Raw genomic sequence first — 72089 nt, 5'->3', positions numbered from 1 at the left:
AATTCTGAGAATAAATTATTACCACCTAAAGGCCATGTCAAAGTATAGGCCTAAGTGGAAAAATAATTTATTCTTAAATCTGTCAAACAAGTACATTTTTATATAATATAGAAATTAGAAATATTTATTAATTTATTAATTAGATATACAACAATATATATATTCTTATTATTATAATTTTATTAATATTTATATATATATAATTTAAATTATAGGCAATGAATTTAATAAAATTATAATAAAAAGAACGTTTATTGACCAACAAATGTTTGAAGGATCATGTGACACTGAAGACTGGAGTAATGATGCTGAAAATTCAACTTTGACATCACAGGAATAAATTACATTTTAAAATATATTCAAATAGAAATCAGTTATTTTAAATAATATTGTAATAATATGTCACAGTATTACTGTGTTTACTGTATTGAGCATAAAACTCATCTTTCAAAAACATTAAGCAATCTTACAGAGCCCAAACGGTTGAATAGTAGTGTATATAGAGGTTGTTTTATTAAAATATATATATTTAAATATATTAGTATTTACATATAAAATAACAAGCCTGTTTATATTGTATATATAATATATCTGTGTATACCTGACAAAAAAAAAAAAAAAACTTAGAAAGATGTACAATATAAGTTACATTAACTGTATATTTTTGCGGCATTGTTAATGTACAGTATGTGAGTTTGGCATTTGAATTTTAGATCTTTGCTTTATTGTGTTCACTGTTGTTAAAACAGATTTATAGTCTTATTATAATAGTATTTTATCAGCATTCCTACAACATATCAATCTTGTTTTTTATAAAGCACAGCATTGAAGGCACTTGCTTTTGCCATCACATCTGCTTATAATTTTTGCAATTTTTTAGTTGTTTATAGTGACTCTGAAATGTGCCATTGCATTTGTTTCATGTATATGAGCAAACTGCTGAATTGAGTTACTCGCAGAAAGGCAAAGTGTAGCTTCAGAGGTGCTGTAAAAAAAATGCTGTAAAATAACAGGACATTTTGTACAGTAATTTGCCGTTCTTCATAAATACAGTTGAATACTGTAAATGACAATTACCTTTCATGAACAAACTATTAACAGCAAGCTACTGTTTAGTCTTTACGGTATTATACAGTATTTTATCATTTAGTCAGGCATGCGCATGCTGTTGCTTAGCACGCTCGTAACTCATCTGAGGAAAATCACGACATCAAGTCCCAGGCTACAGTCAGATATGTTTAAAATTGCAGATCTATTTTATTAAAGAGAGAAGAAAGAATGCAAAGCATAATTAAAGGAGAAGATTTTCCATGGGTCTTAATGGTAAACTAATCGGCAAACTATGTTAGATAGCTTGTTCGTTAGCATTTATTTGCAATCTAATCAAATGTCTGAGGTATATGTTTTCATCTCGATTTGTTGTCAAATCTGCGTGAGAGACTGGGCCTTATTTGACCATTTGTTGTGATTTTTAGAAATGTGCACTATGTAGCTCACAGTTACTCAACTGGCTGTCTCTGTTTTCAAGTAATTTATTATTCTGTGAGAGAGTACCTTCAATATTGAGTTGGACTAGTAAGATTATTTTGCTGTTAAGGTCTGTAGGCTGCAGGATAAAAATGATAACTTGTAACATATGTGCTAAGACCTGTAACAACACACTTTGTATATGTCAGGCACATGCAAACTCGTAGGTTTCATAGTTTCACGCAAACTCCGTTTTTTTTTTTTTTTTTTTTTTTTTTTTTTAAACTGTTGTAAGTTTTGTTTAGTGCCTGCTATTTTTATGCCTGCTATGACTGTATGCACAATTTTATTCTTAAACAGTATACCATTGTCTATGTTCTGCAGATGTCTGCCACTGCACAGATCAGATTGAGCCCACCCTGCAGTCCACAACTGATAATGCTGGGTAAGTGTCAGATAAGCAAGGCGGAGTATAGAACATATAAAACACTATTGAACAAACCGTCTAATTAAATATATTTCTTTAGAGATCTTTCTTTTTCATTAACTGTATTTGTTGTCTTCATCAATATTGAAAGCCACATCATCTGTGAAGGCATCCAGCAAAGCTTCATCATAGGGTTTGCCATCTTGCCACCTACTTGTGTTCAACTTACAATACAAGAGGAAGCTTCAAGGACATTGAATTTTGTTCAAAGGTAAATCCTCTGCTAGTCATTAAAAATCATTATTTGGATATTTTGCCCCTCTTCCCTAGCCTGGGTTTCCCCATGCTGCCTTGCGCGCAGCGAGATTTTTTCACGCTGCTAGGCAGCCTGGACACCATGGACCAGATTTTCCCCTCAAAAAGGAAACCAATCACAGAACGGGGAAGGAGCAGCAAGACGATGACGACTTCTTTTCGACACACCGAAGCAGTTTGTTTATATCTATGGGTCCAACATGGCATCAGACGCGAAGTTACCTTTCGATGCAGCCTTAGATAGTGTTCTAAGTAGTTTAGAACGCAAGTTTATTTCGTCTTCTTCCTCATCGAATTTCTGTCGCTCTACATACGTCATCTGGTATAATTGAAACGATTGGCAGCTACGTACAGGCGCATTTGATAGACATTCGTAGCGCCCAATAAACGGCTCTGGGCATTCGTAAACCACGCCTCAAATACGAGAAAATGAACATGTGGTTCCCAGACCACGTCTCAATGAAAAGAGGTCTGACGTTAGCCAGGCTACCTCTTCCCAGCTCTGTTCAGGAATTTAGAATTGTCATTTACTATAAGCTGTGCCATTTCATTTTAGGGTTAGTTCACCCAAAAATTAAAATTCTGTCATTAATTACTCACCCTAACGTCGTTCAAAACACATCAGACTTTCGTTCATCTTCGGAACATAAATGAAGATCTTTTTGATGAAATCTGAGAGCTTTCTGTACTCTCCATTGACAGCTACGCAACTTCCAATGTGACGCTTCCAAAAGTTCATAAAGTGATCATAAAACGAATCCATATGAAAGCCTGAATTCAGTGTTCATCATATAAAGCGATCGAGTCTCTTTAGAAAATTTGGACTAAACCACTCAATTCATATGGATTAGTTTTACGATCTCCTTATTAACTTTTTGAAGCGCCAAAGTGTAGCTGTCATCTGTCAATGGAAGATCTTCATTTTTGTTTCGGAAGATGAACAAAAGTCTTACGGGTTTTGTAGAAAATACAGTCTTCATGGTTCTGTCACTGGCAGATCTGTTCTTGCTATTAAAATGAAACTATCATTGCACCAGCCATGTGTAGAGCTGTATGCTACAGCATGACCATTTTGAACAATACACTTTAACTAACATAGTTAATTGCTTTAAGGCACTTGTGTGTTTCAGAGAAATAAAGAGAGAGAGTTGAGAGAGGGAGGTAAAGACAGAGAATTTTTATTTCACATTCAAAATACTGTTCTGAATTTATTTAAGGATAGCATTGTAACAGACATTTTTATCTTCAAGTTTACAGGCCATAGTTCTAAATATCTGTCTGCTTAACACTACTGACAAAGAAATATGTGCCGTCTACATTACTCAAAAATACTAACGTCTCCTAATGCCTCAAATTGAAGTTGAAGTTAAAGATGACTCAGATAATTGCATAATGCAACAACTTGTATGGTGAATGTAATGTTTTTTTTTTCTGTCTTAAGTGCAATTAATCTTACCTCAACTAGTATCTTATATTTCTATAGCATTTTAGGCTCATCAGTGTAAACTCTTGAGATGGGGGAGAAAGGCTAGCCAGGTGAATGTTGTGTCCAAAACACAGGGAAGCTTGTGCAGAAAAGGCAGCAACTGTGAATCCCCATGTAAAAAACATGTAAAAGTCACAGTATTGTTCTACAACCAGATGCTTATGTTAAGTCACAGCATGGTGTTCTGCTCAGTCCATTCTCACTGGTGAAGTGGAAATAGCATCATTTAATGAATATATTTGATACAATATTAGCTTTAATGAAAGCATTATGTTTTAAGGTCATTTGTTTGCAAGCAATTTTTAGATGGTTTCATTTTAGAATGGCAGTGATTACAGTACTTTAAAGGGTTAGTTCAACCAAAAATGAAAATTCTGTCAATAATTACTCACCCTCATGTTGTTCCAACCCCGTAAGACCTTCGTTCATCTTCGGAACACAAATTAAGATATTTTTGATTAAATCTGAGCGCTGTCTAACTCCTCCATAGGCTTCTAAGGGACTGAAACTTGCTGGCCCAGAAAAGTTATTAAAGAGATCGTTAATATAGTCCAAGTGACTCCAGTGGCTCAATCTTAAGTTTATCAAGCAACGAGAATACTTTTTGTGCGCTAAAACAAACAAAAATAACGACTTTTCCACTTTTCATTTCCTTCTCTCTGGGCGTCGAGTCTTTTCGCGTAGTGTTTAAGCGTAGCACGTCTGTTGCACGTCACCACATAGGCTCACTATTGGCCGACGCTGGTCATGTGTGTGATACGTGGTGATGTGCAACAGACGCGCTACGCTTAAACACTACGTGAAAAGACTCGACGCACGTTCCGGGGTTGGAACAACATGAGGGTGAGTAATTACTGACAGAATTTTCATTTTTGGGTGAACTATCCCTTTAATACATTTTATAGTAATTGATAGTTTTATGGCGATTAGAGTAGGAACATTAAAATAACAGTAAAATGGCAACGACCTGACAGTATTATACCGTACAGCTTATATTTACATATCTACAGCACAGTACTGTCATATTTTTTACAGTAATAAACTGTTGTTGCAGAAACACTGTGTACAGTGTTATTATTGTTACACTTTAAAATTACAGCATTGTAACTCTAGCTGCCTTGACTGTAATTTAACAGGGAATTTTTTTACAGTGTATGGCACATCACGAGTAGGTGGTGAAGTCACTTATCAGTACTTGCACAACAAGTCACAAGTAAACAAGAAACAGCCAGTCCTCATGAATATACTCTGTCGTGCCTCTCGAATGAATATGTAGTAATGAGAAAGGCCTATTAGTTTAAGCGGTCCCTGTTTAGCGTGCATAGTGCCATAGGCCCTGCTGAAAACACTATGGTTAATGCATCATTCTGACGAATGGCTCCCAGAGCTGAGTCCCTGCCTTTTACATCTCAATCAGGTCATTCCTGTTTATTTATGTATTGTACGGGAGGAGGGGGAGGGGACAAGCCCAATGAATAGTGCATATTTTTTCCCTCTATTTAGTAAAAAGCTTTCACAATGACTGCGTGCATCCATACGGATTCAACATCTGAAATTTCCCATTCCCTCAGAGAGAGAGCAAGTACATGCGCACACACCGAAAAGAGAGGGCAGAGGGGCTAAATAGATAAAAGAAATCTTATATACAGATGTGGAAAATGTCTGCATGAATTTCCCCCATATGTATTCTTTATATCTACTTTCTCCCTCTCTCTCTGCTTCTCTTTTTTCTCTTATATCCTTCTTTTTCCCAGTTGGTCGCACGCTATTAAACAAACACTCTTAATATTTGGGCTGGCTGGCAGTTTGAATTTCATCTCATGGACGCATCTTGTTTCTTTCAAACCTTGACTGTTTTGACATTCGCTTCAATTAAGATATAAACAAGCAGGCCTCTTGATGGTGATGGCGGAGCCACTAATTTGCCTAATTGTTTGCAGTTGTCTGGGAAGCAGGGGCCTGATCGGCTGAACCAGAGAAGGGGAGACGAGGAAGGAGAGAAGGAGAGAGAGGGGAGGGAGGGAGGACGTAAGAGAGAGAGAGAGAGAGAGAGAGAGAGAGAGAGAGAGAGGGAGGGACTGAGTGATTAAGGCTCTAAAGACTTCCTTCGCCTGTTTATGTGCTAGATCAGCTTCAAACACGGCCATTAGACCACAATTACAGATTTGGACAAGGCAAGAGAGGCTCTGGGGAGGCAGTGGAGTGAGGATGTGGCCCTGGAGGGTGGGCATCCCAGACCCTAGGGACTAAAAGAGCCATCCAGATAAGCACCTCCAGTAATGTGATGATAAGAATTTATCAGCTGCTTGGACAGGCGAAAGAGTCGAATGACAGAACTGAAACATAACCTTTTTGAAAGAGACAGTGGGGACTGGCTATGAGACCATAAGTGTGCTCAGATTTTTGAGTCAAGTGGATTTTGAAAACAATTTTAAAACATTTGTATTAAAAGTATTTGCATTTTTATAAGTTGTATAGTTAAGTTGATTGGTAAAAAAGTATTAACAAAGCAGTCAAAGCTGATGTTTCAGGTTTAGTTGAAATCTATATATGTATTATACTGTAGATATGTTTGTATGTGTATACAGTATAGAGACAAAGATTGTACCTATATAATAACCTATATAATAAAAAGCCTTTCTATTAAGTTCTAGTATGTTTTTAAAGCAAGTAAGTAACCTAGGATAGAGGTTTTTAAACGTTTGAACCCAAATAACCTCTAACCACGATGAACCCTTTGTGAAAGATAGTTTCATGCACATAGTTGCATGTTTCCTAAATTAAATGATTAACTTTTATTTGTCATTGTACTAAATCCAAAATAAATGATTGAAATATTATGTGGAAAATATTTACTTTGTGTTAACACTGTATCTTTTTTCGACAATACAAGAGAAACATTTTTCAATTCAGTCTATTTGAACTTTTCACAATAAATATCATTCCAAAGCAGGTTTGGAGAAAACTGTGCCATTCAACTAGTGAACAAATGAAAGGAAAAACACTCTGAAAAGATGCGACAAATAGGCAACAAACTGTTCTTGATTGTATGTACTGTAAGTTTCATTCAGTTCCTTAAAAACATTATTGCGATTTTTTTTTTTTTCATTTTAGGCTTTCCTTCACAGTTACCAGGGGTTAAGTGTCTTCCTCAAATGCATGATGGATATGGCTCATAGCTTTATTTTTGCAGTGCTCAAACTATCAACCTTCCAGTTACCAGCCTTGAGTTTTGTCCATCACACCACCTAATAATTAAAGATGCCAGGTATAAGATATCAACTTGACCAGATGTTGCAAAACCAGAAGTCAATTGCGAGTTACAGTGGTGACCTTTGGCTGAATTTGTCACCTCTTTCCCTGGTGAAAGTGTCCTTAATGAATAAACCAATGATTCATTCACAGATAATGATGTGTGTTGGGTGAGTGATGACTGTTTGAGTGGTCATCTATTAGGGAGAAGGTCGCTGCCCTTAAAACCCATACAGTGCCACTCAAGTGTGGAGACCGATTCATTATTAACATACACACTTGAGCTGAAAGTGAAAAGAATCATTACCCTAGTGAACTGTTGACAATTCAAATTCTTTTTTTGCATTTTCACTAGGGCTGGGTATTGACACAAATTTCACAATTCGATTCGATTTCGATTCACAAGCTTGCAATTCGATTCGATTTCGATTACGATTCGATTTGATTCAATATCGATTATTTTGGATATCAGGTACAATGCATGGCAAATTTTCTCAAGGAAAACGAATCTCTTAACTATTATTGTAAACTATGGGAGTCAGTATAGCCTACTATAATATTGAAGGTAAAAATTAACTGATTTGTATACAAACACTTAAAATACACTTTTATTTATCTTTATAATAATAAAGTTATATGAAATTATATACAAATTTAAATGGTGGCTGTCATAAAAAATGCTCCTCTCTAGAGTTAATTTTTCTAGCTGACTAACGAGTTTATGGTCACTGGATATGTTTTTTTCTGAGGTAAATGTGACGTTACATGACATTGTTTACTAACGTCTTTCCACGGTTGAAACACTGATTGAGCGATTCCATGTGACATGATACGGACTTCGATAAGTTGTACTCTACCTTTTAACACACTTGCAGATGCTCATTCATGTTTATTTCGCGCTGTAACTGGTATTATTAAGGCGGAAGAGAAGATCATGGCTTCTCTTGAGCTGCGCCAGAGCGATCTCACGCCACAGCGCCAGGGTCAATATAAAAGTGCCTTTGGTGTCCTCATCAGAATCGCTCAGTCATCATGAACATAATGCAAAATAATGAAATTCTAAGGTTTTATTATAAATGGCCAAACACTTACACACATACAAGTACAATGATACGTCTCTTGAAATGTGTTTTTCTGATTTTATACCATTTTCTTTGATCGGATGTATGTGATTTTGGCATGTCCCACACGCCGCTCAGCTAACTTAAGTGAGTGTAAAAAGTGGTTAAATTACATAAAATTAAAATACTTTTTTTAATGTACTTATTGTCCTCAGCAAGTTATTTAATAAAACAAGTCGGTTTGATTATTTATATTTTATTTTCATAATAATATTAAGCAGTTTGCATGTGTCCCTGAAATTGCTGTCCACCCTGTCATTATGGGGTAAACGCCCATTTAAGAAACCAACTGATGTACTCAGTGACATCCCCTCCCCCTTTGGTCTTTCTTCAGTGGAGGTTAAAACATCTGCAACACACACAATAAGTATCTACACTTATATTTCCTAATTTTCATCATATTGTGTTTGCAGTTGCCTGTTGTCAAGCTTAACATGTCCACCCTGTCATTGAGAAATATTAATTAATATAAAAACATTTCAGAAATTCTAAATATATATTTTAAACAGTGCACAGTCAGCTTCAACAGTGAATCACTTTGCTAACTGCTGTACGCCATGTGCTCATTAAATACTAACTTTAGCCAAAAAATGTCCACCCTGTTCCATGACAGTGTGGACATGGTTCATGACAGGGTGGACATTTGCAACTCCTGAAAATCAGCCTGAGCCAGGCCCCTCCTTCTTCTATATTGGTTAAGGGTTTCTTGAAGGTCCTGTTGTTTTTAAAATGTTCCCCCATTCTATTTCACTCATTAAAGCATTTGTCCACCCTGTCATTTTGTTGTCCACCCTGTCATGTTCAACTTTTAGGATGAAAATAAACATATTATTTTAACAAGTTAACAAAACCTTGTGTGCAATTTCTTAATAAACAAATGAGGGCCAGTTAGTATTGTTTTCAATTTTGACTAAATATTTTATTTAGAATAGATGTGCAACTATCGCATATTTTATTGGGCAATACATATGTAAGCAGTAACTTCATTATTATAAAAATACTTTTACCATTTACTAAAATGTTTTGTTGGGAAAGGGACACATTATCTTTCCTCCGATTTCTACAGATCTACATCACTATGCAATGAAAATGTATTTATTCTACTATGAATTTGTCCATGACAGGGTGGACATATTTTATCGTTTGCTCTTATATTGTCAAAAAGTGCTGGAGCTTGACCAATATGCATTTCTAACAGCCTAATGTCTCCTTAATACAACACATATAAAGTTAAATGGAAAATCTCAGATTTTTTTTAGGAAAATTGTTAAGTCTTAAAGGCACCGTATGGTGATTTTGACCTGCCAAAATGGTAATTATGTTTTTGAATTTCGTAAAAAAATGGATGTAATTTGAAATCTGATACTTTGTTTCATATCAATAATAACAAAGCACAAAGATTATTGCGATTTATTGGATGGGATGCATGCTACAATTTTCCATTCATTCATCAACTGAAAACAGGATGACTAATCGATTCTTGGGATTTAAGAATCGATATCGTTTCGTAAAAATGAGAATCGATTAAAATCGAGAAATCGATATTTTTTACCCAGCCCTACTTTTTACTATCAATGGAACAGATAGGGCAGGAAATGGATTTCTGTCATGACAACTCTCTCAGTATTTGTCATGGTAATGGGTATGAAAATGTTGATATGTTTGGTATTGGTGTAATAGATCTGCTATGCTGCTGCTGCTTTTATTGCTACAGCTGCTGCAAAGTATGGGTAACTTGTAACTTGCTGTTGCCAATACACACAACACTTTCTGTGAGTAAGAAAGATATGCTGCTGCTGTACAACATAATGTAGGAATTACCCGTAGCAGATCTATACAGGTGGAGCTGAGGAAGGTGGAGGGTTTCGGAAAGTGTGCTGCACTGCTAAGGCAAATGCTACCCAAGTATTTGAAGGTTGAGCACTCAAATTGAAACAGCAGTAACCAATCAGCTGTGTCCTATAGATAACGATGTAATTGCAAGCAGGTTGAGTTAAGGACATATTAGCCTGCGCCATCTAGAGCTTCATGACAGAACTTTGTATTTAAACCAGTGTCACCCCCATGAGCACCATTGGTCAATGTATCTGATATTGACTCCTTTTATGCTTCCGGAATTCCTCCGTGGGGCTCGAGACCAGTGTGGCTCTCAGGTGACACTCATTAGCACTCATGCCACCGGACTCGCTCCATTTCCATGGCTCTCCGCCCGCCTTGTTTACCACAATAACTCGTATTGCAATCTTAAAAAATAACCAAATAGTAACATCCAAAACAATTGAAGGTAATTTAGGTAGATAAATGATACCCCTAAAAACTTTGAACAAGTCACAAACCATAAGTACTTGAAGTAAATCATGATCCTGGGATTTACAGGATTTACAGTGGATTAGAAGAGGACACTTCCCTGTTAGCTCCAGTTAGCACTGTTTTCATTGTGACCAGTGTTTGTCTTCCCTCTATTGTGATTATTTAATGCAACCCTAACTTGTATGACCTCTGTTTTGGACAGGCCAAAGCAAGGCTGTGGGTGGCCGGAAACAGTTTGTGCCCTTACTTGCTTTTGCCTGGTATCGGGCCAGGAGATGTGCAGCAGATGAAAGTGTCTCGGTGCAGCTGTGAATGCTATCATACCAGCCATCTGCAGACAGAATGCTGCATGCTGGAGCTGGAGAGGAGACAGCAGCTCAATGCTATCACCGGGGCCATCAGCCAATGGCAGCAAACAAGAGAGGCAGCCCTGCACGCGCTCAGTGGCGGCTAATTGAGTGTGACCGTGGGGACATGAGGCATTGTGCCGCACAGGTGAGCTAATACAGCCGCCCACACAGGGTAATGCAAAGACAATGCCCACACGCACGATCGCACACACTCATACATGCATGTACGCAAGACTCAAAATAGCGTATCGCACACACTCACACGGCATGTAAGCAAGACTCAAAGTAGCGTACAGTTCAAAATATCTCACATCAAATCTTAGCATGAATATAAATAAATGAATGGACTGTGAGTAAGGTCTGTATCTTGTAGCCCTCTTCTCTAGTTATCATATTTATTTTTTTCGCCTGGAAGATCTCCATGATTCCTCTGGCCGTCTTTAAGTAACCTAGACTGAAAGTAGAAAGTTAATACCAACTGCTCAGACTGTCTTAATGACTGACATATAGCCCTTCAGTACTGTGGGGTCAGAAATCAGCAGTGTTTCTCGTACATACTGGCCTGGGAACTCATTGATCACCACTAAAGTGAAGAGAAAGAGATGAGGAGTAGTGTGAGAAAATGTTACATATTGATTCACGTTTCTCAACTTTTGTTGTTGTCTTGGGTACCTCCTGTGCCCAATCAGTAAGGCTCACATACCCCTTTATCAACACCAAAGCTTTATCATTATTATTACTAAAATGTCCATTAATAGAATTAATAGACTTTTAAACTGAAAATAATGCTTATCTTTCACAAGTTTTGACAGTCATTGAAAACATTTTTAGATGTGCAAAAAAAACTCTTTCGTATATTCACTAAATTCATACAAATGGTAGGAAGGTAAAAAAATTCATACAAATCTTTGCTTTCCTCAATTAGGTGCTGAATATGTTAAGGCTGGGGGTTTCAGTCTTTTTCAGGCCAAAGTGCTCTTGGTGGATAGACAGACAGAGCAGGACACCCTTTACATATTTTATTAAACTGAGCATTACATTTACATTTCGAGCCTTGCCTATGATACATTGGGCCCTATTTTAACGATATAAGCGCATGGTCTAAAGCGCACAGGGCAAGTTCACTTAGGGCGTGTCCGAATCCACTTTTGCTAGTTTAACGAAGGGAAAAATGGTCGGCGCGCCCAGTGCATGGTCTAAAAGGGTTGTCCCTATTCTCATAATGAGTAATGGGTGTGTTTTGGGATTTACGTGTGTTAAACTAATCAGAGTCTCATCTCCCATTCCCTTTAAATGCCAGTTGCTTTCGTGCCTTGGCAGATTCGCTATTTACATGATGGAATTTTATAGTGGAAACACCGAACGCATCTCCAGAGCGCAAACGTAACTGCTCGTGCACAAGGTAAAAGTGCGCAAGCAGACCATCTACGGGACAAGTCGGATTCCACCATATCTTTATGTACACAATAATAATATTTTACATTGTAATCCTTTTATTTTTAAATTTGGCATGTCTGTGTGCTGCTGTGCGTCCCTGTGTGTTTAATTGTGGACTCGCCTATTACTAACGCCTTCATTAAATAACAAAAAAGATATTGCGCCATTGACTTTAGACCAGGTTTCAGTTGTCAATGGCGCACTCTATTTCTGTTGCCTCAAAATAGCAATGTGCCAACAATGCGCCAGAACACACCTCGTTTTCAGACCAGCACGCCCATGGGTGCACAAATGGGCGCAAATGCATTTGCTATTGCAACACTGTGACGCAGGACAAGAAAATGATAACTACGTCTGACTGAAAGTAGCAAAAAAACACCGGCGCAATGCAGCGTCGCGCTTGACGCTGCATTGCGCCGGGTGTAAGATAGGGCCCATTGTGTATAATGTCATGTACTGCATTTACATGCTTCACAATGTTTGCCTATTGTAATTTTTCTAATCAAAGAATATTGTGGTTTTCTACAGAGTATTGTACTTAAGAGTATTTGGTTTACTTACTATTCCTAAATGATAATTTCGTGAGAATACATTTCAATACATCTTTTCTGTTATAAACACTCAAACTAACAAGCAAATAATGTTAGTTGGATTTTTGCACTAAAGAATATACAGATTTTTGTTGTTGTTGTTTTTTGTGGTTCAGTCCCATTCGCCCTCTTCCCAGCATACAGTGGGACATGGGTCATTTATGTGGTTGCATTGTTTGACTATTTGCCAGTTTTATTTACAAAGTTATTTAGTAACTGAGTTTTCTTATCACTGTTGTGTTTCACATACCAAAAGTTGATGTCTGTGTGTGGCTTTTTTGTGTGTCAATGGGATATTGTCAGCATTTTAATAAAACAGACAGGTAGATTGTTCTTTGTTACACAACACTCATAGGAAACATGAGATAAAGTTCATAATGATTCCTTGAAAATGATATACATAAAGGCTGCAGTTTGCGTACATCTTTTGTAAGCTGATACAATTTAATGTTTCAGTTGGTTATTGTTATAATGATGGCAGATTATATGCCATGGCAACTTGCAATTTTAAGACAATCCCTTAAGCTAATTAAGTAAATGAATTCAACTCAGTAAAATCCATGCATTTTTCTATGAACACCATTTGAATACTTTGTATCAGGGAGGGCCGCTGTTCTCTCAGCTTACTGGACTCGGGCTATTCTGAGCCCTGTTTACGAGCTCTGTGTCTTTTGCTCGGCATTCAATGCTGACCTTTAATACCATGAAGAGGCACAATGAGCACCAAGCCCATCATTATTTCCTATTTTTTACACAGACTTTCCTGACCAACAATCACTGAAGCCCACAGATTGTAAACGGCACCATCCGCCACAAGTGTCCACAGAATGTGGCCTCACGGGCGATGTTTAAGACGGCTATAGATAGAGCCCCTCTAAAAAAACCTCCATTCCACAGTGGCTGGGTTAGCTGGAGGGGGAGATTAGAGACATGGCTGGCTCTTGGGGTTGGTCTGCTCTGTCAGATGTTAACCAGCGTAGGGTGATTGAGTTGGCGGAAGAAGTGTATTATGTGACATCTTGCTGATGAATATTGAATAATGTGTGTTGCTACATTAGCGTGGGATTGTGTGGTAATGTGACAAGTGTACATGTGTGCGGCACACATATACAAAAGAGGGTTCAAATATTTTCTGTGGGTGTGTGGATGTAAAGCAAGTTGACCACATGGCCTGGTGCTTGCCGCTAATCTCAGACTATTCAATATTATGCAATATGCATTAGTAATGGGGATTTTCCACCAATAGGTAGCAACAAGTGACTCACTTTATGAGTGAGTTAGTGAATCATTCACTCAACTGATCCATTCAAAACACTGATGCATTCAGGAATGAAACAAGTGATTGTAGTTATGAGTGAATGTTTGAATAATTTATTCAACCGATCAATCCGGATTCATTTAGGATTGTAACAAGTGGCTGCATCCAAAATCACATACTTCCCTACCATATAATAGGTGAAAAACAGTATGTGACAAGAGTAGTATGTCTGAATTCACAGTACTCATTAAAAAATACAATGAATTCAATGGACACTTTACTATCCCATGGGGCCACGGGAGAGGATTTGTCAATGGAAGTGAATTGACGTAATGCTGGTAAATGTAGTACGTCCGGATTAAACAACACTCGCTCATTCAGATTTATTTTACCAGGGTGGCTCAGTGGGTAGCACTGTCGCCTCACAGCAAGAAGGTCCCCGGTTCGAGCCCCAGCTGAGCCAGGAGGCCTTTCTGTGTGGAGTTTGCATGTTCTCCCTGTGTCAGCGTGGGTTTCCTCTGGGTGCTCCGGTTTCCCCCACAGTCTAAAGACATGCAGGTAAGGTTAATTGGATATGACAAATTGTCATAGTGTGAGTGTGATTGTGAATGTGTCCCAGCACTCTCATTGACAGGAAGGGCATCCGACGTAAAACCTTTGCCAAATCATGTGTGAGTGAAGCGGACCCTGCAAATGAGCGGGAATAACACTAAGACAGAGAGAGACTAAGAATTTATTTTACCAACGCTTATTATCTTTTACTCGTATTTGGTGCTTGGTGAGTTCTATTTTGTCCCTGATCATATTCCTCTACCACAAATGTATTCCCAATAAGGTGTTAATAGTAACCATTAACAGATTTCAAGCAACCCAAATGCTGCATGCCCTTATTGTGTGTTCGCACAGGGTGTCACACTTTAGTTCTTGGTATAAAGGTATTTTGCATAGTCAATCTTTACAAGTATCTGCTTACTTGGCTAAAGGAACATATTAAGTTTAATATCAGGCTGTGAAAGACACACTCTGATAGATAAAAGAATGACAGCCATCAGTCTGGCTTTAATAAGCTAAACAATAAAGGGACAATCAGTGACGGGGAGATGGGCTGCTCAGTCACGTCTGGTACTGTGGTTAATGTCTGAAGCGAGTTCAGCACTTGCCAATGTCACGTCTGAATGGGTCAATCATTCATGGATGATGTGTCACTGCATAAGGAGGATATTAGAGGGAGCGTATGGAAATGAGAGAATTACATGTTAATGGACAGCCCATTGTTTTGATACTATGTCCATAGCTTTGCTCGTTTGCGGGTGTGTTGCTAGGAGTACTAGTATGTTGATCTTTCATGTTTTCAGGGTATAATTTCTATTCTAATATTTATTTATTTGTCATTAACAGAGATGTCTCAAGAAATGTCTACAAAGTACTACACTCTGTTGAATGAACTTAATTAAATTAAGGAAAGTTTTTCCACGAAATTGAATTACATTTTTCCAACAAAATCGAATTAGTTTGAAATAATTTGTTGTAATCTTGTTGTATAAATTTAAATTAATTTAGTCATTCCTGCTAGATAAAGTTTTGTCAGGTTAACTACATTTAGTTTTTGTCCTGCCTTAAATCACCATCATTATAATTTTAGTTACTTTGACTCTACGGTCACTTCTAATGATAGACACTAGTGATCAATTGAATTAAAACCATTTTTTACATAGTAATATAATATTACTTGATAGACACTAGTGATCAATTGAATTAAAACCATTTTTTACATAGTAATATAATATTACTTGTGCAGGTCCGCGAGACTGTGAGTGAGGTTTACACAGTGTATACTGAGTGCCCACAGCCTGAACACGAGGTTTAATGCACATAAAGTGTAATACTGAGCCCACAGCATAAACACAGTCACTCTTCTGCATAATGGTAACCACAAAATTCAAAAACATTACAGAAAGTCCTCTAAGTTTCTAACATAACTGAACATTAAACACTAACATTAACTAACAACATCTTTCCATTTACTGAAAAACACATAAAATAACACTTTTTCCCTAAATTGACCCTCTTAATGCAGTCCCTTGCAAAGCATGCTGGGAACTACAGATCCACTGCCCAGTTAGATTTCAACAACAATGATTCATGTAGTTTTCACACAAATGAATTTGGTTGATTGAACACAATTAAATTAAGTTGTGACAATATTAAACAATCGTGTTACTTTTGCTTATCTTAATTAATTATTTTAGCAAGAGGCCAAAATTCATTTTTTTGAGTGACATCCAGTTAAGACGAACAAAAAATATTCATGTTGACTCAATAAAAAAAAAAATTGGTAAACCAAATTTTTAAAAAATTACATTGATTACATTTAATGAAATTAAGCTGGAATCATTTCTATGAAGAGTTGTGTCATATATGTTCATTTTAATTAATGAAATTGAACAAAGAGCTAAAATAATTTTTTTGAGTGTATGTTCTGAACTGTGTTAAATTTTGCAGCTCTGTCCTCATAAGAGTGCCCAACTGTCAGAAAGCATCAGCTATAAAGAAGTGGAGGTGGTTCACCCCGGGACCCCCTCGGGCAGGCCTGCTCCGCACACCTGTCATCATGCCCTGGCCGCCTTTGGGCATGAGAGCGGAGGCTGTGATGGCATCTCAGAGGAAATCTGTGAAATGCATTCCTTTATCAGAGCCATTCACATACTCAGTACTCTTATCGATCTTAGCCTGGTTCAGGCTCATAAGCTAATACAGGAGATGTGCTTACATAAAAAGATGTTGAACTAGTCATATGTTTTCTGTGGGTCATGGGAGCTGAAGAATGTAGGCCTTGTGTCTGTGAAGAATGTGTGCCACTTGTGGCACAAAACAGAATTGGAAAAATAAGTAGTGTTTCTAAACGGTTTTCCCAAACATTCATACCGTCTGCAGTCAAGACTATATAGAATTTAGCTAATTTCTAAAAAGGTTATTACAAAGTTAAAGATCTAGCCAGGCATACTCTCTTCTATTTCCCCCATACTCAGATATAGTTTACTTGCAGTAGCTACTATAAAGAGGTTATAGTTAGAATAGTTAAAAAAATAGTTGATAAAACAAAATAAAACTCTAGAAGTTAGGTCAATTTAACAAAACCTTTTACATATAGCTCATCCCCATTTACTTTGTGGACGGTGTATTGAAATATTATATGTTTTACAATGTTTTTTTACCAATACATTCTTTCTGAATTACATGAAAACTGCAGATTCTGAAAAGTTGAAAATTGTCATGTAAATCATCTGTAATGGTGTATACGAGGAGTGGGCAGCGCTGGTTAACTCTCAGATAGTGTGTGACCGTCTAATGTGTGAGCTGGGGTGTTTGTTCAGGTTTTTGATGGATGAAATCATTACATTTCCTCTCATGTTTTTTTCATGTTACAGAGGAGATTAGTTATTCTGGGATTTAGAGAAATGTGGCGCATTATACATTTTTAATTGCAGCAGCTGTTTGGCCTCTTATATTGAATATTGTGCTTGACGGGGATACTGATTAAATCAGACAAATCAAAGCCACTGCAACCCTTGTTATTTTTTACCACAAATAGCTTCTTTTTTTTTTTTTTTTTTGCCACACGTATCTGAACCCTCCCAATGCATCTCCTGCACGGACTCCATAAACCAACCAAATCTAAATATCCCACTTAGTGAACAAGGTATCCCACCAGGTCCTTGCTTTTGAGGCCAGATATAACTTTGCGAAACGCGGAATAAAAGTATTCCTGTGTTTGTCAGAAGCCATTTCTATTTTTGCTGTCAAGCTAATTAGGGGCACCAATCAAACGGAGACAGTTTTGATTTTCATGCTCGGTTGAGGTAATTGAATGTTTGTTCATGAGAGCTGATTGGGTTGTGCTCATGTGAATGTTGTTGTTTGGTGCATTAGTGTCGTCGTATGACACTCTGATACGGGCCAGTGACAGATGCCCTGCTTTTGCCCGATCTCCCTTGGGACATCATCATGACAGCTCACATTTCCTCCCATCCTCAATCTCTCACTCAAATGATGAGCAGGAACTCCACTGAGCTTATTCTAGTGTCAGAGATCTTTTCGTCAATCTTGATATTCGTGCTTAAAGGGATAGTTCACCCAAAAATGAAAATTCGGTCATAAATATTTTCCAAACCTGTACGACATTTAAAAAAAAAAAAAAAACACCAAAGAAGATAAAAAAAAAAAAAAAAAAATTCATTTGACCCCAAAGGGGCAAAAACAAAGCAAGCCATATTGGTTTGGAACAACATGGGAGTGAGTAAATCAGTGTTTTTTTATTTATTTTATATAATATTATAGTATTTCATATTTTAAATTAGCTTTATGTATATTTTCAATTATTATACATTATATATTTTCAATTATTATATATTTAATTAAAATTTTAGTATACGTTTTAGTAAGTTTTAGACAATAATTCCTTTAAGCATTAATTTTTAGGTTTAGTAATTTTAATAATTTAACTGAAAATTTTCAGTGTACGTTTTTCATTTAATATTATATTTTATTTTAGCATTATTTCAACTTTTAGTATTTGTTGTTTTAGTGAACAATAATAAGACTGGGCAGAATTATTATTTTTAGGTGAACCATATTTAAACATGGAATTGAACAAATGGGTTATTTAATATAGCTTATATTTGAAAAAACCTTGCAGAATAATATTGTGTACATTTTTAAATGTGACCAAAAAAAATCTGTTTTAGAGACTTACATGGAACAGTTTGAGAGGAAGCACACTCTGGGTATTAGCGTGTTTATCAGTGTGTGTATTAATGTGCGGGAGTGAGATTAGGGGGGTGGGTAGCGAGCGTGCCAACGGGAGACCACAGGTGTGTGTTTGCGCTTCACCCCGCTGAATTCTGGGTAATAACAGGCATTGGTGCACCTGCGTCCTGTGCCGCCCCCTCTCTCTCACCTCTAATGGCCCCTAATCACGCTGCCATCAGGCCCTAATACCCCAGCAGCAGTGCCCTGGCAGCTGCCCCCTCTCCCCTGGCAGAGAGCTGTCAATCTCAGTTCATCTGTTTTCTGTCCATCACCCTCCATTCTGTGTCTAATCGCTCAGTTCCCATCTAAAAGACACAACATCAAAACTCCATTAATCTCCTAGACTAGATGTGTATTTGATGTCATGCAATCCCGTAGTGTTGCAAACCATTGTTTTCCAGGATGTTTTTGTCACTTAATCAGGAAATACGAGTCCCTGGTACAATTTAAAAAGCATTAACGAGGGCTCATACAACAAACAGAATCAAAGTATTTGTCAAAAAGGCCACACACAGACCTGCTCACAGACACATTGATGTAAACACAAAGCAACACAGTGTAACCGCATACAGCCACGACCTCACAGCTCTCCGTCACATGGAGTGCGACATCTAAACCTTTCCCACAGAAACAATGATGCCTTTTATTGTGTCCGCTTAAATCCCTTGGCCACATGGGCCCCTTGAGTTTCCTCACACGCACTTTTCTGTGGTTTGATAATTACAAACAGACAGCACAGTTTTAGCAAGTTTGGATGGTGCTTTGGTGGGCCAATATTTATTCAGGGGTGCGTGCTTCGCTCATGCCCAAGTGATGCCCAGTTACCCAGAGGGCCTGACCTGATTATCATATCCACATGACAAACTGAAGAAGTTGCTATGATCCCTCCAAACAGTGTCCAAATGAGCATACTGTGAATACAAGTCAGAACGACATGCAAAGCGACCGACCACAGTTACATGCTTTTAGATTATACTTCAGTGATAGGCTGCATCCGATAATAATCGCAAACTTCCTTACTATAAAGTAGGCGAAAAACAGTATGTGACTCATAAAAGAGTAGGCAAAAAGTGCCTTCCAAAGAGAAGCGTGCATATGATGGACACTTTACTATCCCATGAGGCCACAGGAGAGGATTTATGAATGATTCCAGATTACATTCATACTACACACTCATACTATATAGAACATACTTATTTTAGCTGTCGTGAAGCAATTAATTATTCAAAATAAGACAGTTTGACTACACAAGAAAGTGTGCGATTTGCCCATAATTTAATTCATTTTTTCAAAAGTATTTTTAGAATTATATTAATATTATTAATTTGATTGAATTCACCCCTTGAATGTGATGGTGTGAGCATGCACATATAGGCTATATTGTTTTGGTGGTTTGAGGGCTTTTTTTTTCCAGGGCTTGATTTTCGTACTAGTCTACCTTTTTCCTATTTAAGATGGGCAGCCTTCTTTCCACTGGGCAATGTAGTATTTGTGGACTTTTATGAATGATCTCAAAGAGCAGGCACTGGTATTTGTTTTTTTGGGTCACATTTTATATTAGGTGTCCTTAACTACTTCATACTTGCATCAAAATATAAGTACTTAATGTGTTCATATTGTATTGCAAAACTGTAATTTGCTGCTACTGAGGTGGGATGCGGGTAAGGTTTGGTATGGGTAGGTTTAAGAGTGGGTTAAGGGGTAAGGGTACTCAACAGTGTAATTATAGATTTAATTACAGAAATGAATTTCAGGTGTAATTACATGTAGGTATTTTTGAAAATAACAACACAATAAGTGCATTGTATCAAATGTTAGTACATAGTTAAAGGAGACACTTAATATAAAGTGGGACCTTTTGTATGTATTTTCTGAAGACTTGAATGCCACTTACAAAGCTGCCCTTATATTCACTTTGCCACAGGATAATATCCATACACTTATGGAATAACTCTGTCCTATTGATATGCGATAAAGAGCATCACACAGATGGCCATTAAAATATTTACATCAGAGAGAAAGAAACAGAATGAAGGAGCAGAGCGAGAGATCCAGGTCGCAAAAGCTATCAGCTGAGACTAAAACTCATCAGCCAGAAAACAAACTGGGCCACACATCCCTCTCTGGGTGGTCTGGCTCCACTGCACTCATAGAATGAGCGCTGACTCTCTTCCAGCGGATGCAACTGCAAATCCTGCCAGGGACCACGGGTTTATTGCTACACCCCTCAAGCTCCTGACGCTCTCGCTGCGACCGAAAAATCCTCTGGCTAATGACATACAGGCCTGAACCTGGAGGGGGAGAAAGGGTTAAAGCAAGCCAATTGAGCGAATAATAAGTTCAATTTAGGAGATTGGAGGGCTGGTGTGGAATGAAAACCAGAGGACACCACTGCAAGCTGTTCTGGAGAGAAGGGAACCATGGGATGAAGGGAAGCCTGGCAGGTGGCCAGAGACAGGACGCTGAGTTTGGGGCTGGCTCTAGTTCTGCGAGGCTGCATGAGGTCAAGGGACTGATGGGGCCTCACGTAATTAAACCAGTTCTTACTATTGCACAAAATGATAAATAACAAAAGTGGTCATATGTGCTGAGGCAATTCAGTGGGGTTAACGCCAGTGGAAGTTTATCACTTGTATGCAAATGTGCATTTCATAACCCACAATAAGCCCAAGAGAGCACGCAATGGAATGAATGCAAAGAAGCCAGTAATCACGTTGTAAAATGCAATAAGGCGTGGAATTATTGATGCAGGAAACTTTTCCTCAGTGTAGTTCTTGTTTATTGTGTTGAAATGAAAGTCAGGTTTGTTTTCAGTTGGGACAAAATGGATATTTTGAATAATGTCTGATTCTAAGGAATTTACTTATGCAAGAATGATTTATAGAGACACTTCAGATAGACATTGAAGCAATATGCTAGAATATTTTTCATTACTCACTAGATTGCAGTATCAAGTGGTTTATTTATTCAAATTCTCCTAAATGGATAAGCACGAAACACTACATTGTCATTTCCAGTAACATTTTTCCTATTATGGTTTGTTTGATTGCTTTAATGTACAAGCGAAACTGTATTTTGTTTCTTTCCACTCATTTGTCTCCACTTCTAATCCCTCTACTAAATACAACATAGCATTGTGCATTAGTCACTACTTTCTTTTAACTTCTGTGACTGTAATGTGGACTAAGGGTAAAGCAATTTGAGCCATAGACTTGTAGACCACCCAGTTCAGTCAAGAGTTTGCAGGTAGAACAAACCCACACGCAATAGTTCTATAATTCCTTGAATGCACTTTATTTAAACAACAGCATTTGAAAAACAAAATCAAAGAACAAAACATTTTCATACAAACAAAGAAGCCAAATGATGCACATAAGTTAATTATCACTTAGTGATAATGACAATGCATTCGATTGACAAGGAAAGTACCAATTCAGGAGTTGCAATCCTGATTCACATTGTAGGCGTTTATGAGTACAAAAACGATGAAAACAATGATGAAAATTATGAGATCGTCTAATTTTGTCATCTCCGAAGCAAAGAACTGGAGCATTGTGCTTAGTTCATAGGCACTGTGAGATAAACGAAAGCATTAGCAAGACGAGCAAGAGCATCCTTCCTCAGAAATCCATGGGATATTGAAAATTATTCTGATGCATTTTCTTCCTCTTTTGTATGTGATATTCTTGTGTACCTGTACATTTAATATCTAAGTCACACACTATAAACACAAGGAAAATCAATGTTAGGAACATTGTCCAAATCTAATTGTCTAAATAATGTGTGTAAATATTAGAAAGTGGCAATGGAGACCTTCAGCTTTTCCACCCAAATCATGAAAGTCAACCTAATGTTATAGTGGCTTTGTAGATGAACAGATACCAAACTAATGACTAAAGCCTTTGTCTTAACCGCAACACTTCTCAGACATGCCACTCCAGGAGCCTGCTGCCTCTCAAGAAACGTCCCTCTCCACAAGACATGATCACCTCCACTTAACCTCGACACCACAGCATGAGAGACAACGATTACTTTCCCGCCTGGTGAACGAGAAAATGAGGGAACCGAGAGATGGTACAGAGAACTGAAAAGACAGAATGAAAATGAAAGAAGTGGATAATTGGGCAGTGACCTTGACCTAGTACTCATCAGGGACTCTTGGAATCTTCTTTGTTTTCTCTTTGGCGTCACTCTCACCGCTAACTCTGACAAAGATGAAGAGGAGGAGGTGATGACGTAGAAGAAGTGCGTGGTTGTTCGCTCCTGCTGAGTGGTAAGCCACCCCCATGGTAGGTTAAACACCAGTCTAGGACACACAGACACATGCGTGCACACGCTCTCATCATTTATGAGGGTAATTTGGGAGGTGTATATGGACGGACTCATCAGAAGTGCTTGTCTCCAGCTGATCTTGGCTCAGCAGGGTGGCGGGATTTGGAGAAGATGCTCGGAGTGTAACGAAAGAGGCGGTGCAGGCCTCCAAGAGTGACTGATGATTGACGGACTTAAGTAAGGTGTAGATCAAGCAGGCAATCACTACCGTGTTATTAAAGACCTTTTGCAAAACCTGCAGGTATCCAAGATCTCCCAGTGAATATTATGTATCTTGTCATTCAATGCAACATCCAGCATTTGTTCCATTTAAGGTTCAGAAGAAGACTAAGCATGTTGACCACTTAGAGGGGAAGATAATACTTAAATGTAACAAACTTTAAAAAGTTATAGGGTGAAATAACCTACGAGACTGTAGACTGCTGTCAGTGAACAAGAAGAAAAGTTGCTGATTTAAGAATTTAAGATTTTTAAGGGGATTACGATGACAGACAGGAAGGTACGTACTGTAAGGTTTATAACCACTTATGATTGACCATAAAGATCCGATTTGGGTAAATGCAGACCTGGGAAAACTCAGGCAAACATCAAGAGTGCAATCGAACCAAGGAGACAATGCAGATGGGTAAATTGGTTAGAAAATGGCTTGAAGAATTCAATCTCTCTAGAGAGGTGAGCAGCAGAGAACCACAACACACTCTTGGGCCGCCAATAATTGCCAGGTAAGCACACCAGGCTCTTATGCCACTAACACTTTCATGTGAATTATTGTTACTCCCTGATCTTATCAGCTAGCTCAAGTCTTTAAGGCCTTACTCTGTTCTTCACTTGAATATAAGTGAAAAATGTAGCATGTGAAATCATAAAAAGGTACAAATGATCAACGCACTGGATAACAACTTCTCAAGGTTATATACTTACAATACAACCTAACAGACATAACAGTGTGATGTTTATCCTTGTGATTGGGATGCCATCTTCTATAATTTCTGATAAAAATATGTTTATACCCATTTTTAACTAATGTTCTGCTGGAATGCATTACTCATAGGCATGTGCAGGTGTGGACACTGTGACTGTGTGAAAAGGGGCTTTCGCACCGGGTAGTTCAAGGAACTAGCAACCAGGGTGGTTCCCCGAGAGCTAAATGTTCCCATAGGGTCGTTGCATTCGCACTGCCAGTAGGAACTCTGAAGTGACGTAAACCGCACTTGTTGTTGTGACTTTTATTTTGATGGCGCGACAGACATTCATTTTGTAGGCGCTGAGAACGCCAGAGCCTGAGCACACAACACTCGCATTCTTCATCTTCATTACTTTACGATCTGTATAACATTCCTGTCTAATACGTTATTAGATAGAACTGTTATACAAAGAAAGTAAACAGTGTATGAAAAAGTATTAGTGTTTGCCATGTGGTTGATGTCCAATGTCACTAGCTGAGCAGAAATACAGGCCCCCTCAAAGTCGTGTTGCATTTTCTCAGTGTAAAGGTAGAGTTAGTTTGTAGAGTAAATATATAGCCTATAATATGTGTGTGTACATGGATTTTTAAAATGGCAGGTGCTAGTGTTTTGCATGCGCTCGGCCAATCAACGTACAATTACGTCACTGGTAGCTCCTATTGTGCTGGGTTAGACCCTTCTCTGAAGTGGGAGCTAATTTAGGTCCCCCCCAAAAGGCGTTCCTAGAACTAAAATCATTCCCAGTTCCTACGGTGTGAAAACGGCAAAAAGTGGGTGCTTCCGCCATTAGTTTTAGGAACTATGAAAAGGTTCTTCCGGTGTGAAAGCCCCTAAAGAGTCAGGATGCTCAAAGTAATTGCAAGAACTACATCAGCATTTTGCACATTAAAGATTCTAAATAAAACATTTCCATTTGAAATAGACAAAACATGGACATAGACCACAATTATCACTTGTTTAAAACAAAAACAGTTTAAGGGTTAGCATATGGTTAACAACAATATTTTGTCTATTATCTGTGAAAGAGCAAGTAGCAGCTGATTTTTTTAAAACAAATCAGAACCCTGGATCCAAATGTTTTGCCATGGTGTCATGGACGATTTGCAACAGGTGGCCATGTTGCCTCAAGTTACACTGATCAAATTTTCAATCAGAATGCAGAGTTCATGCTTGCTGAGTTCTGATTGGCTCAAAAGAAGGATTGTCATCTTATGCACAAAAAGATCATATAAATTCCAACGATTCCTCTTAATTCTATTGTTTTAATATTTAACGCCTCATCTGCCAAGTGCTGTTCTCTTTGGAAAAGTACATAATGCTGATAGAATTGACAGTATATATCACATGATTCACTCAGTAACTGCTTCTAATTCTTTCCTCTGTGTTTTGGCAGTGTTTCTTTCTTTCACAATGTCTATCATCACCAAAACATCTGCTGCAAGCCAAGAGCTGATATTAGACCATGAAAATAGAACTAAAAATAACAGCAAGAACAACCATAATAACAATAATAACAATAACAACAATAATAATTGAGGGTGAAGATAGCAATAAATAGTGCTGTGGAGATGGGTGTGGCTAAGTGTGGTCAAATCAGGACATTGTGGGCAACAGTCAGTAAAAGAGAGAGCAGTGGGAGGTGACGGAAGAGAGAAGGACTACCGCACTTTCTCACAAGCGCATTTGCTTGAAATGGTTCATTTTTCTCCACTAGGTCAGAAGCAGATGCTGTTAGACTACACCCTCAACATTGTCCTTCTGTCAATAGCAGTCAGTCCTTCTGCCTGTTACGTTTTATTCTCTCTGTCTCTGAGAGAGCAAAACTGTAATGAAACCAATGGTTTAAACATATCTGTATAAAGCAAACCTTACAGATTAGTGATGTTGTGCGCAGTCTGTGTTGGGTGTGCATAGGTGGTGGGGGTAAAGGAGTGATTTCTTGAACTGTGTGGGACTGCTTGGAATGGTCATTGTGGCTGGTTGTGGGAGGGATGGCGCGGTCTTCAAAAGCGCCACTGCGCTAACTGTAGACCTTTCAGCACACCACATGTTTATAGTGGGGTTCCTGGGCTGGGCTGATGTGTACACCCAAGAGCTCATCTGTACCTCCAACCCAACTGACTGCCTTTAGCAGTCAAGCACGGCCCTCCGTTGGCGACCGACAATGCCCCATCATGGAGGGGAAGATGAGGACAGCCACAGCCGCCCACTAGACTCCCTGATCGGGAAGGAGTAAAGTTTTTGGTGTCCTATAGGAGATCCATGGCTCATCTAAAGCTCTGTCCCTGCCATTTTAACCCTGTAGAGGTGAAGAGGGGTCATGAATAGTGGTATCTTATAATAGATCCTCTGCTTTCGGATTAGAAATGAAATACTTGGTGAAAGACTGTCTTAGCATGCAAGTTCGAATGCTTGTGACAACATGGGGTTAAGGCAGCCATCTTGAAACCTGCCTTAATTTGACGATTTACATCTAGGAAATGAAAGCTTTCCAGCACGCCAAATACTTTCCTTGTAGTACACTGTAGGGATACTGTAGCTTCTGTACCATCACATCCCTGTAAGTAACTAGTGAGGTATGAGGCCAGGAGTAGCTCACAACTAATTTTTCTACATCAACACTTACATGCCTCCTTAATCAAAATGCAGATCTTGTTTGATTTGGTCCTAAGAGGACACTCTGTCTTTGTCAGTACATTTCTAATCTATCCGCAGCACTCTCCTCTCCTAATAGTTGTAAGTGCTCACTCCTTGCCTCTCCCAACCTACAGTATAGTCTTTGTGGAGGCTGTTTTATCTCTGATATTCTGCCTGATCTCGGGGACTTGAGGATGAACCACATGGGGGCAGGGAGCTGGGTCTGACTGACCCCAGAGGCTGGCCTTTGTCTTTCTCATCTTGGCCAGAAGAAACAGCTGGAGTTGAGACAGAGTTGGCCCCTCCGGCCGGCACACTCTCATGCCCACCGTAGATCTCCTCGTGCCCATCTTCACTGGACTCTGCATCCTCTGAACTGGAGAGCAGCTCCTCATCGCGGTATTCGGACACGTCTACGCCGCCGCCCTCAGATCCAAGCTCCTTCAGTCGGCCATGATGCTTCACATGATAGCGCTGGTTCTGAAAAAACTTAACGATGGTGTGTTTGGGCAGATCCAATTGGGCTGAAAGGGTGTGAATCGCTTCCTGGTCAGGGTAGAGGCCCACATCTTGGATAAAGCTCTGTAAAATGCCTAGAGCCTCTAGTGAGATCTTGGTGCGGGAGCGAGGTTTCTTGGTAACGTTGCTAACCCCTCCACTGTTGCCTGAACCTGCATTAGCCTGAGGGTTCTCTTCGGCTCCAGAACTGGGAACCGGGTCCTCTCGGATTGGAGAGTGGTCCTTTAGCGGCTGCATGGGCTGTCTGTGAAGTGCCTAGTGAGAAAGATGAGAAGTTTTATTAGTAAACTTATAAGCAAGAGTCAGCAGTATGGAATAATTGAAAACTGCTTAAAAGTTCAAAGTGTCCTTTCAATGAATGTCTCTTGGAGTTAATGTCCTCTCTGTACTTAAGTATGTGATCAACTCTGGTAAAAATCAAACCAGACTGCCCCAGGCTATGATTGTTTAACTTTTTATATTGTACACATAATTCCACAAGATTTAATATTTTGACATTGCATCGTGTTTTGAGGGCATCAAGGCAACTAACAACATCTGAGCTGACACATCAACCGCATTTAATTCAACAGAGGAAGAAGCTAAACAAATACTCACCAAAACCAAAATAAATTACATCAAAAGAATCTGTTATGAAGAAATGTGCTTGGTTTTTATGTCATTTTGACAGGGATACATCCCGTCCCTGTTAGCATAGACAAGTGACTGCTAAATTTAACAGAAAAAGTAATGCAAACACCAAAACACAGACAGCCATAAATGACACTTTTGACTTTGACATGAGATGTAAAATTGTTAGCATATGCTATATGATATTGCCTTGTACAAACACAGGGTAACTATTAGCATTTTCCAACAAGTTAGCAGGCTAACAGAGCTACACTATTGTTTTTACAGAGGTTCTGAGGCCCTCCATATGTTTCATATGTCAATGAATCTGCCATTTTCTTCTTGTGTGGGTGGCAAAATACGTAGGTATAGGGAGAGGCACGGAAGGGGGATTGGGGGAATAGAGTGCAAAACAGTGGTAAAATAGGATTAGGAGTAAATAGTATATATTTAGTACAGGAAAGAAAGAGGTAGGCTATCTGTGAGCTCTGATACAAGGGAAGGTGCAGTGTGTCACAGCTGAGCTATCAAATACTGTGGCGCTGTCCTGCTGAGTTTATGACCAGGGTGGGGTGCCCAGTGCCTCCACACTGGAATGCTAAGCTATAAATCTGCGGTGCATTAAAATTAAAGGACCTACATAAAGATAATAGTCATGCGCCTCTCTCTCTGTCTCTCTCCTGCTCTCTCTCTATTCCCTAAATAATAACAGGGTATTTTTTAAATAATATTGAGGGCAGGCCAGACCATGAAATTGCTCCGATTTCACTTGTGGGGGCTGTTTTGGGCTGGCGCTTTACAGGAAGTGTGTAGGTTTGTTCTTTTTTTCTTCTCTATTTCTCCATAATGTATTACTTTCCATGTCTCAGAGAAACAAACAGAGGCCACAAGAAAGGATGAGAAAAAGAAATTTGAAGAAGTTTAAAGATGGTGAATAATTATATTGACCACAAGGCATAACAGCACAAAATACTCGTTAGCTTAGCTAAAGAGACCACACACACACACACACACACACACACACACACACACATTGACAAACCCATTCATCCTGTATATGTTTGCTTGTTGTGTATATTATTTTATGAAATTCTGGGAACAAGTTAGTTAAGTTTCAAAGACACATGTACAGTACAATCCAAAATGCACAACACACACATTTAATAGCAACTTGCATAGCATTGTTTTGGCATCCTAAGGGATATTTTCAAATTCAGAGATGGAGCGCGAGTCCTCTAAAATCCCATTCATATTAAATCATCTAAGAGGCCTGTTCCTGTGCTCTAATGGTGGACGCTAAAGAAGAGTTTTTCTGCCAGGCCAGAGGAGTAATTCCATTTATAAAATCCTGCTTTAGCTATAAAGCCAACCTCCGATTACCTCCACCATCCAATTCATTCACCTACTCAGTTCTTAAACAAAGTCTTCTCAACCACAGGAGTCACATTTGGACACAAGGCCATTTTATTTTCCTGAACTCTTTTTTTCTTTCGATGTTCCATTTTCCCCCTGAACTCTCTTTTCAGTGCTCATCTCCATCGCTTCCTACTTTTCTCATTCCATGGACTCTGAATTCATTGCATTAAGAAAAAGTTTTTTTTTTCTTTAAACACAAATCAAGGCAAATTATGGTGAAGTATGAAAGAATTATAGAACATAAAAAATTCAGTTGATTCTTAATGAGGACTGGCCCTCGTGGGGGCGGAGGCAGGATTAAGTGGGGCTGTGTTGCCACTGGAGATGCCATTAACAGGCAGATAAATATGTAATGATGAGAAAGACACTTTCCTGTTGGTTTGCTTGTGCATGACTTCACCTTCTCCAATTATCATGTGCATCATAATTTTTCCTTGCTACATTGCAATACCTCAGGAATGGGCGAGTGATGTATGTGTGTGTCTGTGTGTGTGTGTCTTGATATATTTTAAGAATAAGTAGAGTTCAGGCAATCCACAAAAATAAAAGAAACAGGCAAACTAAGTACAACCTGATGATTAAACCTTATTTATCAACACAGCACACATTAATCACTCATCCTAGTATAAAAGCATGTTACTGACAATTTTATCTCAAAATTTCTATTATTTTCTTTGTAAATGCACCATCTCACAAAGTGACTTTATATCTCGTAATTGTGACTAGTACTTATTTCAAACTTAATCTTGCTATTATCTTTTTTTACTTTTTCACACTGAGGAAGAACAGGCTTCCATACCCTATTAAATTAAATCAATGCTATATTATATTAAATAAAATAATTGATTAAACAAAAGCTGCAGGAATAAACTTGTTCACTGAGCTCTGAATAAGTGAATATCTTAATATCTTTATTAGAGGGTCAGTGTTGTCCGTGAAAATGTTTGCCATGCTAAGTGTGTGTATGTGTGTATAAGCAAGCAAGTATGTGTATTGCTCGCTCTTCTCCAACCCCAGCACTCAATTGGGGTCCCAATCCACATGGCAGGGTCTAGGGGGCACTCCAGTGCACATCGCAGCATCCAATTTAGCAAAAACAAAGGAGAAATTATTCATAAGAAATGTCCTGCCAAATGAGCAAAGAGAGGCACTTAAGACCACGCACACACACTGCAGAAACAGCGTGAAGACGATGTGGGACCGGGTCGGCCATCTAGATTGTGTTAGTGTGACTGAGTTTGTCCCTAAGGTGAGATAAGCTGCACCCAGGGGCTCACACAGACCCATCCTGGAATGGTTGAATCCTTTAAGCTACACGGGGGGAAAAAAAGAAGAAAAATTCGCCATGATTCATTTTTTAAAAATGGGATGCAACCCACATCCCCTTGGGTGCTAGAGAGTCCGCAAAAAAGGTCAGACTTTTATTGATTTGATAAAAATCAAAGACAAAAAATAAAAAATGAATGACAACATTCTTTATAAAACTGATTTGGAACATTATTTATGTTTATTATTTATGCTCTATAAAAGGTCTAAATGTATTCTAAAAGGGTAGAGAAAACATACACTGTTCATTTTATACAAAGCAAATAATAATAATAATAGTAGTAATTAGCTTTTGCTTAACGACAATAAAAAATTCTGCAATGCTGTTCTTTTCAAGGATATCCATATACACACCAAGCACTGTCTTATGAGACAACACAAATTACCTGATGTATTTGGTCTGGTCATGTGAATGTAACAGGACTTCATGGTTTAAACCACAGGAGGACTTGTTATGTTTGATTATCTTATAAGGTTAAAATAAATACATTAGCGTAGTCTGTTGGTCACACTGAGGTGGTTCCTGTTAAATAAACTGTATACATGTATGTGTTGCATGTGTATTCATTCATTAACATGCTCATGCATAAGCAGCTGGGACACATGTGCTGACTGTGGTGGCAGGCAGGCTGGAGCCGAGGGGGCTGCTAGGGATCTAAAGAGGGTCCCTCATTACTACATGAACAAAAAAAACCCCACCAACAACAGCAACATGCTCATGCATGGTATTTACGTGTTGACACAAAACAATATTGTCAAACCTGTCTAATTTTTACACAAATCTATACACAAAAGTGTCAACAATGGCTCAGTGAAGTGTAATTTAGGAATTTAATTAAATGATCAATACATAAATATTACATCACATAAAAAAAATACTTTAAAAAGTGTGTGTGTGTATATATATATATATATATATATAAATATAAATTAACGATAACTATGAATATGAATACAACAATGCTTTGGTAAATGCTGACTTTCCTTATGTGGTTTTATGAAAAAAGTTGTGCAATGGGCCAAAGTCATTGTGGAGTTTCTAAACTTGAGTCATTACACGCGCGTGTGTGTGTGTGTGTGTGTATGTGATTTATGTCTGTGCGAGTGTTCCTTCTCTTCCCGTAATTATTAATATCAGGGCTGTGGTGGCACTGTCTGTCAGGGTGTGTCCTAATGGGGCATTTCCTTCTGCGCCCAAAACACATAAATGAGTATATTTACACACATACACATGCTGCCAGCAGACTGTTTATTCCACTAACATAAAAGAGAAAGCATGCGAGAGAGAAAGAGGCGCAATGGCCTAGCACAGTAACTGAGAGTCACTCTGTCTCCATTTGTTAGTACTTAATCTTAATACGGCTGCTTAACTTAAGTTAATAAATGTTAATAAACAGCAACCATTGTGAGTGAATTAAACCGCAATGCTTTACTGGCAGGGTGAGAAAGAAGAGTAGGTTAAAAGAAGGTGGAAAGCATTGATCCAAGTGTTTGTAGATTTATGTGTATGCGGTTTGTGTGTGCATGTATTTACATACAAGTATTAGTGTGTAGATGTGTGTGCATACTGTGAATGAATGCGTGTCTATGTTAATACTGGAAAAGTGTGTGTCCACAGTCTATATTATAATGACCCTGGCTGGCATAGGGGAAAGTCCATTTAATCAGTAGCGCGTTATTTGGAATTCTGTGTATGTGTATGTGTGTGATTAAAGAGGTTGGGGTGTGCTGGGTTATTAGATGTTGGCAGGAATGCTGCATGAATGATGCTGATATTAAAAATGAAGTGTCAAAGAAGTGTGCCTTCACACAATGAAAACACATTCATATTATATTAAGATAATTATGCTTAAAATATTTATGTGGAATTTAAATAAAAAATGACAGGCAATAGAGAGAACTTTAAAATAAAATAAAATAAAATAAAATGCTGAAAAGTTAGATCGTTAAAAATTTTTTTTTTTGAATAATAGACTGAATATCTGGTTTTGACATAAATGCAGGTGGTTTTGTTCATTTCATCTTCCTGTCATCAGAAAGTTATAGAAGATCAAACTGAACATTTAATAAATGGTCTATCTGTACTGAGAGGAATCAAGGAACATTTCATTTCTCATAATATGACCATCCTGTAGTGCAAACACCACATTCAACTGCTTTCTTTTGCCATACGTATTTGAAGTATGCAATCCGATGTTTCAAAAAACTCACCTGAGGGTCAGTGGGCAAGTGTAGTACAGTGTGCAGCCGTTCGCTGTGGTGATGGCGGGACTCTTCCTCGTACACTAGATCCCTGTCTGTCTGCGGAAGGCTCAGAAACCTCCGGATGGTACACAGGTTCTCCCAGAGAGTCCTGTTCTCTGGGCTGGGACTCTCTTTCCAGCGAAGCAGCTCGCATAGCCATCCCTAAAGAAAGGAAAAGGGTTCATTGCATATCTTGTTTAGCTGAAGGTATTTTTCCAACAATATCACTAAACAGTATCAATATATGCCTTGTCTACTTAGTTGGAGAGGCTACCCACTAAAGCTCCGCTATAGGGACTTTCTTCTCTTTTTGTGCATTTATGTCACTTTAATAAATAGGAATGATGGGTAGAATGTGATGTGAAACAACTCACCCATCATTCATGTTTTTTTTTTATGACTGTAAAGTTTACTTAACAGTAAACAAGTACCACCACAAAGCATCACAAGTGCACTGAGAGAGCTGAGAGTGTGTGAAAGAGAGAGTGAAATGGTGAGAGATTAGGAAGATTTAATTATCTCTGCTAGACTGGTCCAGTCTTTGACACCAGCTGTTGTGTGCAGCCAACCTCTTCCAGCACACATTGTTAATGACCTGAGCATCTCTCTCTCTCTCTCCTTCTCCCTCAGCTCCTCCTGGCCAGCTGCAGCAGATGGGCGCGTTCAGCCGTGACCCCCCACCCGACCCCAGACCTGTGAGACCTAACCACATCTGTCACACACATTCATATATATATATACACACCACCATAGCAGCACTTTGCTGACACATCTCATACACGCAAACATGCAAAGATGCCCCTGAAACATGCCTTTAGATGAGGTGGTCACACCTGCAAAGCCATGCCGCAATGACACAGAGTTCCTCAGTAAAGTGAGCAGCAGAGACCAAAGCTCTCTCAGGCTATTACATGGTAAGAATTAGGCGCAGCTGGGAGTGGGATCATATTTGACTAAATCAATTATCTCTCTTTGATCTAAATGAGACAGAGACAAACAAATGGTCCAATAGCTTTTGAAAAAAAATCTTTATCAACACTCTGAAATGAATGCCTTTTCCAGCTAAATAATTAGCTGAAAGAAAATGAAAGAAAATGATCATTGTTGTCCTTTGCACTCAGACAATGTGGCCATTAACCTTTTTTTATACCTGTCAATGAAAAGTGAATTTAAAACAATTGGATATATGGATGGCTAGACGGATAGACAGATACATAAACATCCACTACTGTTCAAAAGAAATGTCCCCAAGGCTGCAATTATTTGATCAACAATTCAGTAATATCAGTAATTTTGTAAAATATTATTAAAATAAAAAATGTTTTTCAAATTTTATTATTTGTTTAAATTAAATGCATTCTTGGCTTCAGGGTCACACAATCCTTCAAAAATCATTCTGATATGCTGATTTACTGCTCAAGAAACATTTCTTTTTATTAGCAATGTTGAAAACAGTTGCACTTCTTAATATCTTTGCAGAAACTGTAAATTTATTTTTATGTTTGACAAAGGAAAATAGAAATTTAAACTGCCCTTTTTATTTGCTCACCAAAGCAAATAAGAAGTGGGGTTTGCCAGGTGTTAATTTTGGACTCTGGTCAACTTTATGAATAGGCTTAAAGCTTATAAAACATAAATAAAAAAAAAGATTAAAAAAAGCAAAAGTAGATTCCCATGATGTGCTTTTTATAATGCTACAATGACAGTTTACAGCTAGAAAATATTTGAGATTTTAAAGGCCTCAAAAGCACTGACTATTGCACTTGTATGACATATACACATACTTCTAGTCACAATATTATGCATTCTTTATATAGCTATCTGGAAACATGTGTCAATGTAAAAGGTATGAGAACAGTAATCAGATCAATCTATGGAACACTGCATGCACGTCTGTATGACAACATAAGTCACAATGACTCATTGGACAGAAGAGAAAAGCACTGAAAGAAAGAATGAGATCCTTTGGAAGGATCTGGAATGGTAAGCCAGAGATGAATAAATAGAAGGCATTTATCAAACTATCTGTTGATGTTGATGTTTTTGTTTATCAACTACAGAGACGCGCCAGAATCAGATATAAATTCCTGCACAGACGGACACCGTTACTTCCCCTACACTGACTGAGAAAAGAACATGTAAGCTAAGTGTAAGCATAGTCATTTCAAAATAAAACAAATCACATTGAAATCACTGGCTCAAATATCCTATCCCTCAATTTTAAGCACATAAAAAAATATATTTTTTAATTATATATATTTATTAATTATTTCCATAATAAAAGGGTCCCTCGAGAAGCTATATAAGTTCATAAATCCATTTAAGCAGAAGCACCTGAAAGCACCTCATGTAACCAACCTCACGTTTACAGTTTACACTTAGATGAATTAAATGTATTATTAACAATTATCATATGAAGATTCCAAGATGATTCAATTCTCCAGTACAATAAAATACAATGGACACTTTATGTATAAGATGTCCTTGAAAAGTAGAAGACAAAAGTATTATGTTTTCTCTGTGTATTAGTTATTTGAAAATAGTTAACCGAAATTAGAACTAGTTATTTAAAAAAATGTTAAAGGGATTATGAACAATAACGAGAAAATCTGGGTAAATAATTACTGAATCAGTTCTTACTTGGCTCTTATTGGCTGCCACCTTGGCAAAAAGTGCCTGAGACACTTTTGCCCGTTTCATCTCCTGCTGGATTTCATCGTAGACGGCTGAGGTGATGTTAACCAGCGGCTCCAGTTTCAGGGGAAGGTCAGGGTTAGGACCACAAGTCTTGGACTGTGAAGGTCCAGCGGTCAAAGTTAAAAGTAACAAAGACAGATTGGTTAGATATACATTCATACTGTAATTGCTACAGAGGGTACAATATAAGAACATTCATGGATGATATTTCAGACCCTTGTTTATACCTACAGTGTACTGAGATTTCAGCAGATAAATCATTAAAGCATCCATAAGTAAACTCTTTGTAGTACATGTTTGAAGTATAGTGTATTGATTTTAGAGTGGTGTGTTTTCTCATTCAATGTTTGAAGTTGCTCTGCAGGCACAGGCAAGTAATCTCACATTCCCCAGTAAAAACGATTGCAAGATAAACACATACAGACATAATAGTAATGATAATACACAACCACATTCCCTAAGACCAAAGAATGAGAACTTTGTTCTCGTATCAGAAGGATTTTTATTATCTGCATGGGTTCATTCACAATGGTCCTGAGGTTGAAATGCAGACGCATTCATATGCTTCATACAAGCATTCTAGAAAGTCCATGCACCAGGTTCCAGGTCATTTAATATAAACATGCCATGACAGGAGCAAAGCCATGCTTTCCTGCATTTGTAATTTTAGAGGATCAAGGACAAGAGCTTGTGAACCTGAAGTTTTAATGGGTGTGTGAACCCTGTAATCTCTAACAAACATGAGTATAAACAGTATTCCATATAAGCAGTATACATTTGACCTTCTGTAGTAGCTTGACTTATTGAGCATTTATTTTCAAAATGGGAAAAGTGTCATGCCTACAACTGATCACTACTCATACAGATCATGGAGGTCTTGGATGAGGTACACTCTATGAGGAAATGAAGTGAGTGATGATGTAATCCTCACCGAGTTTGTGATTTTGGTCTTATTCTTCCAAATAGATGCCCACGCGTCAGGAGTTAACTGTTCGTCGATGCTGCGCTCCCACACTTTCTGCATTGGGAGGTATGGTGTGACATTAGCAATAAGAAGGTAGCAATCAGATATTAGTTAGTTTGACCCTTAAAGGGCACTTTCTTGAAAGTCAGAGTGGTTTTTTTAGTGAATTATCCAAATTGTTATTCTCAGTATGTCAATATGTATTAATATTCAAAGACAAAATATAATTTACATAATACTAAAATAATAGCTGCGGTAATAACACTGACTTAAGGTTGGAATACACTACAAGACTTTTGCCCAGATTTTTGCCAGACTAGGCGATGCTATTTGCCAAAAATCATAGCCACTCAGCATGACTTATGACTGATTTTGTGGCATCACACATGATAAGCACAGATTCAAATTTTTTAGCTCCAGACTATGATTCCATCCAGTCGAAGGATATAAAACTTGTTTGATATTTTGAGCTAATTTTAAAACATATTGTTTTCATTTGTCATGCATCTTCTAGCAAAATATTTTTTTTGCGTGAGTTTGTTGTGTTCTGAACGACTTGAAGGTCTGGTAGTCCGTGAATTTTTAGTATATGAAGCCCAGTTGTTTTTAGAACTATTTACAAAGTCGGCGTGTGATGCCTAATATTTTAAAATCTCTTCCTATTTTAAAAGTCGTGTAATATATTCCAACCTTTACTAAACTCAGTTCTTGCATTTAAAAAAAAAAAACTAGCTGTATAACAACCTGATATGGATTACAAAGAAAACAACAAAGTGTAAGCCAAATAAAACAAGTAAATTGATCACATGAATTCAGACAAGAAACAAAAGCAATCTCATAGGCCTACAGATAAACAATTCAGAATCAGACACAACAAAAGCTTTCAGGTATTTTTACACCCAGTCAATAATACACACACAAATGCAACGGGGAAGAGGGATTTGTAGGGAGCTGAACCTAGTCAAGTGTGAGAAAGCGGGGTACCTGAGAGAGGCGGACGCCCCCAGGGCTGGGGTTTGTGCTTGGGGGCAGACTCACAGGAGGGTTCATGCTGCGTTCTCGCTCTTCCTGGTAAATGCGGTCCCTCTCGCTCTCATGTAAGTTCAGAAAGTTCTGCATCGCTTTGAGGTTCACCAGCAAGGACTGAGAGGCTGAGCGTGGGTCTTCCTCTTTTCGCAAGATCTCTGACAATAGGCCCTGGTGTACACATATAAACACATACGTAAACACAGAGGAAGCAATTTTTTTCACAACACATTTATGCAGTTACTTCACCTGCACCATGTAGATCTCTACCCACACTTTGACTGACTGTGCACGGTGTTGGATGTAATTGAACATAATTTAGACCTGCAGTGACTCTGTGAATTCACCAGGTGTGTTTTCCACTGAGAGGGTGTATGAGAGGATCCAACCTCTGGATACCAGAGCAATCACGCAGAGCGACTCAGAGATCTAAAACCTCCAACAGGACAACTTTGACACCTTAATTATCCTCTTGTATTTAGTTCAGTGCCAAATTAAACTTGAATAGTCCTGATTTGTACATAATTTAGTCTGTGTATATGGGATAGTGAACAGGGCTAGCAATAAACCTTATAGATATCTTTTTTGTGATAGATGTTTGCTGACATTCAATATATTTCTCAATATTTATGTATTTTGCATTGGTCTTTACAAAAAGACCATTAAGATTAAAAAAGTGCATTTAAATCATTGCAATATTCATATATTACACAAGCCAAATCATTACGAAAACATCATGAATATTCAATACATTGCCCGCCTAAGTGATTGGTATGTTCTAAAGAAGTTCTTTGCTATTATACTTGGTGTACCTTCTTTCTTGTACCTTGTTTCCTCAAGGTTTCTCTTTGAACTGTCTCTATTCTGTGAACAATATGTGTACTATTTCAGCACCATGCTGTCTGTACTGTACCTGTGTACGGTTGAAGGCAACTCGAGCGAAAACTGCCTGCGAGACACTGGCCCTTTTCAGCTCATCTCGCACCAGTTGGTAGATATCAGATGAGACTTCTGCAGCGGAGGGGTTGGACCCGGGCTCTCCAGGGCCACCAGACTTGCTAGGCCGCGGGATGGGTGGGTGATTGAGAAACTGCTGGTTAAGAGCCTGCGGGTGCTGATGCAGGAGGCGGCTGACGGCCAGCTGCTGGTTGATAAGATGGGCCATGGCTAACTGCTGTCTCACCAGCTGTGGACTGAGCTGGGGTGAGAGAAGCCCTCCGGGTGCCAAAAGAGGTTGCAAGGCGGCAGGCGGAGGTGGAGGAGGCACCTGTGCCCGTAGTGGAGGACTGTGATGGAGCTGCCCATGAGATGATGAAACTTGCGGCTGCCCTTGGGATGGAGGCTGAGACTGGGCTGAATTCTGAGGTTCTCCAGAGCCACCTTTCACAAGAGAGCTGGTGCTGTTCAACGGACCGAGCTGTGCTAGACCAGCCAGGTGAGGGGGTGGACGCTGGGCTAATACGCAGAAGTCAGCAAGACCGTCCCTTTCAACTGTAGAGGGATGGATATGTGTATCAGACACAAGGTAAACTCTGTAGTGTTTTAGTTGATAAATCAAATACAGGTCTTTTCCCAAACAAACATCAAAATGTAGATGCTTACCCTTGATTTCCGAGCTTCCTTGCCACAAATAATCCCCTAAAACAGACACAAAGAACGCATGGTAAATGACAAAAGCTTTCACTTACTTACTAAATCATGCTTACAATGAAACAACAACATACTTTCATGAGTAGAAAGTTTTACAACTTCGGCTTACAATCGTATGACTGACACGTGAGTCATCCAATGGGGTCTCGCCGCACTGGCACACACATCTGGCAATGCGGACTGAGTGTTTAGCTCTGGGAGGCAAAGAGCAGAACTAATGGAGGGGGCTCGGTGTAACTCAACACCACTTACTCTGTCAGCGTGCCGAGGATCGCTTTATTCTTTGTTGGCGCTCGCTCTCTCACTGCATTTGGGGTTTAGCCCCCACTTTGATCTGTCCTGCTGTGTAATTATTTCACTTTTTGAAGAGGCAACGAGAGGAGGAAAATTGTCACAGGCATTTGGATGCTAAGAGGCTTAAACAGCGGAGCTGTGGGGCGACTCCCAGTAGGACTTGCCGCTGGGAGACCCCCTGCAGCATTTTGGGGGAAGAAACAGTGGTTTCTATTAGGAAGTGAGGAGGCTTAGGTTACCCCATCCTGTGTAAGGAGTCATTAAGAGATAATGTATAAAACGCAGCACAAAGCTCAAGACTTGCTCATGACCCTGAACACCTTACCACGCTAGAAATGGGACATCTCATTAAAAAACAAAAACACATTCACTGTGTCTGAATACTTCCCGACTATATAGTAGGCGAAGAACAATATGTTAAAAAGAGTAGTATGTCGAAAAGTACGTGGATGACCTATTGCTTGACAAAGTAACCAGATGATAGATGAGATTCTGAAGTGAACATCTAAGGGCCAGTTTCCTACTCCATAAGGTCACAGGAGAGGAGTCGGCAGTTGCAGTGAAATGACGCAACTGATGCCGTAAGTCAATTGACAGTGACAACCTGACGGATATAGTACGTCCGGCTTTCATTCAAATTATACACATTCAGACAATATAGAACATAGTTTTTTAATGGTTACAAAGTAAGTTCTTCATCAAATGTAATACCTACTCAGAAATTATGCGATTTCGGACGCAGCTATGCTTTCCTGACCAGCCTACTGTGCAGATGTCAGGTTAGCCTTTTTTTCCCCCACTTGTTTTAAGATGGCACCATATAACAAAAAATATAACCAAAAAAGTAATTAGCACAAGCCTTACCTTTAATTTTTTTGTACTTCTTGTACCAGCGACCAAACTCTTGGCATTTTGCTGTTGAGACGTTAGCATAGTAGGAACTATTCACTATCGAGGAGATCATACTCTGGAAAAAGTCCAAGAAATGAGAGAGCTCAGTAAAAAGGAAGAAATAGGAGTAACGACAGAGGATAACGGAAATAAACACACATGGTCAAGATCTTAAAATTGCAATGATAAATGGCCTATGAAACACATTACTGCGGAAAGCCACCCAGGCAAGGCTGATCGCGAACACCGCGACAAGCTTCAAGCCGCAGTGACACAAGTAGAGATGAAGAGCCACACACATATGCAAACAATTGATATGAGGATCAACACCCACACAGAGCTCCACTTAAACACATCATGCACAGATATCACATAAATCTCAAAGATTGCTTGCTTACTTGGAAATGAGCACAGCAAGAATCTCGGATGCACACCCACATAGACACACGCATACTCTCTCTCTCTCTCATGGTGAAGTAATTTCTGGGTTTTAGAAATGGCCCATGAATGCGGGGAATTTGAGTAAATTTTGAATTGATGAATGAAACACTCTAAGACAATTTAGGCAACATTAAGCATGTACTGACGATATAGATTGGAACAACTGCAATCACAGTGCAATATTGAGCCCAACATTTCCTTCTATGTTATACTGGCAAGTTATTAGTTTTGGCATAGATGTACTGTACCAGCAGTATATGTTTTACATATCATCTTAAATGACATGCTTTACATATCCTCTTAAAGCCAAATCTTTGTCTGTTGGATTTGAAAAAAAAAATGGGTAGCAACTGTACCTGTGAGAGTGGACATTCTTTGGCCAGGGTGCTCTGGTTCATCTCTTTGAGCAGTTCTTTGAGGGCGTTGCGTACTGTAGCGTGGTTCCACTGTTCTGATGGGAGGTCCTCCAGTTTTGCAAAGCTGTATACATAAAAAAATATTACTCATCCCTCCATTACAGTAATCATCTTCAATTCCAAATCAATAAACCATGCAGCAGGCCAGGTCAACAATGATATCACCATGAAGATACAGGGAAACAAACCTGGATAGTACACAACTACACAATGCCTACAAACCTCTCTTTTGGAGTCTATGTTTATTTCCTCAGCATCCAGAAGTAAACTGCACTCAGGAGGCATGAAAGATCTCAAAAGTGCAGATAAAAATTGACCCTGGCCTACAGTATCTCCTGTTCTTATATATGCACAGAGCTTTAGATGCTTGCTCAACTGTCTATTATTGACAAAAGAAAAATAATCCCCTAATTATCTGGCCACTTAAAATGTTATAATATATATTGAAAAGGGAAACTTTTGTAAGAGTTTCCTCAATGCACAGAATAAAATAACAAAATTATTAATAATACAATATATAGTATAACACCAATTAATATTAATAAATTCTTAATTATTTAATTATATAATAAATTATTATATATAACAGACCAATATTTTACTTTCCCATAGTTTGTATACAGAGGATACAATATTTATCAGTTACATTATATAAAAATTATGATTTCACTTAACAGCACTAACACTGTGAGACTTTCCAGTCATCACAAGACCATCAGGAGAAAACTACAAAACATTAAAAAGTGCATACACTTCACTTTTAAAATAAAATCAATTAAAGGTTTCAATTAGAAGGGTCTTATAACCTGATACCACAAGGTATCCTGTTTACACAAATAACTTTTTTTAGTTGTTTGTGCTGGTGATTTAGACCTAAATTTGGACCTGTAATTATCTATATATTTCTATAAAACTAATTTGTATTAAATATAATATATTTTAGAATACATTCAATATTAATTAAAAATGTATGTTTTAAATAATATATATTATTTATTTATTTAAAAAAACATACAACCATTAAGGTTATTGATTTGTAGAGGGTTCTCTGCTGAAGCAAGGAACTTTTGAAATACCTTTATTTTTAACTCTTTCCCCGCCAGCGTTTTTGAAAAAAGTTGCTTTTCTAGCTTCATGCATTCTTTTGTTATCTACACTTGAATGTGGGTAAGTTTCAAAAAAATGCAACGTTTTGAGCAAAAAGCTGAGAAAATCGTGGTTTTGTCAAAGGCTACATCTGGATGGGATTCAGAATGATGATCAAAACACAGATGGAGTAGATCGAGTCCATCAAAACCACAAAGCATTTCATGTTGATGATCGCGTTATTTTACATATGATATCGCTAGTTGTTTCTGCTTCTTCCTTGCCTGTGTTTTGATCAGGAGATTCTGTACTCTTTCAGAAGATGTCTTATAGCGCCCCCTACCTTATAACAGTGAAAACACAGGAAGCTGGTCATTCCCGTCTATGCCAGGGAAGCGTTGTCTTACAAATTACGGAAATTTCTGTCAATGGTGGGGAAAGGATTAAGAGTGCTCTGTGGTCTCGTACCTCTGTAGCTGGATGCGTAGCGTGACCATGTGGTAAACGTCCAGCAACATATCAGCAACCGTTGCCTCTGGAGCATCTGTCAGGTAATGGATGGGCAGGGGGTTCCAGCGGCCCACCTTAATGATGCCTGTAAGAAGGAAGCAGAGAGAGGACAGGAGTCGATTAACCCCACTTGATCTCATTGTGCCGCAAATTTGTGTAGCATATTTCCATGACATCATCAGAGATGGCCTCATGTCAATGATGGCTGTAATGAAATCTCAATAAGAGAATAAGTTAGGAGGGGCTCCACTCCACTGAGTAGGCAGCTCCACCAAACCAGAACCAAAGCTGGCACATTACATCATCACACCAGCACCCACTTACAGCAAAAATCAACATTAGAGGGTATACAAAACATGATGATTGAAAGACAGGGAACAAGGAGTGATTGAAAAGAGGGGATTAAGGTAGGTGGGAAACCAACATGATTTACTGCATATGGCGAAATATATGATTATACATAATATTTTTAAGTGACAAGGAAGCATAGTGGGAAATTAGTCATATATTTATCATTTGCGAAATAATTTAGACTACCTGTAAGTTATTGCATCAAACTTTTTGGAAATCACACATTTCGGAGGACTTTGTTTCCTTACTTCTCGTTTTCTGCTGTGCTTCCTTTTGTGCTATAAAAGCAGACAGCAAGGAACAATAACACCAATGATAAGGCTTTATCTATTAAATACTTATCAGGTCAGGAAGAAGCATCTATCATGCATACTGAGGGCCACACAAATAACTACGGGCCCAAGGGGCGCCTGTGGATCTTTTATAACCGAGGAGTATATATAGGAAGCAGGAGCTCGTCTAGCGCATCGCAGCCTCTGACAATTACGTCCACCCCCAATCCCCCCACCCTCCATTAATGGGCCGTCATAAACACAGGTCAATGATTGTATGATTAACCCAAATTGACTGTTATAAATGCCTCTTGTCGTGCAAAGGAAGAGACGAGCATTTATGGCTGAGGAGTAATCTGTAATCGGGGTGTCATTGTGAGACAAAGCCATATTTATGAACGATGCCATCTGATTGTTTTGTAAATACTCCAGGTAACTAAGGCCATCCCACAATGACCTGGGTGAAGGGACGTCAATTGCTTCCCATTTTAAAGGGATAGTTCATGCAAGTATGAAAATTCTGTCAGCATTTACTCATGTTATTGGCAACCAAAATGACTATTTTTCTTCTGCAGAACACAAAAGCAGATATTTTGAAGTATGTTTCAACTACAGCTCATGCAGTGAAAGTGTAGTTCCAAACAACATTGGACCTCACTGACCTGACTTTTATTGTGTGAAAAAAAAAAAAAAAAAAACATTTTTCAAAATATCTTCTTTTGTGTTCCAATTAAGAAAGAAAGCCATACAGGTTTGGAATAACATGAGGGTAAATGAGTAGATGATGATAGATTTTTTGGGTTAACTATCCCTTTAATGTTTAAAGAGAAATGTTTTGATGTGTTTAAATATTATTAAACACAATACAAATGACAGAAAACTACCAAAAGTCAAGCAGTGATCATCTTTTTAGACTTTTTAACTTTTTAAATGTATTTTTAAGGCAATTTCAGTGCATTTACCTTCAAATTTTCTTCGTTGACATAAATTATTGAAATTATACTGAAGCTGAATAGGTTAAAAGATCAGGGTGAGGATAAAACCTAAGCAGCAGTGGCATCTACTGAGGGTGCCATAATTTTTTTTCCAAGAACCACACTGTGCTATTAAAAATGAATTAGCTGAATCTATTATGCCCTCCGCTCTATTTATTTCCAGATGTCGCAATCATTGTCAAGATGCGCTGTACATGTAAACTGGACCCTGTGCTCACTGCATTATTAACCGTTTTCCAAACACTGCACACGTCCGTAAACACTTTTCAACACGCACTGCTCGTGTGCATGTGCGTTCAATGTACATCCCTTGTGCGAATGTATATATTCAACACATCCGACAACAGGACGTGAACCTGACCAAAAACCAAGGGTGTGCAATGAATAGATATACAAAACACATCCACAAACACTCGCACAAAAGTATTTCCCATGGTCTTAAGAGGGACTGACTGAAGCTGTGAAAACTAAACAATGCTAATCACATTACTATCCACTAAATGAGACCCAGACGCTACCCAGCTTCCCTCTCTCGCTCTCTTATTCTCTCTTCTGTAATTTTTTTTTTTTTTGTGCTTAGGCTGTTTGTGTCATCTGAAGAGCTCCAGCTGCTCAATCACACACAGACATGCCGATGGATCACTTACCTCCATCCAGACACTATATTGCCATGCCAGTGCTGCCACTAAAGCCTGATTGAATGAGTTCATTTTGGACAGAAACTGTTTTTGTAAATTAGCAAGGGCTCCATTGTTTCTTGACTAGAGATAACAAGACATTCTGTGTAACCCATTCCACCACTTTTTCCCCCTATTGGCTGATTGCTTCTTATGTGGGAGCTTATCAGTGTCAGAATCTAAACAGGGTCATTGAACTCTGTATAACGTCAGTCTTTAAATGCAAGATATTTAAAGTGTACCAAAGTATTTGCAATAGTTCCACTTTAGCACAATCAAATATACTTCAGCATTATTTCCGGATAACTAAAGTGCATTAAGTACAGAATTATTTCCAATTTAGCAGACTTTAAGTATATAAATTTAGTATAGCAAAAGTACAATTTCAGGGTATTTATATTAAGTACATAAATATGTAAATGTATTTAAAGCATACTTAGCATAAAATAATGTGTTTCAAATACATTTTAGTATATTTATTTTTGACTAGGGTACATACAAATAAAAGTTTTTTGCAAATAAAGAAAAGTGTGTAGTCAGTAAAATATTTGGGCAAGAAATATGGTACAAAATAAAAATTAATTATGCATAAATATAGTTAAATAAATTAAATTATATGTCAATAAAAATATTGGCAAAACTATTAATACATATTTAATCAATATAATTACTCACAGACTCACAATAAAAACTCATAATAACTCACAGACATTATAAAAGATTTATCCAGATTTATCTTGCTTCTCATACAGTATTTCTCATCAGCAGTGCTTGAATTCCTTCCCCATATTATTCTTGAGAAAGTGTGACAAGCCTTATGCTTTAACAGATGCTGTTTCTGTTATCCAAAAGTGTTTTTAAACATTTAACAGTAAGCATACTGTAATTGCTGTAAGCGTATGCATTTGTTTCATAATATTTAATTTATAATTAAATCCATAATTTCATGCATTCATCTATTAGAGGTAGCCTACAATGTAAAAATGTGTGTTTGATGTCAGTTTGTTTGTCTCTTTAAATGTAAGGCGCTTTGTCTCTTTAAATGAATGCGTCACTTTAGCGGAAATGACAAAATGTTGCGTCGCCCCCGATGGACTGATGATGAGCGGACGCCTAACGAGGCTCTGAAAGTTGAATTTAAGTTTAAAATAAGTTTTGTCTCAAGTCAAAGTGGACAGTAAAGAGGATTTTGTAAAACTAAGGACTTAAGTACCTCTTTTCATGACAAGTAGCCAACGAGGTATTTGTTTCACATGTAGGCTATATTTGTTTGATGTGTGGAAAGCATATTTTTTTTGCATTTCGTTTCTATTAAGACTATATTGTATAATATGCTGATGTGTTTATACTATATTCATTTATGAATGCAGTTCTCACGGCGTAAAAAAGACGAGCCAAAGAATTAAAATGCCCGTTTTAAAGAACCGACCTGTGTCTGTGTTGTTGTGAAGAGAGCTATACATACCAAAGACCAAAATAGCCTCAGTATAACATTTCTTTGTAATTTTCTTTTTCTGTCAAATGTAAGAAAATGTTTAAGTGTGGAATCTGTGAATACTGTGACGTATGGGTGTGCAGTGCTTGGCATGAATAAATCATGTAAATTAACATTACTGTAAACTGTTGACAGGTTACTGTTTTCTACTTTCATTCAATGCTATTTGAAGAGTTCAATGATTATAGAGGGAATGGTCTAACTTAGTTTTGTCAATTGCTTCCAGTTATGATTGGGGGCAAAGCTTTCTTATGTCAGAATTTATAATGGATTTGTTAATTATAGATTATTTTGTGCACCTCCAAGTATGTTGGGCCCTAAACAACCACAACATGACAGGACGTCCCTGCTGGTGACCCTTGTAACAGCAGTGAACTTCTATCCTCTGAGACACAATCTTCTTGTCTTTGTTCTAAAGGTATTTGTGGAGATGTATTCCCCAGACAGTGAATTAAAGAAGAGAGGCAAGTCAGACAGATGAAGACAATTTGTGTGATTGTGCCCCGCCCACCTTTAGATCTGTCCTCCTTCTTCAAGTCTGTGTTTATATTACTGGTTTTGCTATGATTTTTGAGGAACGCTGCTGTTTTGTCTTATTGTGCAATGCTGAATGAATGCCCACCGCAGACGTTTTGAGTATTCAAGACATATAAGACAGATGATTCCAACTTTGAGCAGTAGCATCAAATAAGACTGAACTGAGATGCTCTAAATGTACTTTAAAGGGATAGTTCACCTAAAGATTTAAATTAACCATCCTAGGTGTATATGACATTCTTCTTTCAGATGAACACAATCGGAGTTATGTTAAAAAATGTCCTGGCTCTTCCAAGCTTTATAATGGCCTTTTCTGTTTTGAAGTCCATAAAGGTGCATCTATCCATCATAAAAGTGATCCACACAGCTCCGGGGGGTTAATAAAGGCAATCTGAAGCGAAGCGATGCGTTTGCGTAAGAAAAATATACATATTTTAAACTTTATAAAGTAAAATAACTAGCTTCCGGCCAAACGAACATACAGATTCCACTTAGACTCAAGAGCAACTTATGCGAGTAATGCGATGTACTGCTGATATTTACGCTACGTCATGACGCACTACACTACTTATGACTTCACAAGTTGCAAAAGTTGCTCTTTAGGCGTAAGTATACTGCTTATGGCCATTTGGCCGGAAGCTAGAATTTTACTTTGTAACGTGTTAAATATGAATATTTTTCTCCATTCACTGCCATTATAAAGCTGGGAAGAACCAGGACATTTTTTAATATAACTCCAATTGTATTCGTCTGAAAGAAGAATGTCATATACACCTAGGATGACTTGAGGGTGAGTAAATCATGGGCTAATTTTCATTTTTGGGTGAACTATCCCTTTAAGTTATGTTCTAAATGTACTTTAAGTGATCCATTTCAATCGCTGTCGAACACTTCAAAAGCCCCGAATGTCAGCGACTTTACCCCATTCACATGTTCAATGTTGAACAGCCAGCTCATTGCAACCAATCTGAAAAAAGCAATGAGCCCTGTTCCAATAAAAAGCGGTAAAATGTATGCCTATTTACAGTATGAGCTAGCATCATACAGAGACTGTGGTAATGTCATTAATGAATCATTTTTAACTTGGAAAGACTCTGTTCCTTGTCATTTTCCTCCTCCAGTACAAACCATTGTTCCCATTGCCACATTAAAATTCCTCCTCCCAGTGCTGGGCTTTCATGTGGTTGGCTGGTGGCTTGGCTAAAGCTTATGTGTATCCATCCATACACACTCACACACACAAACGCTACCTCACACACAGTCTGAAAATGTTCCCTAGCACACATACTCTTTTCGGCAGAGCTAGTTTGGATAGATGCACTGAACTCCTAATGCTTGCTGCTCTGAATGACTTGGCTCCATTGAAGGGACGCCCCACTCGTGAAAACCATCTCTATAGTGTCATTATCAATCATTAGTAATATACACAGGAAAATAGAAAACAAGAACGGCAGGCCTAAGAAATACTTTCAGAATGTATTATGGTTTTGGTTTTACTATAATATCATAATATAAGCATCTTACATCTGTTATGATATCAGGTTTTTGAAAAATGTCTTGGTGCTTTTTGTACATACAATGAAAGTCAATGGGGTCCAATGTTGTTTGAAAGAAGAAAGAAAAATGCATACAGGTTTGAAAGTTTGTCTGGGTTGTCAAAAATGAGACAGAGAGGTGAAGACCCCTGGCAACAACAATGATGGAACTGACTTGTTTCTGATTGGCTGCCAGGTGTGTCATATGGCAGATGGAAAGCTTACTCACTTTGGTCATAAATCTAAGTAAATCAAAGCATTCGTTGAAGACTGAGATAGATCATCACCCAAATATTCTTCAAAAATTCTCCTGTAATTTTCCATGGTAAAAAGGCATACAGGTTTCGAACAAAATGACGCAAATTATGTCAGAATCTTCATTTTTGGGTGGCCTATCCCTATAAGTAAAGCATTTCTGCAAATGTCCACATTAAAAGAGGGAATAAGTTAATTGTCATTATTCAAAGAAGTGAGCGTTTTTTCATCAAAATGCCCCAGTTCGACCTGTTGTGGCTGCATGTCAAACGTGGCAGCACAACAATGCGCTAGTGCTGTAATCCATCACCACTGTTAATTGTCTGAAGCCTTAAAGTACAGGTCTGTCCATACAATTCTATAAAAGTACTCAGACCCTTATAATTGAAATAAACAATATCTCCCAGTTAATTACTGGTCAGGCTAATTAAAGAAAGGCAGCGGTGCTGGGAGAGGAGCTTAAATATACCACTACGAGAGAGCTATGCAGGACACAATTCAAACAGGGAGAAAATAGATGGGACTCTGTGTAATTTTGGTTGTGAACCGCAGAGGAAAAAATGTATAATTTAAGCCAGAAATTATTCATTTAACATAAACGCTTGCTTTAAAAACAAAAAGTATTCATTTGAGAGGAGAGCTCTCCCTCTTTCCTTCTATCGCTCATTCTCTGCTCATTTTAGGAATAAACTGAAGTCAGTGCATCTTGCTAGTGCACGAGCGAGCGTTCTTTTAGTCGTATCCCTCACCTTTTCTTTTATCTGGCCTCATCTGAACTGATGACTGTGAGGGCTAAATTGTTTGTTTTCCACTGCTGTCCTCTCCTCCTCCGTGTCCTTTTGATATTGTTTTGCGACCGTGCAGAGGTGACCTCTCGTGTTTCTGCGTTCAGAGGAGCAGAGCGTCTGGGACTTCCTTACAGATGTGGCGCCATTGTGTGGGCCAGACAGGACTATTCTGCCTTTCCAATCATAATGCCGCTTCTATCAATTTGCATACTTGTTTATTTTTATAGCACATTACGGTATTTTGGGAGGTTACACAAATGGCTTTAGGAGTCGCTGTGTGGGTAACATATTGATCCTGTTTTTGGCTCTTCAAAGGAATCTCTAAAGGGAGTGCTTTGAGTGAATTTAAAGACACGCTGTTGACCTGCGAGTGACTAATGTTTTTTTCTATCTTTCTGTTTTCGTTACTGTTTATATTTAGTTGTCACAAAATGAGAAAGGATGCTTATTTAACATTATTTTGAATAACAAGCTGCAGTCGCACACAAACACAACCACGCAGCATTTAATTTTAAAAACTACAATCACTACAAAAACGTAGCAGACATTTCATCAGCCTGACTTAAACGATCATTTAATTAAAGGTTGAAACGTGGCCTTCAATTTTCGCTCTCTCTTTTCTGACAAAACTTTTCAAAATCCTTTCAATAAAATGCAGCACCATCAAATCACACAACAAACTTCTTTCTAGTCAGACGTAGAGAACGTGAACTGTGACTACGAAAAAAGAAGTTCACGTAAATGCCAAATGCTCAACCTATGAAGTAAATCGTGAGGTCTTTTGTTACCGTGGATCAACATGAAGTAATGGCTGTTTTAAATTTTCTTCATACTTCACAGAATACAAGTAAACTCTCAATCTTCTGGGAGATGACAATCATGTGCACAACAATAAAGTAAAGCATTATATTGCTTCTTTGGCCCACATACTCATAAACATTCTCCATATACACACACAAACACACACGGAAAATGGACACTATGCGAGTACAAAGACCTCGAGCAGACACAAACATGCATTCCCACAAAGTTACCACATACACACAAATACAGTTCACACGCATCTTTTTGTGACGTGAAAGTACCACATTCTTTGCCTCTACATTTCCTTTGTTCTTGTTTAATGAGATTTTCAGACTGTCTGTTATTCAGTTATGTTGAGCAAAAGGCCTTCCTCCTCATTGTTCTCAGACACATAAGCCCAAAACAGTATATTCTCCTGTCAACATCTCAACAGCCAGACCTCCTCCCAGCACTACTTGCCACTCTAATAGCTCTGAACTGTAATGTAATGGCATACTAGCGTTTTACTCCCTGCATACTGTGCAGTGCATACTGTTCCATACTGTATACTGCCTAAAATAGAATGTGATAGAGTATGTCTCATAGAATGATTACACATGCAGGTAAAATGCATGTGGCATCTAGTTATCAGAAATAAATATAATTATTTTGCTTTTTGGTATCACTTTTCTGTAAGTTCCATTCCATTCACATTAGTTAATGCATTAGGTATAAAAAAAACTTTTTACAGCATTTACTAATCTAGGTTCATTTCAATTTCTACATAAACATAACATTATCATTTTATTTTGAATAAATGAACATGAGTTACTCTAATGTATTATGAATGAATGCCAGTTAACAACAAACTGTATATTTGTGAATTAATATCAAACTAGATTAATAAATATTGTAAAACAATATATAATTAAGTTATAAATATATATTATATATGTAATAATTAAGATACATTTTTGTTATGCATATCTCATATTTTATCTAGTGATGATGAATGAATCGTATTGTAAAGTGCTTCCTGAATGAAAAAGGTGTACATTTTAGAATACTTTTAAAAAGTGCACGTATTACTGAAAGAATATAATTTAAATGTATCTAATTAAGTGCAAACTGAATGTAATGCTTTCGGACATGTAACTGCATGATAATTGCAATTAAATGAAAATGTGTTATAGTTTAAATTAATTCAATTCAAATTCAGTTGTCGAATGTACTGACAAGCATTTATAGTAAACTAAAGTATACCTTAATGTAATTTCTATTGAATGAAATTTAGTACATTTAAAATATTAATTTTCAAATAACAAGCAACAGTTAAAATTATAATTAAGTACTTTACATTTGAAATGATTACAAAGTGTACTGTTTTAAAAGTGTACTTAAGTCACAGAAACAGCAATGAAAGCCAAGTTACAAACTTAAACATATATATATATATATACAGATTAAATTAAATTATTGTAAACTACAAGGGACTTTTGTATAAAAAATGTTTTAACTTTTGGCAGCTCGATTAAATTGTAAATCAAGATAAAATGTTAAAATATCTGATATTGCTTCTGGTTTGTCACACTGAAAATGGAAGTAGAATATCTTTTTCCTTTTTTTTTTTTTTTTATGAAATTGTAGATGTAAATTCATCAGCTGTGTTGAACTGGGCACTTTTGAACTCACCATGTGCCTGGGCTGCAGAACTATGGGAGTAGCCAAGGGCGAGAAGTGCAGTCTCAACAAGCTGAGTGAAAAGGATGTCCTTCCTGACCAGCACAAACTCGGCATGTTCCTCCCGGCTCTCTCCATCTGATATCATCCCTCCATCCATCTGCTCCACCACACAGAAGACTGGAATCATCAGACCTGCAAAACAGTTTTTAAATATTAAATATATTTTTTTAATATATTCCATCCACTGCTCTATTTCTCGCTCAAGTGTATATAGCATTATTTTGAATAGATGCCACGTGCTGTTCATGAGAAAAGTCTTTTCATTTGAAAGCATTAATGATTAATAGGTTCATCATTGCATTTGAATAAGGTGGACTGGGTCAATCAGTTGTCCGCCGGCCCATGCAAATACTCAATATGGACAAACCGTCCAGATTGTGTATCAAACCAACCATCAAACCAGCAACATTATACTCCATTAAAGCTATCATTTTTTATGATGCCTCCCTCCACTTTGTCAGAGCAGCTGAGCTGATATCTCCACAAGTCAACGGACTGCGTGCTAACGGCAGGGTCACTTAATAAAATTAGTTGCATGAGCCTCCAACGGATATGCAAACGTTTCTGCCTTGTTCGAGGTTACGGCTCATTGCGCTGTAACTTAACACATTATTTTAGTAGTGTTGACTTTGTTAACATTTAAGTAAAAAACGTTTATGATTAACCTGTAAAATATGTTGGCAAGTGATTTGGTGGGTACAGAGTCCCGTCTTTTAATGGGATGTGGGGATGCATAGTCATTCACGGCTTGTTGAGAAATAGTACGCAGTACCTAATGATGCCTGAAAAACACACATCCCACCCAAGTTACTTGGTTAATCTAGGCCTAACCAATCTCCGTTGGTTTGTTCAATTTCCCTGAAGTGCTCAAAAGCCTTCAGACTATTAATTAATACCCCTCAGAAATTATAGGCAGAAAGCATTAGGCAAAATCCCAGTTGTACTAATAAGAGCAGAGCAGTACTAAACTCTCTCTCCTAATTTACACACACACACACACACACACACACACACACACACACACACACACACACACACACACACACACACACACACACACACACACACACACACACTTCCATACAAATACATATACATATACATTTACGCATGGCTCCCAGAGCCCCTTGGTTTAATCAGTCAATTCCTATATTTCTATTTCCTTTCCATTAATCACCCTGGCTTCCAGTTCAGAATGCTCTTGTGGAGTGAATTACAGACCAGGGGCCGGTGCCAATTCAAGTAAGTGAATTTCCCCCAATAGGGAAATATAACTGTCAACACACAGCAGCTCCCAGCAGTCTCTCTCTCTCACTCTCTCTCTCTCTCTCTCTCTCTTTTTTCTGCTAGCTCCCATGGGCTCATCCCTGTATACCCTGTATGAGTACGGTTTCATCACAAGATAACAGCATGTGTGCGAAGCCCGTGTCTGACTCATTTTTATGTTTGTGTGTGTGTGTGTGTGTGTGTGTGTGTGTGTGTGTGTATGTATGGGTATATGTTTAATTGTGCTGCGACACTCACACTGAGTAAGTCTCTGTGTTTAATTGTCTGTTTTAATGCGCTTTAATGCCAGAACATATTTTTCGACTTCTGTAGGAATGTTAAAGTATGTCATTTGTTAGAGTTATAGACTTATAAGCATATCTGTGGACTATACTGTTACTATAATTACTGCGTAATTTCTTTAAACTGTATATAAAAATGTGACACTGCCATTGACTAAAGTAACAATATTAAATATTTTGAAATATAGCATTCTGCAAATGAACATTTTTAAATCAGCATTTTTGTTGGGTTCCCTGAAAGAATAGATAAACAGCCTATACAATTTTTATATTTTTATCAGCCAGATAAAAGCAAAATTGCATTAGATAGTAATAATAATGCTAATCATAAAATATTTATTGAATTAACCTCATTTTTAAGTTTATTTTTATAGTTTGTTTTTAAGTTCATTCCATTGGCAAATTGTTTTTCAATAATTTGCTAAAGAGGCAAAACATAAGATTTATATTTTCTCTGAAAAACAGACTTAATGTCTTGTGCAAATTTGCAAGTAAATTAACTTTGTTTGACATACTTTAGCTGGTCAACACGACAAAAAAATAACAGATTAGGGATTTTTAGCAATCCAGGCATGTGTCTGAGTGATTTTGATTCCATGTCTGACTTGTGTGTGGCCCACTCTTTATTGTTCCATTGTGGTTTGGAGAAGACTGCTTCAAGACAACCTCTTATTAAAACTAACCATTCGGCCCATCTGCCAGGGCACAGGAAGAGAGAGCCCCACTACTTTCCTCCTCCACCTATTCCAAAAAATTCTTAAGAAAAGAATCTGTTGACAGATATTTTGTCAAATCAAATCTGCTTCAGAGGTGTACAGCAAATAATCCTCACAGATACACACAGTCATGAACAAACACACAGTATGTGTTGCTTGGCCCCTGAGAAATATCTAATCTATATCTGATATGTGGCTTTATGATTGGCTGCACACATTGCTCGCTGTCAAGGTGAATTACAGCTTGACCTTGATGACATTTTGGCCCAATGCATAACATCAGGGATTACAAAGTGTGAGTGATGATAGAATATAACACTTGTGCTGTGGCTGTGTGTTGTTGGACACAGACGGCATGTTTCCTTAGAGGACAATATGTAACAGCTTTATTGTCAGAACCACTTTACCTTCATGTGTAACTGTATGCGGGTTTGTGGACATGATAATGAAGCAGTCACAACAGTAAATATTGGTAGTGTATATATATTTTGATATATATTTCAATTAATTTCAGACCAAAGGACTATTTAATTTACCTCTGTTTCAGGTGTTTCTCTGAGCATTTTAGGAGAAAAAAAAGTAGAAACAAATGAGATAACTATTAATAATTTGGCCTAGATATTTTTTTCCTTTTCTCTGAGAATCATGAAGATTGATAATGCAAGTCAAAATAAATAAATCTATCTAGAAAAAAAAAAAAAATGCGATATCTGACTTGTCATTTATTTTTGGAGAAAATCTAGATGAAAACCTGAATTAAAACAGTTCATGTCCATGTTATGTGTCAGCTACCCGTGTGTAAAAACATATTTAAAGCCATTCAATAATCACAGCTGTGACCAAATATGTGGCAATTCGTTAGGATCACTGTAATCAATATGACCCCCCTTCTGATACACACGCTACTGTTGCAATCAATAACTGGCCATGGGGAATAAATCAGCACTATATAGTGCTACTTAATTCACTGAGCTTATAGAGGCCACAACACTCCTGTGAGCTGAACTACAGTGGTGTATGGGATTAAATTGATCTGCATCGTGCACTATGGCCGGCTATTTTAATAATGTCCGATAAAATTGAAAACCAAGCTGAATGTGTAGCTAGATGTGCTGTTTGATGTTTATTCACTTTTAAAAAAACAATTATATCACTAATATGAATTTGGCCTGCAACATGTCCTGTTCCCATCTCTCTCACCATTATTTTCTCTCTTTCTCCATTTTAAGACTAAAAAAAGGTAATATGATATAATAGAAATGGAGGGATAGAAAAGGTTGTGAATGTCTTACCGCTGAGAGGTCTCTGTGAGGCCCCATTGTGGCGACTGCGGTGACCTGTAGGACTGCCATTGAGTTCCAGACGGCCCATCTTTGGTGGGGGGCCACCGATATCAGGACTGCTGCTCCCACGTCGCTCGGGGCTCTCCCGCAAACGAGGGCTCTCTCCTCCGCAACGCTCCATCCCCCTCCACACTACAGAAGGAACACCAGCCAGAGGATAAGGACCTGAGACAGAGAGGGAAAGAGTGAGAGACCTAATGAAAACAGTATCAGTGCATATGCTTTTTTTCTGAACATCATAAATTGTATATCCAATAACAAAAATGAGTAGGTATTAGCATAAGAGTAAATGTATGGGTGATATAATACAGTTTTTCTACAATACAGTCGCTTAGGTACATTTCTCAGATCACAACTGAAATTCTCAAAACTACATGTTTAACCTCCACATGATCTAGTCATTCTTGTGCACATCATTCTTTTGAACAAATAGCAAATGCTTTGGTACATTCATGTAATTGATTATGCACAATTGTCTGCTGTTTCCTACATTATCAATTGCTTTTGTCATGTTGATCAAAATATAGTATTACTGCTTCCCTGTTGAAGTCTTACCCCTCAAAACATCTAGGCATTAGTTCCTTGCATAAGTCATTAAATGCAAAATACATTCTAAAGGCTAGACTAAGACTACATTTCTTAGACTTCTATTTTGTAATTGTGTCCTAAATTAACAAACTGTGGAGGTGAATTTGGAATTGACAGATGAAGGGAAATGTAAAGGGCTAGATCAACCAATGATCAACTAGTTCTCTAAAATAGCTCAGAGGTGCATCTCATGAAGCTTCATTTGGCAAGCATATACACGTTTAGACAGAGCACAACACAAGTGTTACAAATTCTGACAATGGAAGAACTACAAGGAAACAAACAGGGTCAACAGCCAGGAAGAAGAAGAGGAGTAAGGATGTGTGGTGGAAGGGTACGGAGGCAAAACAGTGGAAGACGTAGAAGAGGCCAAGATTGTAGACATGTTTCTGATGAAATAAGCACCATTATTTTGGACCAAGTTCTCAAATCATGACCTTACAATGGTTAAGGCGGGTCGAAAGGTACAGCTGAATGTTGGGAGAACAACCGTGTCCTCAAACATTCAAATGTTTGAATGTTGGTACATTCAAATCAATATTCCACATAGAGTAATGTGTACATTTGTGCTGTTGAAATGTATATATGCCATACAGATAAAGTGCAGTCTTGTGTAGACATAGTTTACATCTGAAAATACTGACAGAGTACACTGTTATACTGACAACACGACTAAGCATTTTGACTATCTTGTTTGTGAACAATGACACATGGACTTATTCTGATGGCACTGATATGTTCATTGACATAAAAACTTACTTTTGAGAGATTAACTAAGGATTTTGAGCAAGTCACGGGCTTTTGCAGATAATCCATTGTGTGGTGCTGTTTGTATGAATTGTTTGAGAAATGCACTTAAACTGGTTTGCAAATCTTAAAGATGATTCAAGAAATGTACCAAAGCGACGGAGAATTGTTTTTTTTTTCAATATAACGACATAATACATTACAGTATGTTCTGTATTTTATTTCCAATTCATGGTCAAATAAAAAATATCACATATAAAAAATAAATAAATGGGTGTATTCTCTAAAATCTGGGCTGTCAAAATCGTAAAACGTAAATATAAAATGTACTGTAAGAAATTAGGATTCCCCCCCAAAAAATGTTTTGGCCATTTGGTCATAAATCATTAATTGAGTCCAACCCTAAAAGAAATTAAATAAGAACTTGCTAAATAAATAAATTGAGATTCTGAAAACAAGTTATCAAAGTTCTTTAAGATCTTATTTGATTCTTAAAGGACTGCATACAAATTATGACTTTTTTACTTAAAAAAATTTTGACAAGAAAACTCACACATCGCTAACCTTTACACACAAACTAAACAGCTGCTGCTAACAGACAACAACACAAGGACATCCAACTCAGTGTCCCAAAATACAGGGAATAGTTTAAGAGGACGCTGGCATCTTATCAAGACTATCAGCAAACAGAGAAGCTGAGGCTCAGTGTCTAGTTCTGCTTCAGCGTCTACGGGGAACGTAAACTGATGTGTGTGTGTGTGTATTTATATGTGGAGCCAAAACGTCAGACCTCTAGACAAATATACTATATGAAAGCAAAGATGCTCAAAATCTTTTTAGGAATTATTAAGTTACTTTAAGATGTTTAAATGATATCTGTATGTGTGTGTGTGCGCAAACGTAGTATTTCTGAATGCACGTGGATGTCTGTCCACATTTGTCTGAGCCAGGGATTTCCGTGGGGACAGTTTCCAGAGGTCTTTGTTTTACAGCCAAAGCTTTAATATTGGTAATGCCCATCAGAGTCAGTGCCAGGCTGTACTGAGTCCGTGCCAAAAGTTAAAGACTAGAAACATACAGTACTCTCCACTTGAGCGCTTTCATTTGCATATTATACAGAGGGACGATAGATAGATAGATAGATAGATAGATAGATAGATAGATAGATAGATAGATAGATAGATAGATAGATAGATAGATAGATAGATAGATAGATAGATAGATAGATAGATAGATAGATAGATAGATAGATAGATAGATAGATAGATAGATAGATAGATAGATAGATAGATAGATAGATAGATAGATAGATAGATAGATAGATAGATAGATAGTCCACCTTCTCTGCTATTCTCCTCACAGTGGTTATGAAGAAAACATCAGTCTCTTCTCTGGACTTGACGAGAAAAACATCATTATGGAACATAAAAAAGTCCAATGAGAATTACAAGCTGGAGCTAAATTTTCAAAATGAATAATAAATTAAAAACATTAGCCTCTGCGTGATTAGAAACCTAACTCGGGTCCAGAAATCAAGTGTCTGAATTCTTTACAGTTTAATAAGCGGGTGGGAGGGAAAAACACTTTAAAAGCATTTGAATGGAAAGAAATGTGTTCGTGCGCTGCTGAGGGAAGAACTGATGGTCCACACTGTACTTTCACACTTACACGCGCGCGCACACAACAAAGAGATTTACAGAGCCTTTGAGACAGTTTAATAAAGCTCAAGTGTGAACATACTCTACAACAATGGACATGCATGCTTATGAAAACACTTGCATATTATATACAAAATTAATAGCATCCATTAAACACAGCTTTCCAATTAAAACTGACATTCCCCCAGTGCATATGTAGCCATTACCTCTCATTTCTGTTGTACTCATCATGCCCAAGTTTTTTAAAATGGCAAATCTGAACTGCGCTGCATCTCAATAACAATAGAGGATAAGGTCCTGAAGTATAACAGATACAACGCGCTGCTGTGTAAGATCACTGTGATCCACTTCAACTCTATGAGGCGAACAGATCTGCTTTTAATTAACAGCTCGTCTGTGGGCTTGCCCATTAGACTTGCAGTCCCAGGGGTAAAATAAAAATCTCTTCACAAAGTGTCTCTAGATGTTTCAGAAACTTGCACAGAACCAAGCGAGAAGTCTAAAGAATGAAACCGCAAACGGACACAATGTCCATTGTGCTTGATGTGTTCACTGCCTTAAATGACTGAGAGCTTTTCATCTGTTTGCCTACAAGCTGCTCTGTATTATCAACCCTCAAAGTCTTTTATCGGTCTTAGTTCATCTGGCACTGATGGGCTGTCTTTGTTCTTTCCCTCACTGGGCTTCACAGGTTCAAACCTGTCTGATTTTAATGAGTCTTCTGATCCCAATCAAGAGGTTGTCTGAATCTCTTCTCCCATCTCTATGCCAATCGCACTCTCTCTCTCGCGCTATCTCTCTGATCCTCCTTCACCCCAGCACCAAATATTTGATGGGTAGATAAAACCAGCTCTAGTGTGTCTGCCGTCAATCACGTACGAAGATGACAATGGCTATGCAAAGATGGTGCTGTAAAAGTTTCTTCTGGTCAATACACACCGGCTGTGACAGATCAATACAAGCTTACTGAAGAGGCACACTAGTTATAATATACTATTTTGGATACTTTTGCAAAAAAACTACTGTGATTCAAAGTTTTGGAATTCATTAACTCAAACGCAAGGTGAAATAAATTGTGTGATTAAGATAATAAAAGCCCTATAATGCAGCACTAAAAGATCTCAATCAGATTTTGCTGACCTAATGGTGAAATGGCTTCTTCAATGCTTTATCAGCAGAGAGTGTATTCCTCTATTTCATCAACAGACTAGAGATAAATTAGTTGTTTGTGTCTAAATTAAAATGAACTGTTAGAAAACATACACTTGGAGAGCTGTTAATAAATTAAATTTAAGTTTCGTATTCAGAGAAATTATGTTCTTAAGTTCTTAAAGTGATTGTTCACCCAAAGAATTTAAATTCGGGCACCACATGCTGATATTGAAAATATTTGGAAAATATTCCCCCCTCCCCAAAATATATTTTTTCTGTTCCACAAAAGAAAGTCATATAGGTTTGGAATAACATCAAGGTAAGTAAATGATGACTTTTTACATTTTAGGAGGGCTATTCCTTTAGTTTACAGTCATCATAAAAGTGTGATTGGTCTTAAGTGCTGTCCTTCCGATTGGTTGACATCAGTTAAAAAGAGTAATAAATGTCTAATCAGTACAAGGTATCAGGAATATTCAACAAAATTTATGAAGATAAAAAAATGAAAGCAAGATCTTGATTCAACCTTAAGAAATTGCTTACAGTAAGGTGATTGATAGCAAGAAGCCAGTAAAATAAAGAAGTTATAGTATTTAAAATAGTATTACAAATATGCAGTTTTTGTGTGCTAATAAAGAGCATACATACTAACCAGCCCTCCTGACAAATGACACACAACATGCAGCACAACTGCACCTTACATTTCAATGTTGTACCAATAGGTGTTCACAACCAGATACACGGTTCCATTTTTATTTGTAATGCTTGCAGCCACACATTACAAACATAACTAATGACTGTTATGTTTAGGGGTAGATGAGAGAAGCCAGACAAGGGAGTGGAACAGAACTCCGATCCCATGAGACTCAAATTTCCAAACTACGACGACCACACTGCAGAGACTCTCTCTTAAGCATGCGATATACACATTTTCTGCTCTTTCCCCTCGCTAACCTTCCTCTGCCTTCCACATTGCACTTTTTTCTTTGGCAATAAGAGTGGCCTCTGCCAGTTGTACCACACGCAGGAAACTGAGGGCAGTAAACGACACACTACTGATCTGACTAAGCTCACACTGTCAGTCAGTATACACAGAAGAGAAAGAGTGATATCGAGAAATCCTGAGAAAAAAGGCAGATGTTTGGGAAAAGAGAGAGAGAGAGAAATGCTGCCTACCAAGATTACAAAAAAAAAAAAGAAGCAGTTTCACAATTAGGCATGGAAAAGGTTGTTTGACAAGAGTGTCCAATTTCTTGCTGCTTTCCAACTCAAAATAATGAAAGCCCTTTACCCGACAGAAGTTAATAACAACTAATAGAGACATGCATGCATGAGTAATGAGATAAAGCCGTGTGTTGTTACAGAACATGGTGGTATCGTGGTATCTCTGTGTTGACGACATGCTAAGGCGTTAACCTTATTTACCAGCGAATAGGGCTGTGATACTCATTTATTGCAGGGTTATTAAAGTATCGGCTCAGTCAGGGTACAGATAAAGCAGGTGAAGATGGTTGAGGGATTCGTATTGAAGGCCCCTCGGTGTCTCACAGGTGTGTGCGTTGGGAAGGGAAGAATAGATAGATAGCAGCTTATCACCCATGAATTTGATGGCAGATCAAACTGTAACCAAGACAGATGATTACACTGGAAACATACATAGTAAGACAAGCTTGATACTGGGACTTCCTTGGATATACACAAACACACACATACATATTTTATTCAGCAATAAGACCATGTCATGTTAGATAGAAGGGAATAAGTGTTAATAAGATAGTAATGAATTGATTAGTGTGAGAGTAAAGAAACAAATATAGCTGCCATAATGTGGATGAGTGTGCAAATAAACTGGACATGTGCAGAATATATGCCGATTTAGATACAATGAGAGGGCGCGAAAGACCTTCCGGGGAGCACGTTTAGTTCGCTAATAAACATCTTATACAGTAAAAGATAAAGAGTAAGCAGCAGTTTATTATGTTCTCCCTAAATCTCTTGCTCTGACTCGCACATAGACAAAAGCAGACAAACACAAGTGTACACAAACACTCAACACACACAAACCACAGAGCAGGCTCACTGCTCTGACACTTCCAGGGACCACACACTGACTCACAAAAATCGCACATGGTAGACTACAATGAGCAGGGCTATAAAACACACATGAACACACACATATTGAGTTGGTGACTGCGGTCTAGGTTTAGGTGTGTAGTGTTAAATGGTTTGATAATATATAAACATATATATAGGGGCTAGTTGTTACACAGTAAGTTGTTACAAGGATTATTTCTAGCTGTAAGGTTTTTGCAAGGTTTCAAAACCCCTACTTCAAAACCCTCCTAAATTTGAATATTTTTTTGCGAATTCTGTCCTTTCAAAAAGTTTTCAATAAACACAATAATGCCATAGGCCTACTTGCATATTCAAGTAAGAGTCAACATAACGAAGACAGATTTAATTTTTCATTAAAAAAAAATATTTAGAATATTTTCTATTTAGAATAAAAAGTTGTCACGTTAAAAAAAAAAAGAAAAAGAAAAGTCCTTTATGAGTAATATTTGCTGGCCAAAATTCCGTAATGTACATTTGACACTTTTGCTGTTTCAATAGGCTAATTGTTTTGTGTTTGTATTATTGTTTTACTGTTTAAAAAAAAAAGCCTATATATAATTCTGATAGGGCGCTTAATAACAGTTTCAATTGTGACAACTTACCCGCATATAGTGTGAAATGAACTGCGTGAACTGTATTCCTTGGGCAACAACGATCGAAATAATAGCTAGGCTATTGTCTTAGCCAAGACTTGATAGGCAATTCAAAAATTGTCTTTCAAAAATAAATCTATTCTGAGAAAAATGTTGACTAATTTAGAAAAAAAAAATCATTTTATTTAATTATTTTAAATTATAATAAAGTTAACAACAATAAAATGACCAAATCCGATTGTCGTCAAAGCGCCATGTGGTTGCGGAGAGGCGGAGAGGCGAATGAAATGGCAATAAGTTAGGCCTTGCCTAGCTATTGGCTGAGAAGAATTAATAGCTATTCTACTAAACTAGTAATAGTTCTGGTCCTGCGTTCATGGTCTGCCAGTGTTCCAATCCTGCTATAATACAAAATATAAAAACAGATATGACAAAACACCTGTTAACCTGTCTAACGCACATCTGTATATCACTGCGCAGCACCAATAGGCCAGTTTAACCTGTCAGGGACTAGATGTTGTAGCGGAAGAATATGGTTTTATGAATATGCCTATTACATAGATATTAGATAATGCTTTATTGAAAATGCATGAAATACTAGTATGAAGTAACCTTTCGTAAAAGCAATAAGGCAATGCTATATTGTAAATACGCAGTAGGTCGCTGCGTGCCATTTTTTTAAAATCTTTTATTATTATTATGACATTCCGAGGCACTAAAAAAACTCTTCTCCTCATACACATGATCCAGCGGCAGGTGTCTAATGTATTAAACAAAAGAATTAACAGGTATTGTAAGTACAAGCTAAAAAGGTTATGGCGCCAAACTTTCCCTGAAGAAGTCGTAGGAGCTGGAGAAAACATGCCGTGAATAAATGTTGGATTTGATCCATTCTGATGGGCTCCCCAAAGCGCGAGATTAAAGGATCCTCAGCGGATTCCATCTATTGTAAAATGACTGAGACCTATAGACCTCTCTGTTACGGAGACTAATTAACTTTTTTTTCCCAGCCTTTTGGACTTGGTTAAGAAAACGTCTCCGCTGGCTATGGGGGCCAAGTTTGTGCAAATGAAAAATGGATACATCAATGTAACTTTAAAAAGAAACAGAAAGATCTCTAACGCTGATGGCAGCTATATAGCAACCATATACCTCCCTCTTGCACAGGCATGATTTTGTGAGTGACTCTTCAAATGCACTGCTCTAAAGTTTTATGTGATGTATACATAACTCGGAGTTTGAACTGACAGGGGAAAAAATAGCGAATGTAACATAATAACAAATCATGTGCACTCGGCATGCGTTTTTGTTTTTGATTTAGCCATTTACTTCATAGTTCAGAGTCTAATAAGAGTACAACTGTGAACTGTTCCATTTAGCTACATGTAACGTGTATTGTATACGACAACAGATTTCATTACTTAATTTTGAAATGTTTTTTTTTTTCTTCAAGCAAAGACGGTTGACTTACATCCCCCAATGTTAAAGAAAAATTCACGAGCTCTGTGTGGAAAAAAATATCTAAATTACATTAAAGACTTGTATCATTAAAAAAACAAAACATTGTGCTAAAAAAAACTGACGAGATCTTTTACTCGAGATGTTCTCTAATTTTGCTACATTGAGTAGACAGGTTTTTGGTTTATTTCGTCGCATTATTATCGATCTGACTGATTTAAATAGCCTATCTCGGTGATCAGGTGATAAAAGAAATATTGTATGGTTGTCTTGATTTATTCTGTGCTGTATATGTGTTAAATTGTACTCCTAAATGACAGTTTTTCTAGAGTTTCTAGACTGGTTCTGGACATTTTAATCAAATAAATGTAATTTAATTTAATCAGTTTGAAAACAATTTTACATTTATCGAAAAAGAAAAGTGCAATTATCTTAGAAATATCTTTGAATAATATTCTATAATATACTTTCTCTTTTGTTTCAGGTTCTCCTAACAACGGCCCTTTCTCCTCCTTAAAAAAATAAAAACTCAAATAGCAGTTGTTTAACAACGTGAGGTACCTAAAACACAAAAGGTTCTGCAAAACATGAACCATGAGCGAAATTCTCGTTACCTTTAATGAACGCTATCATAGTTGCTAACCTTCAGGAAAAACAGCAATAGAACAATGCGCTAATGTTGTTAAATGAAAGAAAGTTTGCAGTTAAACAAATCATAAACGCTAAGGGATACATTTTACTTGACACACTGAACATAATTAATAGCTTTGTTTTTATTTTGTTTTGGTCTTGTTCATTAATTTTACTAAATAATATAAGCGTGACATTTTCGATATCAAGTCTCAGATTCCTTCTCTTAGAAAATTAGGATATCACATAAAATAGGTCTGAAAATGTCCTTTACCAAATAGGCTACACACACACACGCACACACACACACACACACACACACACACACACACACACACACACACACACACACACACACACACACACACACACACACACACACGGGGGCGATGAGACCAGAGAAAAAACGTCAAACACGTGTGAAGCTAGACTTGAGGCCTATAATCGTGTTGGGGCTGTAATAAAACAGAATTTCCCCTTAAAAATCTTTCTGTATGTCTCATAATTATGCATGATTTCGCTAGTCCTTTGAAATGTTTAAATAATAAAAAAGCTTAAAATTATTTTTAAACCAGCTCCACCTCGAGGCCTTAAAACTCTGTTATCAAAGACACACTCGTAGAGCGTAATAATTTATTAGAGAATATCGACAATCTGCTTTATTAAATAAATGGTTTAACTTAAACCGAATATAATATTCTTTAAAGAAAACGACAGTGCACAGGGTGCATGACTTTGGTCCTCTTGTCCTAAACATTCCTGACTTTGTAATTGAGTTTTAAACTTTACTGAACGATGCCATAATTCGTGTATCACTTTTTTTTATTATTATTAAATTTAGGCTACAGGAAAAAATCTTAAATTATTATTATTAGGCTGTTTAATAAATTAAATGTTGGTGAATATCAAAAGTGTAAATGTCTCATTGGCAAAAGTCTCCCTCTCGTCTGTTGCATTCTGCATTTTACTATTTCAACGACAATCACTATCTAAGGTAAGTTCTATAACTTTCAGCAAATTACTTGTTAAATAAAGAAAATAACGTGACAAAGGTGTTGCACGTGCCTTAATGACAAGTAGGCTGTTATTAGGAATATGTAAAACATCCTTGGCCTTCTCAACTGCTATTTGGGCCTATATTTATTTTCTCTATAAAGGCCTCAAAGAATTCACTTTCATATTCAAACACAATATTTATGTTATGTCTATATTTGGAATAGTTATAGTTAGATTCGAGAGGTTGCAATAGGGTATAAACCCGTTGTTACTGTAGCAGTTGGATGAAACGGATGAAAGAAGACGAAAGTTATTTTCTGTTGCACTTACTGCTTATGGCGTGTCGGTACCTCGGTTGGCCGTTGAGAGGGCTCTGTCCATTGATTAAAAGTATTGAATCCAGGGCTGGGCTTCTCGCTGCCTCGCGGAGGGCTGAATACGGCAGGGTTCGGTGTTGGACACTTGGGCTCCGTGCGCTGTGCGCTGAGACTGAGCCACTGGAACTGAGAGACTCCGAGCTGAGGGGTACAGGTAGCAGGAGACAGACAGCATGAAGAGAGAGAGAGAGAGAGTGCGCGCGAGAGAAAAGAGAGAGAGCGAGCGAGAGAGAGAGAGAGGACAGTGCACGAGATTGAACACAAGCACAGAGATTCCGAGAAGTTCCGAGAAGCGACCGACGACAATCTCTCCTGTAGTGCGGAATCTTGTTCACTGTTTACCGCGAGTTTGAGTCACGAGTGTCCGTGGCAGAACTGAAAACCTCAGCAGCGGACGCAAAGAGAGCATCAAAATCTGAAAACGTCCGGCTACGCTGCTGCATGCACATAGAGAGAGAAACAAAGCAAAAACAGACGTCAAGTATCTGCTTTGTTCGATACGGACATTACCTATTACAACGGCGTAAAAATCTCAAGAGCAACAATGTGAGTGTGTCACTTTCAATCTCTCCCTTGAGCGGCACGCGGACTGACGGAGAGCCGAGAGAGGAGTGGGAGTGGGAGGAGGACTGGAGAGCAAACGTGGAAGTGTGACAGGGAGGGAGGGAGAGAGAGAGAGAGAGAGAGAGGGAGGGAAGGAGGGACGGGGCTGTACAAGGTAGGCTAAGTAATTAATGCATTTTATGTATAAGGTATCAATAAAGCGACATATATAGTTGAACTTGTTTTGAACAATATTTATACTGCCTGTGTTAACGTTCGTTTAGAAGCTTTAATTGTAGTTCACTCATTTATTTATGTCGAGAACTTGTTTGAGATCAATTGCACCCGGCATCCCTTTTCATTGTATTTGATTTTACGCGATCTGAAAGCATCGCTGTCGTGTCAGTTCACTTCTTATTAAACTGACTGAAATTATACAGAAACGACGACTGATCTGCTCGACAGACGTGAAACAGTGATAATGACATACAGAAGAAAGTATCGTGCATTCTTAGGGAAAAAATACATGGAAGGTTTTGTGGGTTAATGGGTTTAATATTAAAACGGATAATGGAAAAATCTTGTTTGGAAATGATTCAAGAGGCACTTTCACGTGAACACCGACTGCTTAAAATGCAGCTAATTCAGTTTCTGTGTCTAGGCTATAGCGGAGTTGTTGTTGTTGTTTTAACGGAATCACCTTCATTTTTTTTCTATCATAGGCTATCACATTGAAAGTGACAGAGTCATTTCGTGAGATAGCGTTGGTAGAGATGACAAATCAAAGTACAAATGACACCAAATCAAGAAGCTGTAAACTATACAGGCTGGAGACCTAGATTTTTGTCCAAGAGGAACGAGCAGGAACACGGGGGAAAAGAGCATGCATGTAGCTCAAGGTTTAGGGTATCACCATACAAGCTGTCAAAGTTCAACCTGAAAACTTAATACTCGACAATATAGTTCCTAAACAGAACATTTACAACAGTTTGGCCTCAGTTTGGCTGTCTTTATCTCAGATAGCTAGGCTATACTGTATAAGCTGCATCACGTGAGCGTTTAAAAGCATGCATAGGCTAGGCTACATTCCGATTTACAGGTATCATTCATATGCTTGTACAAAAGTATCTTACCTTTTTCCAGGGTGGTTTAATGGGAACTCATTAGCAATGGCGTGTGCAGCTGGCTGGTCTGCTGCTTTGAGACACTCTGGGGTGTGTGAGCGAACGCTGGCTGATTCTCCAACCTCATTCGTCACTATAATAATATAAGATAATGATCACGGCGATGATGGTGATGCAGCGTTGCGTGACAGATAAATTGCAAACTGGAATTGTGTTGATAATAAGGACTAAATAATACTATCGATAATGAACTTGTTAATACACGACTTGATTCTGTTACCTGTAGATCAGAATGAAGCCACAGAAAACACTTTAAAATATTAGCTGGATGTCACTTCTCAACTGTGTTCCTATGTGAATCTGACGTTCCTGACGCAAATTTACGCAAACTAATTAGGAAATACCCTACATCCTGTGTACCCTAATCTTGAATAGGTGAGTGCAAGTGTTCCCATTTTGATGTATTGTAGCATACAAGGTCACTTACAAAATGAAAACATCTACAAGAATGTGTTTCCCATCAGATAAAGTTATGCTTGCTTCATCATGCTCTTTCACTCTCACAACTCCACTATAACATTATGGCTAAGAATACACTCTAAAAAAAATGCTGTGTTATTTCAACCCATGGTTGGGTCAAATATGGACAAACCCAACCGTTGGTAAATATCTTTTTAAACGCAAACGTTGGGTTTGTCCATATTCGACCCAAACATTTTTAGAGTGTACAAACAATTCGTTAAATAACAGGTCTATATTACACACACACACACACACACACACACACACACACACACACACACACACACACAAAGAAAACCGCAGTAAAACATAAATTATTATTATTGTTGTTGTATAGTCTGTTATTATTAGCCAATTATTATTATTATTATTATTATTATTATATATCTGTGAATGCCAGTGTCTTGTTCTCTTTGTATGAAAAACGGCACATTTTTAAGCCTTTGGAATTTTCATGGAAGCAAACAAAGATCCAATCAAAATTATTAACAAAATTATAATCTAAATATTTGGGTTAGTATTTTAACCCACAATTATTAGATCGTTGTATTTTTCATCTTGCATGTTTAATAATAAATAAAAAAAACATCAACGTCTATAACTTGAAATTACAGAGCGCGTGCTCTCTCTCTTCTCTCTCGATGAATATAGTTCTGTCTGTATTTGAACTGCAAACCATAAATACGACTTCCTTGTGAAAATTAATATTTTATCACCTGGGCCACAACAGCAGATTTACAGATGAGTAAATATGCCAAACTAGCATTAACTGAATGAATGAAAAAGATAGATAGATAGATAGATAGATAGATAGATAGATAGATAGATAGATAGATAGATAGATAGATAGATAGATAGATAGATAGATAGATAGATAGATAGATAGATAGATAGATAGATAGATAGATATTATAAACGCGTACTGTACAAAACTGTCACTATACGGACGATTTTTTTGTCATTTAATAAACTTTTCTGTAAACGTATTAATTGGAAGGACACCTTTTTGGTTAAAATATCAAAGTAATTTTACAAGCTCATTAAGCTCTGTAAATATGATTATTAATTTTATTTTGTATGGATTTCAATGTAACAAATTGCTATGACACTGCTCCCCATATTGAAGAAAATGGAAGTTTAACCAAATGCGAATGAACATTAGGCTATGTGGTATATTTGTAGCAGAGAATGCTTCTCTAATTGATGTGAACTTCTTGCACGCAATTGCTTGGTGTATCGAGCACATTTAAATTATTGAGCTCTGGTTTTGTAAACCTTTTTTGAGCATCTTTCTTACGGTCCTCATGAGCTCTCCCTTTTCCATTTCTTGGGTAACTGGGGATCTAAAATTAGCTGACTACTTGGAGTCAAAACTACATTCAAGCAGAAAAGTTCAAACCGCGAAACAATTAAATATATATATATGCCCGAGACTTCGAAACCAGAAAACAATTCAGGTTGAGAAAGTAAATAATAGAAAAGATGTCATTTCCCCGATGAATTGTAAAACATGACAATAATTACGTGGAGGTTTGGAACGCGCGGTGCTGTGAGACAAAGTAAATCATATAGTGCACGTCTAAAAAATGATTGGATTGATTAAAGAATGAACAATACATTTTCAAAATTTTCAAAAATAAATGAACTACTTTGTTGCATAATTATGCAAAGGTTTATGATTAGTTTATGCAGAGCGAAAACCGCATTTAAATTCAAGGAAGAAAATAGCTTGGCCAATTATTTCTTTGTAAGTAGGCTAGCTATGAGGAGCAGTTTTCGCAAATCACCATGCATATGACAAATTTGAAGGTAACTAGGAATTTACACTAACTTTACCTGACAAAAGGTAACACCATAATATTGAATCACACATGTTCGTCGTCTTGAGTGAGTAACGTGTGCTGAAAAGGGGATATAGTGCCTTCAGGTCATTACTGATAGGCTGACTGGTCTAGTATGTGGAAATAGCATCGTCTAGTGGCCAGAATCAAAACTACACCCCCAATTACTGTGATTCCAGAAGTAAGTGAAGTTGTATTATATTTGTTTTATTGTATGTGATTTTTTAGGGTTATACACGGGGCTGAGGTGGAGTTGAGGTGGTGGGCGATTCATAGAATAAATTAATATTGTTTTCATTCTGTAACTAAATAAATGCACAAACGGATAACCTACGTGTAGACTGAAACTCACGTGCATCACTTCAAATTTCAAAGGTGACTATGATCAAACCGTGGAAGAAAGAACACAAGTTTTGTTATCAGAATGTCTAAACACAATTTCCTAAATTAGATTAGTAAAATAATTTTATCAAGAAAATTAAAGACAATATAGGCTAGGCTACTAACGTAACGAGTAGCCTGCTACGAGTCAATATAGCCTATAGAAACAATTAGTAAAATCATTACGCTCAATCTATTCGTTTCGCTACACCGTACCTTTGATAAATATTAATACTGTATGTAAATCAATTGTAAATCAGGCCTATGTTTACAGTAAACATTCTAACTACATTAAAGGAGACTATTCAATCCGTTGTTATTCCACATTTATTCCTTAATATTAATAATAATAGCTACATAATACAAGTAGCCTATGCATAACGTAAATGAACTAGTCTCAGACTTTGCTTTAGGTAAAACAGTAAAAATCACTTAAAATTAAATTGATGTTTTTTGATTATTGCAAAGCCAATATGCATATTTAGCCTATGAGAATAATTTTCGATGTTACAATAATATTCTGCAGTCTATGCATGCCACGTGACAGGCCTGAATTAAGGTAGGCTAGAACTCAGTTTGTTTCATTGCATGTTGCACAATGGCAGTCACAAGTTGTAGGCTACACTGTCGTTAAAGACATTTCATTAATATGTAGCTAGTTGAGCACTAACATTTCTGATACTCTGTCTTGCTAAACGCATAATTGCTTTATATTCAATAATAGTCTATTTAATAGTCTTAATTTCAGAAATGTCCATGTTCGGAGCACTTTTAGACCTGGCAGCTCCTGTAACGATAAACTTGAGTTCTTCTAAAGTAAAACGTTCGACAGTTAAGATGATTTTAAAAGTGTGATTTACGTTATCGACAATTATGTGCCTTTACGCAGCAGATAAAAACAATGAAATACAAAGGAAGTCGTCACTAGAAAATTAAATACGTTTTGCTCTAGTATCTTAAATCCATGCCTTTTTATTTTTCTTTCCGTTGCATTAGGACGAAAATAAAGGTTGTGAATGGTCTCGTGTTATATTATTAATATTGCTACAATTATAGGCTATATAGATATTAGCTAACATTAGCCAATTATAATTAGGCAGAAACAAAACAACACCAAAAATAAATGTTAAACACATGTTTTGTAAACGAAACTCTAATTGCCAGGACACTAATTGCTTCCACTCAGAGGTCACGATTCCCCTGTATTTTCCCAATAGTTTAAATTCCACTTAAGACCTTCATGTCTAAATCTTCCACAACAAGATTTTAAGAAATAATCATTTATTATTATTATTAGCCTGTTATTAAAATTGGAGAAAGAAAGTATCAGGAGAGATTCATAAAAAAAAAATAATAATAACTGCCATCGATATTCATGTGCCGAAAAATATAGGCCTATTCATTTTTCAATGGACACATGGTTCTCCAAAAATAAAATAAAAACAATATATGTTCTGCTTG

The 72089-nt window shown here is 37.6% G+C and overlaps 1 protein-coding gene across 1 annotated transcript; it reads right to left on the bottom strand.

Moving 5' to 3' along the window:
* Positions 1-22100: 22100 nt before the first annotated feature.
* satb2 (SATB homeobox 2) lies at positions 22101-68011 on the bottom strand (the record flags this gene model as incomplete). Its single annotated transcript, XM_081368684.1, is given in 15 exon segments — positions 22101-27530; positions 32838-33032; positions 35511-35663; positions 36499-36585; positions 37516-37728; positions 38471-39048; positions 39160-39195; positions 40366-40468; positions 41190-41313; positions 42804-42930; positions 52226-52408; positions 55853-56068; positions 66171-66358; positions 67894-67925; positions 67928-68011. Coding segments are annotated over 15 exon segments (2937 nt in total). The 3' UTR covers positions 22101-26912.
* Positions 68012-72089: the final 4078 nt, after the last annotated feature.

Source organism: Scardinius erythrophthalmus (genome assembly GCF_964197995.2).
Source record: "Scardinius erythrophthalmus genome assembly, chromosome: 6".
Classification (NCBI taxonomy): domain Eukaryota; kingdom Metazoa; phylum Chordata; class Actinopteri; order Cypriniformes; family Leuciscidae; genus Scardinius; species Scardinius erythrophthalmus.
The sequence above is the reverse complement of the archived record's forward strand: the minus strand, read 5'-3'. Positions and strand labels throughout refer to the sequence as shown.